This window comes from Pempheris klunzingeri, chromosome 17 (genome assembly GCF_042242105.1).
Source record: "Pempheris klunzingeri isolate RE-2024b chromosome 17, fPemKlu1.hap1, whole genome shotgun sequence".
Classification (NCBI taxonomy): domain Eukaryota; kingdom Metazoa; phylum Chordata; class Actinopteri; order Acropomatiformes; family Pempheridae; genus Pempheris; species Pempheris klunzingeri.
In genome coordinates, this window is record NC_092028.1 from 17559654 (window position 1) to 17631742 (window position 72089).

Below are 72089 nucleotides of genomic sequence, written 5' to 3' on the forward strand. Positions count from 1 at the left end.
ATAGATTTGAATTTACTAAGATATAATATCACTGCTTAAACTGCCATATTAGTCAGTTTAACGACAGTCAGTGCACATTGGTGATAATTAGCCACAAATTAAGATAAGATAAGATCAACTTTATTGATTACAGTACAAAGTTGACACAACAATACAAAATACAAAGTACAAAGTGTAAAAATGGAAAGTGTCTCTAAGTGTGTAAAGGAACATTCACTCCAAGTGTTTCCTTCCACTGACCACAGCTGTCAGAGGATTCGCACCAGCATCCCACATTCTACTACAGCTGGTTTGACACACTAGTTTCACACACACTGTCTGTCAGATGTGCTGATAGCTGTACGAACAGCTCCCCACCTCTTGTCTCCTGCATGTACAGACAAACTGGCCACAGTCAGAGAAACGTGTCATTTGTTCTGAGCCTTTCTGAATTTTCTGTGACTGTACTGGAAAAATTGCACGACATGTTTCACACTCTTTACAGCAAAGCATATAAAGTCCGTACAATGTAAACCTGGATTCGAACCTGGGACCTTCTTGCTGTGAGGCAACACAGCAAGAAACTGCCCCAGTTTAGATCTGTGTTATGTACATTTATGTTCCAGAGAAGAGAAGAACTGTTCTGTTCGGGTACAGCATTTGTTGTTGAGACTCTATATTTCACTCTCGTCTTCATTTCATTTCCTTTTTTAGAAGATACAAGGACTTCTTCCACTGCCTGATGATGAGGGAACAAAAACAAGGAACGTGGGGTTATAATCCCATTTAACGGAACCAACAAGAACCTGTAATTGTTATCACTAAGAGAAAATGAAGTGAATGATACCTGCCTGTCGGAGGATTAGACAATGGCCATTAAATATAATGAATAAGCATGAAAATTAAGAAAAATGGTCTATACAATGAATGAAGCCCGGCCGTGATAGGAAATATGTCTGTATTTTCAGAAATGAGCTGTTTTTCTATTCCACGCCACCCACCACCAACTCATCTACACTTCAACGGGATTAGCTAATATGTTCGACGCTGAAGCAGAGGAATAGGATGTTCTCATACGTAGACATAAGGTTTTATCATCGTCCGAAACAGCACTGTTCACCTGTCCTTGCATATTACTGACGGGGCTTAAAGGAGATCTGACGGTGATGTCTGGGGAGGTGGATGTCCTAAGTGGCGAGTGGGAGAAAGATCACAGTTTTCCTTTTTTTCTAAATAATGGAAAAAGCGATTTTGCCTGTGCTAAATGCAAACAGGACCAGTATGTGTGTGTTTTGTGTGTGTGTGTGTGTGTGTGTGTGTGCGTACTTGAGTGTGCAGCTCAGTTGTTCTGATAGAGACACAAGAGAAAGGAAGGAAAAAAAACTCAACAGGAATCAGCAAGGTGTAAAGATGTGCACAACGAGAGTGCGTGCACACACACACACACACACACACACACACACACACACACACATATGTCTGTGCTTGGTCTGCTGAGTGAGAGAGAACAGCCTGTCCACTGTGTGTGTGTGTGTGTGTGTGTGTGTGTCTTCGCGAGCCAGATCTAGGCGTCCTCTCCTCTTAACCTTTTCCACTACAGGTTCTACTTTCGGCCCAGGCTGTGCTAAGCACCTGGGATAATGTTCTGCTCTTTTAATTGTGCTTTTACTGTGATGGCCTTAGCGTGAAGGTCTTGTGTTGCTACCACCGAGTTCATGAAAGTCAGCACTTTTCTCATTTGTTTGTCTCTGTCTATGCTTTGTTCCACATCCCCTTGAAAGGACAGAATTTTATGGTCAAGGCAACTATAAAATTGCATTTTTTCTCTATTGTACCTGCTATGAAGAGATCCACTGCTCACTGCTTCAAACTATTTTATTCATTATACAGCAAATAACCTGCTAATTAATGAGGCAAAGAGTGAGAGTGAGCTCATAATGCCATGTTTCATCCTGTTACACACTGGTTTGAGTTTATTCCATTGATTTTCTGTGTTTGTCAGCTCACTGTTTTACCATGGCTACAATGATAAACGTTTAACGTGTAAATAATACAGCCGGTCATGCATAAAGGGAGTTAAAGTTTTTCTCTTTTCTTCTGACAGACACACAGACACATCGACAGAAATAGAGTCCACTAATAGCACATTTCTACGTCTGTTCTCTTCTTCTTGGAATAGAGGATTCATGTTAAATGTTGTGAGAAAATCCAGAGGGAGCTGAGGGAAGGATTCTTTCAGCACTTATCAAGCTTTTGTACTAGGGAGGTGAAGCACGGTGAACGTGATCATTTGTAGCTTGAATCAAGGATATGCATATAATTACTACTAATCCTCTTAGACTTAAGTGAACTTTTCTATATGCAGTTGTTATGGGTCATTGGATCCAACAATAACAAATGCACCAGTGGACGTCTATATGAGGGCAGGTGTGTCCTTGTCTCTAGCTGTTCTGGGGTAGTACAGTCTTGGGTAACGGCCCTCCCTCCCAGCTGCTCCTGCCGTTGTGGCTGAAACTCCTTGTTCAGGGCTACTCACTTCCTGCGTATGTTCCAGCCACTGCATGTTCCTACTTAGTCCTTGTTAATGTTAATAGCAACACCAAAATGTTGTGTACTTGCTCGCAGGAATAGCTTGGACAGCGAGCATTGTTTCACATGTAAACGGGACAAAATGTGAACCTTAAAACAGAAGTAAATACAACAAAAAAAACATAGATGCAGGTACTGATTTTGGCCTGTGCATTAAGGGAAAAAAGGGTTTAGACTCTTTCCATATTTCAAATCCATATTTTGTTTCTCACAATATTGACTTTATCTCAGAATACACACTTTTTTTTCTTTTATTCTGACATTTGTTTTGTTTCTTACAATGCCTTAGTAAACAAATATTACAATTTTTTTCTATTTTTTCAAACAGTCCAGAAAGAATACCTCATGTTCAAATTGTAATACAATTATGAAAGGTTGATTTAAATCCTCACATGATCTGCAGATGTGCTTAAAACACAGGTTGTGACTGTGGAGTGAATATGCATGTCATTATGATGATTAAAACAAGGTCTCATTGCACATATAGTGAATAATTACGGCTCATTATAAACCCAGGCTGCTAATTATTATGGTACATCCTGTGCGTACAAACACATTTTAACTTTGTTGCTTACATTCAATACGGGCAGTGGGTATATGGATGACTGTTATATGTGAGTCTGTGTTATAAGTGTTTGTGTAGATATTCATTCTGCTTTGTACATGTGTACCATAATAACAATGACAATAACAAAGAGACAATGAAAATAAATTAATGTGAGTGGATGTGCAGTATGTGTATCCATGTGTATGTGTACATCCAAACAAAATTCAGATGGAAATAAACAAAAAAAAAAAAGACGTAGATGTACTTAGATATAGAGTAATAAAATCATTAACCTAATCAGATTTTCTGCAAATTAATGAGAACAATATTTTATATCTACCCAGCCACATTTTATTTGTCCAAAGGAGAAAAAATGGAGTGGCCAGAAGAAAAGAAACAATAAAGATGAAGTGTCAGTATTAGTGCTGAATACTTGAAGTAGACTCTTAGGTCTGATTCACATATTGTGTGTTGGACATGACTGAAAAAGCTTGATCATATGGCCGGTCCCTCTGAACATCATACACAGAGAAACGGAAAGCAATGCTGTCACAACAGGCAAATGAAAAACACAGGGAAATACGCTGTAGTTTCAGCACATGCCCCAAAATGACAACGTTTGTGTTGGGAAGGATTTTGGTGTGTAACAAAACAACAGGAGACTGCTGTTCTTTCCCTATTTCCTACCAGTTGACCATAACCAGATGGTTACAGCTGTAACCACGACAAGCACTCACCTTAATGAGGGCGTAATTTGAACTCAAATGAAACCTAACCAAACAACACTCACGGGGTTGACCTGTCAGTCGCTCAGGTTGTCTTAGAAGCAGTAAATAAGAAGTTTATGGGCACAGTAGTGGGCTTTTCTTTCTTTGAATGCATATTACATATTTAGTTTGTCAACATCTATAGCTTCTCATTGCCTGCAGGTGGCAAAGGTGTTCCAGCAGCTATTACTTTCTTTCCCCATAGGCGCCAACAACAATATACATCTGCAGGTCTAAACTGCATCCATTGATTTCCTTTCTAAAAGGCTGCTCTTGTTGTCATTCGTCAAACTGTCCTGACAATAACGAGTTCCTCCTCGTGGTGAATCTGCGGCTTGATAAGAATGACTGAGTGGCAGTGAGTGAGTTTAAAGAGAGTTTAAAGTTCCAGACTCAGTGTGTCCCTGCTTAGCTGCGTACACACAGTCCCTGGAGATATTTCCACTCAGGGTCAGAGCAACAAACTGTAACCGTGAGAGCTAAGCTGTCAGGGACACATACAGTGCAGTGTGTTGATACATTGTGCCTGCAAGGATGTGAATGTATGGGTATTGGCTTGTGCAGCCAACACATAAAATAAAAGTTTTTTTAAACATGCACACTGTGAGTGTTATTTAATTTTGATGGACAATAGAGCAGTAGGGGGGTTTCTTCCATTGGGTAGTTACATAAGCTTCTTTTCACTGTGTTACTAATAAACAAACAAACTGTGAGTTGATCTTCAGAGGCGGGCCATGAAAAATGAACATGTGGGGGGGCGTGAAGACAGCTAGTTTGGATTAACACACACATAGGATAGCCACGCTAATCACATTTAATGGTAACATCTTCTCAGCATCCAGCATCCCTTCATCTAATCCTCCAATATGCATTTAGACATGCATTTATTTCCTGGGGTTACTAAGCAACACAAATCAACTGTTGCCACTGTAACACAAAAATGCTGAATGTAGCGCCTGCAGCCTCTTCTCCAGTTTGATTACACAACATTTATCATTATACCATTAAGTTAGTGAGCAGGGTGCCGAATGACTGTGAGGACAATATGCCATATACATTTAGGCTCCTGTCCATTACAAGCTCAATGCTCTTGACCATAAAAGCAACTATATGACCATGCATACATGGAAACGTGTCAACAAGGTGGCCACGCTCTACGTGGTTGGAACACGCACATTCCAAATTCACCATTTCACAGAACATATGGTGGGAAAAGGTTTTTCTTGACCGATGTAACTGTTATTTACACATGGAAAGAACTTTTTCGCTCCAATATCAAATTAAACAAGTAAGTCTTGTTCAGGAGGAGGATCTTAACTCGATTAGTAACATTCGCTAAATGTTATCGACCTGTAGGTCATGTAACGTCTATTTCAGAACAGACATGAGTTGTGAAGGCAGCAAGAACACCTGAGAGAAGCACAGGTCTACTCTAAGATGCACATTCTGCTGTGTAGTTCTTTATAGTGCTACTGAGAACACTGGTGAAAACTTCTCTTTGTATTTAAGCATTCAGGACGCTGTGATCGTGGACCTGGGTCCCCAGAGAGATATTTACTTTACAAAAATGTAAAGTTATTGAATACATCATACATTTGTAAATGGAAAGATAACACCCTACATTTTTTTTACTTCAGAGTTGAAAATGTGGCACATGCTGCACTTCATGTGTTTGTCCTTGTCTGTTTCCTCTTAAGACGGTGAATAAAAAGATGTACTAATAAAACAAAAATGAGATATTCTCATTTTCAGCCAAGCACGTAGTTTGCATTCTGCTTTGCTACATTTTCAAAGTGTTGTTATATTCCTACCCTCTTAATGTTTCCAATTTGGAAACTAAGATGGTTTAGAGTCGCTGGTTAAATCCCTGCAACTCTTCACAGCCACAAACTTCCTTTTTTATTTTCCTAAGTAATTAAACAGTGTTGTCAGATACACATCAGTACACTTTGCACTCAGCGAGGCTTAAACAGCGAGGTTCCCCCAGGTCAGAGAAACACTGGGTGCACAGCGTTGCTCATTGGGGATGTTGATCACTATCATGCTCCATAAACATGGTTGGTCAAATTAAGATATGAAGGATTCTCCGAACACAAAAGCTGCCATGACGCAGAGCGAACTGAGATGACTTGTGGGCTAAGGTGAGAGCTCAGGTAAGAGAGTGCACGGAAGTTCAGTATCTGCATGTGTGTATGGAGTTCATACAGGTCCATATGGGCGTGAGTACGTATGTTATGTACAGCGGCTGTTTGCACCTGTTCACCTGTCCACTGTCACATTACCGAACATTGCTTCCTCCATACTGAGGTCGTGGCTATCTCAGAGTCACTAATGCACACAGAACAGCACGGAACAATTATACATAATTAGCTTGGTCCAGTGGCTAGGCTAACAGGCAGAGGGTATTGACCCAGCCTGTCATTTAGTCAGTGCACTGTGTGGTCCCGCTGCTGGTAATGGCTGTTGAGAGCCCAAGCGTTCCAGTTAGCCAACATCACACAGATTGCAGGACATGGCCTTGTGTTCCCTTATCCTTTCACATGGTCCAAGAATGTACAGACTTGCCAAATTTAGCAGGAACATGAGAGCAAATCTATCTATTCTGGTCATTTCCTCATGGAACGTTGGATAATTTTGACTGCTCACACCTCCTTACCTATCCAAACAATCATACTGTCACTGCAATCCCTCCCTCTTCCGACCAAAATGTGGCTTAATGTGTGTATTTGTGCTCTCGCTGATGTTTATATTGAGTTGTCCTCGCATTTATCAGCACTCTGAGTGAAGAAGGTGCCAGTAGAAGGGCAAAGAGTCAGACAGTCAGGCAGGCAGAGATGACCTTGTCTATTTGCTCAGTGCCACTCACTTTCATCATGCTGCTCACACTGTTAGTCTGATCTTTTTAACATAAAGCAACATATCACTTCAGTAATCTGCAAAAATAGTTAATGGTGGACCTGTGTTTGGAGGAGAAATTCTCATTTATGATTGCTGTGTATTCATGTGCAAGCATTAAGATTAAATTCACTGTGACAGACTCTTCAATGGAAACAGAAGCCTATGTAGTTGTTACGCTCTGTGAACTGTTTCTGAAAATGTCCTCAGTGCTCATAAAGCCTGGCCTGTATGCCCCAAATAAGAGCACTCCAATCAGTGCTATCAGTGATTGATTCTTCACTTCTTTGCACACAAGCTTCAGTCCAATCACTACACATTTTTGGTGTCAGGGATGCAAGTCCAAGTCTCCACCATTGTCTGCTGCCATAGGCTATAGCATAGGCCTTTCTCCCAGAACGAGTGAGAAAACCACAGATGTAAATAAAATGAATGACGGCTGAATTCCTTTTAGCTTCTTCTGTAATAGCTGATTGGCACACAGGGGAAACAGAAACACAGAGGAAGGACCAACATGCAGACAGCAAGGCACAGCTTATGTGCTTCAGTGGTTTGATAATAAAGTAATATAATAAGAGGGTGCAAGGCTTACAGCAGTGTTTCCCAGTCCTGGTCCTGGGGGCCCACTGTCCTGCACGTTCACCTGATGTTCATTAGATTAGTTTATGGCACATTCCAAAATTAATATAATCTCAGTCAAATTAAGGTTTGTGCTTTCAGAACACCTGTACTGTCTCCGCCTGCCTCAAGTATTGGCCACTGCTCAAATGATCATTAGACATCTTTCTGCACGGCTGTTCTTAGTTCAGTCATTAGCTACTTACTATAAATAGAAGACACACTCCTTGTTCTCTAGATTGTTAATGCTGCTGGAGCAGGCGTGCCCAGTTTGTCACCTCACTGTCTCTTGTCAGTGGGATCAAAAACTTTCTTGTCCCCATGTAAATGGTAAATGGTCATTTCGACCACTCAAAGTGCTTTTACACTACATCCTCATTCACCCATTCACACATCGTTGGTACAGGAGGAATCTAAGTATGTGTCTGCACGTGGGCCTTAACATTTCTCAGCAGTGACACCACCACAAATTAATTGGCACAGTAAAATTCAGACCGAATTGTAATCAAGAACAGAAGTAGAGGTTGGCGCAGAGTGCTTTGGGCAAAAAATAATTAAGTCTTCTGCTGCGTGGTCCGGTGGTAAGGTACAATTTTTTTGGATTTTTTTACCTGCCGTCAGCACTGTCTGAGTCAGATGAGCTCGCATGTGCACCTGCATTTACATATGATGTTATTCAACATGACATCATGATTGGCTGTACAAGGGGAAAGTACTGTTTGCACCACAGACTACAATTTAAATCAGTAAAGCTTAGTGGGGCAAAATCTAATGATATCAAACTAATACACTTTACAGCACTTAAAATACATCCAAATAAAAAAAATTACATTAAATGATAAGTTTTGTGCTGTGAGACTTTTTTTTAAGTTAGTGTCTTGCTATGGGAAATGTATCTTACTTATCTGATCTTGTATCATCATTTATCAGATTTTAGGATTTTCTACATTTAGTTTAACCAAGAAAATGATAGGGAATGTCTACAGCGAAGCATTGATATTTGTTTTAATTAACTATTACTCCCAGACTGCAGCAGGACAGTTATGCACTGAATTAGATATGAGAGCGTGCTGCGTCTGTGCTCCGCTCCGGGGCCCACTGGCCAATCACAACCAGGTTAGTTACACTTGTGCTTACGTCGTAGGCTCCACCTTTGAGAGTCATAACCCCTGTGGAATAACTTCTTTCACCTTTAGAATTTCAGGAATTCCATCCTATAATATTTGCAAAGTCTAGAGGAGTCATATATATATATTGTAGATCAATCTTGCATATTTTATTTATCATTTGTGATTTGATGATCTGATGGTTTAAACACCAGAATACAGAGGGAGTCCAAAAGTTGCTCCAACTGAAGGAATATTTTAAGACTTGTTTCATGAGGATCTGCAGACAGATTAATGCAGCAGCTGCACTCACACAAGGGAATAGGTGGATGAGCTGATTTCTCTGCATGCAGCTGGTAAAGTTCAACCCCTGCCATTTTTTTCTAATATATTTCTTACTCTGGGACATAATAAAAAGATTTGGAACAACAACAAAATAGGAATTATGTGATTTGGTTTGATGAAGTTTACGTGGAGCACTGCAACCAGGGAGACAAAAGAATGAATGAAAATTACATTATTTATTGAATGACATTTGGCAGGAACCATGTGGCTGGATGAGGAAATGGCTGAATTGGATAAGGAAGCAGTGCTGCCTCACCGGAGGCCTTCCACTGCTGGTGGTACAAAGGGAGGTACAAAGATGAAGAGTCTGGCTGTGAACAGCAGGAGCTTTTCTCACTGTGGGCTAATTAGCTGGTGAGCGACAGAGAGCTGCGGGTCTTGCAGTTTCTGCAGGTCTTTTCACAGCAGCCACGGCTTTAACAGTAAACATTAAATAATCTGCTGAATGATGATAACTTGTAAAAAAAAAAGACATATCTCACATTAAATGAAATCAGTGGGATTGTTAGGAGGTGATATACCACATGGTTTACTTTTAATGAGCATCATATTTGACTCACACACACACAGACACACACACACACACACACACACACACTCTAAGGTGCTGCTTTCGCAATACATAAAATATGAAAGGTCATATGTTACATGGTTTTGTTGCTTGAATGGATAAAAGATCTTATTGGGATGTGCACTTGCATGCTGAATCAAACGGTTAAAAATGTTGTTTGATTCTTTGTGTGGTCTCTAGTGGCCTTGACCCTGTCTTCCATGGCTCCTATTAGCCACAGCATGGCTGAATAATTTGCTGTTTACTAGTTTAGTTTGCAGGATACAAATCATACAAACATTGGGGCAAGCAGTCCTTGAATGTAAAATTAACCTGAGACTTGGTACGTGACCTTGTCAGCCATAAGCCGGCCCACTCAGGTCAAGGCTTAAGAAATCAAACTAATACACAATAGCTTTCACAGTCCAGGATACAGTTATTTATAGTTCAGGAGCAGCAGTTTCCATGATGCAACACTTTTACAGAATGGTCATTTGACCAGTATTTATTTATTTTGCTAATATTTGGTGAAGGTCAGGAGATTTTAGTTGTAACTCTAACTGGCTTGAGGATTCAATCAATCATTGAGTGCATGCTGTTTCTGCCTCTTATCTTTTAATTTCTTAATTAAATATTGAAGTGTCTGTCTACTGTCATCTTTTTACTGTTGTAACATCTTCTTCAGGTATAATTCTTTTCTATTGAGAAAATAAATTGTAAGCTTCTGAAGGTGTCAATCAGTATTTCCTAAATTAGTGGGTGTGTGTGTTTATGTGTAAGTGTGTGTGTGTGTGTGTGTGTGTGTGTGTGCGTGTGTGTGCGTGTCTAATTGTATTTATGTGTGGTTTGTGGCTATCATGTGAGAGCTTCCTGTTTACATATCTGATCAAACAAAAAAGAAAAAAATGTGTTTAAGCAAATCAGCCCAAAGACACACACAGATGCGCGCACACACACACACAGTTCAGAGTTTATTATGAAGGCTATCATGAGTCCAACTTGAAGCCCACTGTACAGGCGCAGTAAGCATGCCTGTGCATGCTGCCAAAGTAATTATTTGAAAAGAACGTGCATATACGGCTTATTAGTCGAACAGTAGGAATTTCTGCACTGACCACTGAGCGCTAACCCTCCCAGCGGTTGGCGGAATTGGCATCATGCTGAGTCAGAACAGGCACTGGTCACACAACGTAGATGTAAACAAAAACAGAGGCAGTGCAGGCCATGTGTCTGCTGTGGGTGTGTTATGAAACCCTGCGCTGCTGATTCGAGCTGCAACACCTGGAGAGATCTGCTCTCATGCAAGGACTGAATGTGAAAATGATAAAGTTTTAAAATGATAATGTATAGCAATAAGTCAAAACTTGTGCAGCGGTGAATGTAAATGTCACTTAAACTATCACTCCTGTCACTCCTCGTCATATAATGCCTGTTGGGTTCAGTGAGTGATGGGTAGGCTTTTAGCAGGATTAATCAGAACAGATTGAGAACTAAACTGTGATGATCTGTGTGACGCACAACCTTTGGAGACCTGCTATCAGCTGCTATCAGCTGCTATCAGCGACAGAGGGGGAGCATTTTGGGTGTCAGTTGGGTGTCATTGCACCCAACACTTGGGAATGATGCTTAGACTCTGCTGAAATTTAGATTTCTACAAAGATTTCTTTAAACAAACTGCATGGCCCCTATGTTTTACAGAGAATATTAGAGCCTTGACTCATGGTTTGGGCATCTTGAATGTGTCATTCAGCAGCTCAGGCACCTGAGCCGGCTCAGGTGGGAAGTTTATGTAATATTTGTAGGGGGGTGGTGAAGGGGGATGTTAAATGTTGACATAACTGGCCGGAGGGAGGTTCAAATGATGCTATTAATATTTGGTATTAAAGGTGTGTTTACATGTGTGTGTGAGGTGAAATCAAATATATCCATCTTTCCCAAAGACTTGCTACCTTTCCTTCCTGCCTTTCTTCATCCCCCCCGTCTCATTTTTGTCTCTGCATGAAGCTATTAGGGTTGCGTAAACAGTGCTGCAAAGGGCAGCAGCTCACTGACGTTGAAGGTTAAGCATTTATAAGATCACTCAGTGGTAGTCACATTTACCAACTACGCTGCTCTGTGAAGTAACACAGCTTTGGAATAGACCATTACCTTTGATACAAGTCTGCAGAATGCCTCATGGAAACAGTAAAGCACCTACGGCCAATTTTCCAAAAGTGCCTTTGACTGAGGTCCTTTGTCTGCAGACTCACAAGGAAACATTCATCTTACATTACTATAACATACACCTCTGAATAAGAAGTTATCCACATTAAAACAATATTTACTGCGTGTTATGTAGGGGTCACCTCTATCGATATAGGAAGGGAGAAAGCAAGGCTTAATTTGGGGGACCTGTTAACAAAATTATATCTATATATATATATATATATATATATACACACATATGCACACACAGCTGATATGGTGAAAGTGTTGGCAAACTGCTGCTTGTAGACAAATCCTGCAGAAACGAAGCCACGTTATGATTCATTTAGTCGTGTTTTTATGTCCATGTCTTTAGCTACTAAATGTTGCACTCTGCTAATTTTCTCTGCTGTTTGGTGCTAAGAGGTGCAGCTTTGCTACAGCTGGCTGGATGAGAGCTGTGAGAGTGTACCAAATCAGTAAAGTTGCAAACCTACAAGTTGACACATGGTGAGCAGCCCTGTAGGACTGAGGGGAGGCTTAAATGCTGGTTGGCGGCGTTGGGGATTAGCCTGTTCTGTGGGTTGTTTCAAGAAGCTATAATGCATATTGATCTGCCTGACATCCCTCTGTAAGGTGAGTTCAGGTCTCCATGTCCACATAATCAGATGAGTTTGTCTGTTTGTTCGCTGCTCTTCAGTGCATTAGGAAAATAACCACCTGTTCAGAAGAAATCAAGTTCAGAGAGGTCAGACGAGGAGAACCCTCTGAACCGCCGTCTGTTCGGTGTATGTGAGGTTATCGACCAATGCTGGATCATTTCTGATGGAAATCTGAAAATACACTGCTGATAGTTTTAAACTATTCTGTCTTCATAAGAGTTCCTCTGCCATCATTTCTCAAAAGGCTAAAATTACACTTGCAGATCAATCGTGATAATTTCATGGCTCTGTTTCCCTCAGTGCGAGAAATGAAACTGGCGCCTAACGCAGGTCACAACACTAACAACACAGGTGTTGCCCTACTTATCATATCATCAAAAAGAGAGATGTTTTGCATCACATATTTACAACCTCGCGTTGTACGTCATGCAGGGCAGAGGCAGACTTCAGTCTGCATGCTACAGATGATAAGACAGTTGACAGATTGCTGGTTTATCAAAACATACAGGTGGTCTGCAAGCTGAACCCAGACTGAGGCCAGACTCTGATTGGCTCTGAAACCTGATGCCTTTGTATTGGAAACTGCAGGCTCTTTTGTTTCATTCAACGGTTTCTCTGCAAGATGGCCCGGCCTGACACGCAACAGCCCCAAGTCTCACGCCATGTTAACGCAGAATGAACCCGCCTCCCCTCAGCATACAAGGTCATGTGGTCTCGCCTGCACCAGTTTTATCTCTCCGTAGTGGCAGATTTTATGTCTCTGAATTAAACAATAGTGATTTGGCAGAGAGAATATTGATAGTTTAAACAAATTATTCATCTGTGGAGCATAAAAAGATCAACGATTTTCCTTTCTTGCTTGTTCCAGTAAGGACAGCCGAATAGACTTGCAGGCTCAAGTCACTATTATACATGTAATATTCTGTCCTTAGTATGAAAAATAAATGACTGTCTTTCTATCTTTGTATTTTAGTATGCAAAGTGGGGCATTTTAATGAATTACATGGACCCAAAAAACAGCTCATTTATTGGAGGAAGGAAACAAAATAACTCCACATGATGGAGTATTCTTTGCTACAGTTTATCTTGTCAAATCTGCATAGCAAGGAATAATACATATTGCACATTGTACGTAACTCAGTCGTCAGGGAGCACAAACCTCCCTCAAAGCTGCACAAAACCAAGAGCAAAGCAACTTGCAGTTACGTAAGCATGTATGCGTCCGACGTAATTCTGGGCTCTTTCTAGGACCCACACCTGTGCTGAATCAGGTGAAGTCTATGTTTGGTTTTTGCCGACGCACCTGATGGAATATTAGGATGTGCATCAACTACTTTGTGGCTATACACCAGTAAAAATAGACATTTTAATCTGTGTTGTAAATAATTCAAAAATCCTTTCTAGGAATTGCTTGGCTCTGTAAAAAACTGAGTTGTGTCCATCATCATGCCACATTTTGCAGGACCCCTGGAAGTGACTTGTGCATATGTGATCAAATCACCAAATCTGGTTTCAGTTGCACAAATGGGTTCAAGAGTTATGGCGGTTTTTGCCAAAAATGCTTGGAGAAGTTGTGGAACCAACAGAAATCACAGTGGAATATCATTAAAAAATAATATTGCACTTTTTCAAGCCTTTTTTTCAATCTTGTGTGTGTGAATCACTGAAAATAGCAACAAATTGGCTGTAATATCTGGGAGAATTGTTGGGAACAGCTAAAGTAAAGAAAACAAGGAAATCCAGCAGGCTTTTCTTGACCTTGCTCTGAGGGCAATTTACTGCAGATATACCGACCTTTTTTTCCAATATCCCCTTTGTGACAGTGGATGCAAAAAGAATCCAAGTCAAAAAGAATGTTGCTGTTCTGTCTGCTGTCAGATTACTAGCGTATGTGCTTTAGTAACAAATACATCACTGCCGTCAGTCAGCGTGTGTCTTCTCTTGTTTTTGTGTACTTCGGCCATTTGATTTAAATTGCAAATGCACCACAAAACATTAGAAAAAAAAATCTCTGTAGCTGCTCTCAGCAGAAAGACTCAGCGTCCTCAGCGTTTATGGTATTTTCACCAATAAAAATAAGGAGACAATCCATGGTCCTAGTTCATCTGTGTCAATTAGCGCCTTAACGATAAAACATGGCTTTGGTGTGCTTATACCAAAAACTGAAACAACATTTAAGATGTAGATTTACTGCTACTCGTACATTCAGTTAGAATATCACAGTTTTGTATTAACATCAGCCGTGAAGCACCGTGTCCTCACAGAGGGCTGCTGCATCTTTTTTGTCCCAGTCTTTTCTGTCCTCTTTACTAATTGATGAAGGCAAACATAGCTGAGAAGGAAATTAATCTAATGGGCGTGATTGGCCAAGGCCTAAGTGGGCTGCAGCTGCTGTGTTTACTCTGCTTGAGGGCCATGTTGCCAGGACAGTGCATGTGCTGAGGTCCAGCAACAGAACAGGCTGCAAACAGGCCAGGACACAAACACGGTTCAAGACCGAAGAGAGCGACAAAAGATATCGCACCTAAAAGACACATCATACTGTATGCACTGCATGCTTGTGTTTTCTCAGGCTGACCCTGAACTGGTTCTCAGCTGAGCGGCCAGGCTCTGCGTATTTGCCATCGAGGTTTGAAAGATTTCACAGCAAAAAAATGTTTCTCTTTCTCTGACCAAACAAATATAGAAACTCTGCCTGATAAGCTTCTGCCATGACCTGCTGCATGTCAGCTTTTACCAAGAAATGCAATAATTTCATCAATATCAAACTCTCTACACAACTATATAAAATACAAAGAGATGAGCAAGGATGCATTGCCCTATAGGCAAGCGTATACCTGATATTCCCTGCCTCATGTTTCTGTGCAGGCAGTGTTATGGGAGTAACTAGCCGAACAAGCCATTCTGCACGTGTCCTGTTATACGTATAGCTGGGAACACACTGGCTTAATTACTGACCAATAGTCAAGGATGTAGCACAGGTCCACTCCACCCAGGTTACACAAACCCATCGCTCAAGCCTTGAACAACCAGGCTTAAGTACACCTATCTGATTTCATCCCCAGTGCCCCACAGAGGGCTAAAAGGTCATCGACCAGGGGTTCCCATGAAATCAAGGTAAATACCAAGACTTATGAAGTTTTTGTCAGACCTTTTGTGGATATCATGTACAGTCTGATTTTTAAATTTTTTTATTTCAAGCATACTTAGAGGAGAGGAGATGAGTACAGACTGAGGGAGCAGTGAATAATTTAAATGTCACCCCTCTGAACCCAGCCGACAGCTGTCTTATGTCAACTTAATCCGGTAATGATGCAGGTTTGTAAACTCACAAGATCCTGGCACACTGATGGCAATCAAATACCGACTGCTGTCAAAAAGGCCGTTTAATAGCACCACACATCTTGAATTAAATGATAAACAAATCCTGAGAATTATCCCAGAACTCTTAAAAAAGGATGTACAGTTTTATGGTCATAATAGCCTTTCCAAAATTGATTTGAAAATAACAGAGGGCAATACAGAAATAATAACTGAAAGAGACAATAAATATTATAGTTGATGCCGACACAGACACTGGGCAGCACCAGTAATACATGAATCAAATACAAGCCTTTCTCTTTTAGGAGTCAGTGTCTCTCCCTACGCTGATTCACAGGTGAGAAGTGAAAGGTTATAAGTGGCTGCAGCAGAGTTTGAGTCACAACCAGTCGACTCTATCTTTAGACTTCAATTAACACATATGAGAAAGTCAATACAAACTGGATTGGGTGGCTTCCAGGCCCCATGCTACACCCAGCTGTTCTTCAGCTATCATTTCCTTTTTTTCCCACTCTGACGTTCGCTCACTGTTACTTGCATTCGACATTTCTTTTCCAACCAAGCAAAAATAACAAGCTTTTATTTTTAGAATGTGGATAAATCTTTTGAATATCCTTGTGGACCTAGGAAACCTGGAAAATAACACTGGCTCTAAATGTATTGCTTTCATCTTTGTTTGCTTGTTGTTTTAGATTTGGTGACTCATGCCTGTTTATTCATCTTAAATGGATATTGTTTTCATTCTTACAGCAGGTGAGAGTTGGCACAGCCTGTCTGTGTTGTTTGAACTGTACTTATTGTTCTAATAATGCTTTTATGCTGCCCCTTCAGACATCACTCTTGCAAAATGGATTTAAATCCAATAATGACACTTTTCTTTTGACCCTAAATAAAGGAAAATATAATTTACTCTCCTCTTCCAATCAGTGAGACTTTCAGCAGTCCTCCTGATGGGGACTGAGAAATAGAGTGCAATGATAAGAGTAACAGAATAACCTTATTTAACATCAAATCAAATCAGGTCAACTTGCGCTTTACAGATGACTGGCAGGCTGATAAAAAGATAAATGTTAACGGCAAAGACAATTAAGACTAATGAGAAATAGAAATGAGAAAAATTAAATAATAAAACTAATCAAATGACAACAACAAATAGAAGTAAAAAAAAACTGTTTAAAAACAAATTGGCACACAGTGAATGTGAATGAAACACCATGGTAAATGCACATATAAGAGTATCACCCCTCAGATAATGTTATACAGCGTCTTAACACCCTGACAGCTTAAGTCACACATGTGGAATAACACACTGTCAGTATGAGGTGTTGTGTGTGTGCCAGTGCGCCCCCTCCTAGCCTCACATATTCCAGCTGCTTTCTCCTGCCTGAAAGTCTGTTAACTGGTTGCTGATAATTAATGAAGTACGAAGGTTTGACTGCTGCCGAAGGTGCCAAAAACTCATAGAAAATGTTTAGGTGCATGAACATAAGATGTAAAATTGCGTGTGTCTAATGCATTAAAACTCTCACGGTGCCCGTGTTTTTTAGACTTCCAAATAACATCTTCGCCATTTCAGTGACAATCGATTTGCGCCATTTACGCGTGAGATTGTGCCGAAACGTTTGAAGATTAAAGCATTTTATTTGAAAACAAGCCCACAGCTTTCCCTGTTTCTGCTGAAATGATGAAGGGAGGACAGGGCTGACGCACACAAACAACCATAGTAACGTTATAATTTCGGGTCTTGCTCCAGCTCGCCAAAGCTGGAGCGTGACGCATGACGCGCTCGGAGAGGCGCGGCAAACTTCCCCCATAAATCCGCAGCCTGCTCTCCTCTGGCTTCAGAGACACAGCGAGGTTAGAGCCCTCACGTCGCTGACAGGATTTAAACCCACCTCTTGCTCACAGCACCGACGACCTCCCGGTGCAACTGCAGCAAGTATGATCAAGAAAATGTCCCCATCCGAGAACGAGTTCAACATACCGGCCAAGAACTGCCACAGGATGGTGATCCTGGGCTCCACTAAAGTTGGGAAGACAGCCATCGTCTCTCGGTTTCTGAACGAGAGGTTTGATGATCAGTACACGCCAACTATTGAGGACTTTCATAGGAAATTGTACAGCATCAGGGGAGACGTTTACCAGCTGGACATTTTGGACACATCTGGAAATCACCCCTTCCCTGCGATGAGGAGGCTTTCAATTCTTACCGGTGAGTTGAGCTTTAAAACCACTTCGATCTCACTGCATGCTGATGATGTCTGCAGACTTCATCGACTACCACTGAAATCTTAGTATCACGTGGCATTAAACAGGTCTTCTCTTGTGTTTTCCAGGCGATGTGTTCATCTTGGTTTTTAGCCTGGATAACAGAGACTCCTTCCAGGAGGTGCAGCGCCTGAAGCGCCAGATTTACGAGACCAAGTCGTGCCTGCGAAACAAAACCAAGGAGAACGTGGACGTCCCGCTGGTCATCTGCGGCAACAAGTGCGACAGGGACTTTTACCGCGAGGTGCAGGAGGACGAGATCGAGCACCTGGTTGGTGGAGACGAGCACTGCGCTTACTTTGAAATCTCCGCAAAGAAGAACACAAACGTAGACCAGATGTTTCAGACTCTCTTTACTTTGGCCAAGCTGCCCAACGAAATGAGCCCCGATCGGCACTGCAAACTCTCCCTGCAGTACTGCGAGGTTCTGCACAGAAAGTCCTTCAGGAGCAAGAAGTGCAAGGATGGGAACGCCTATGGGATTGTGGCGCCGTTTGCGCGGAAGCCCAGCGTGCACAGTGACTTGATGTACATAAAGGAGAAAGCGGTGGGGGGCAGCCAGACCAAAGAGAAAGGCTGCATCATATGCTGACACTTTCTTTGCACGAGTGCGAGAGACTTTCTGTGAGACTTTCCAGAGCTGAAGCGCACAGATGTGTGATCCAAACTGGGGCAAGTGGCTCCAGCTCCCTGGATGAAAATGCTGTAAAATCAGACTTCTACATTAACTGGCACCTGAGAGAAAAAAAAAAATGTTTACATTTAGTTATTTTTCAGACTTGGTGGAACTTGAATGTTTGTTGCGTTATGAACAAATTTGACTCTAAATGTGTATTTATTATGTCTGCGTCGACTTTTGCATACAAGAGAAAATAAAACCACTTGTTACTTTCATAATCTGCCTCCCTCTTCTCTCTCTCTCCTTTCAAGCAACCACAATAAACTGGACAGCAGCGTCCTGCTTTAGTTAAAATATGTGATGTGTTGCCTGATTGCTCATCCTGTCACCTCACACACAGACCTAAAGATGTTTAAACTCCCCAGTAACAAGCACTTTCAGTCACATCACCACTTAACAATGTCAGTTCTGTCTCCTATAACATTTCTGTACATATATCCCACTATTGATTTATTGAATTCTAAATATCCCTAAATCACTTCTTTAAGTCTAAGCAAACAAATGATGAGGATCACTTTGCACACTGATGGCTTAACTGTGTCAAAGATGCTTAACTCACTCTGAAGGCTTAAGTCAGTGTACTGACTTAATAAAAGCTTCAAGGCAATCACTGCTTCATTTCTTTTATTACAAAATAGGACTATAACAAACATAATAACCTGAAAAACTACATTTGATGCAAATACTGCTTGACCAAGTTTGCATTCTCTCAACGCATAAAATAAAACGAGGACACCGCCTCACGTACATTTTTGCAATGTGATGCAACAGAGGAAAAATAAGTCCTTGTTCATTTGAACGTCCATTCCGTGCTCTGTGATCCCACATCCACCTGCTCCGTGAATGCAAACAAAAAGTCCTTCCTCGCACCTCCTCCAGCCTCCAGCCTCAGGATGCCTTTGGCACGTCAAACATGCACAGGCTCTTGTATTTCTGCAGCAGCTGGTTCTTGGTGCGGACCTGCTCCCGCAGCGTGGCCAGCTGCTGCTGCTGCTCCGGAGGGCTGCTGTCTACACCGGGCATGTTAGAGATCTGCTCCCGAGCCTCCTGGATCTTCGCCTTCAGCTTGGCCAGCTCCTGGTGGACGTCTTGGCTGTCCTTGTCCATGCTGTAAGAGAGGAACGTGTTATTTCCATCTTGTTCTGTGACTTTAGACATTTACCTTAACCTTAGCTGGCGTTAGCTTTAGCTCACAACAAGCTTAGCAACTCCATTAAAAAACGACTGTTTAAGACAAGTTAGGAGGTTTCCACGGAGCGGCGAATAATCATGTAACACACATTGACCTGCTGCTATTCTCACCATTTGATAATATCGTGAACTAAAGGCAACAAAGAGCAATCGTCGCCCTCTTTCTCCTGCTTGGGTTGAGACGCCGCCATCACGCTTCCTGCTTCACGGCGCACACCGTTTACGTCACGCGATGGCGTCACTGAGGGCAAACTTTAGAAACAGCGCTTATGGCACAACTATTGTTTTTATATTTAATTTAATTTACGTTCTAGTTATGTGATTTGTGTATTGTATTTCAATTGATTGAAGTTTTAATTACACATTTGGAACTGTGAACTGTACAGGACCTCCAGCTGTTTATTATTTATAACTAACTAACTAAATAACTAAATAAATAAATAAATACATAAGGTTTATCCCACACCTCCAGATTACCAAAGTGGAATTACGTTTAATTTTGCATGAATATTTATAAGTGCTGCTTCAAATAGGCTCAGATAGACACGCATAACAAACAAAATGTTTTGAAACACTAAAAGTTCCTAAGACCTTATATGTGTACAATGACTATTTCAACAAATAAAGCAGATTAATTTTTTTTTTTTAAAAGCCTGAATTATGACACAACATTTTCTTTCTTTTTTTTTGATATGGGTGCTGGTTCATCAAAAATCTTGAGGAAACCAAAGTGCTGAACTATCTTATTGGAAAGCTGTACCCACATGTGATGACCCCAGTAGTTTTCACGCAGGTTAAACTGAGAGGATTCCACTCTTGTTTTCCGCTGGTCCACTGCATCATAAAATATTTTTGGAGAGGCCTATATAGGAGTTTTATTTTCAGGGAACCCCAGTTTAGTGATTTTTGTGACACTGTTCCCCAAATGAATTCTCTTTTTAGTGATAGCCTAAATTTCCCCTGAAATGGGCCACAGACAATCTATTAATACACAGAACAAACAAACCTAATCTGCGATGGCCGGGAATAAATGCTTCATATGCCACTACCTAGCAACCAGAGGCACCTATACCTCAATTCAACCTCCTATGTCTACAAGCGTGACACGCGACGTGGGGTTAATGTAGAGTAAAACATGCCAAACGGTGTGTATGACACATAAAAATGTGGTATAAGGGGCTGCCATGAGTTAGAATAAATGTCTATAGTACAGATCAGTGAAGAGCTGTATTCAGGTCACGCATTTCTATCAGGGTATCCCTCTCTGCTTTTCTGCACACACGGTTACTTTGTGTTAAAATGAGATTAATGGTATCAACATTATACAAATAGGCATGAGGTACTCTACTCACAGCAACACTGTGGCTCTGCAAATAAAAACCTGCCCTGATCCCCCCCCACACACCCCCCCCTGCCTTCAGTGACCCATATTCCTACAATAACAGGCCTCAGTCACTCACAGGTCTCCATTCACTCAGTGCCAGTTAGCCTGGCAACTTATATAATTTCACAACAGGCTAATTTAGTGTTTGACTAAACACTTTGATAATTCAGAGTGAGTCAATATTGGTAATGGCCATGTAGTGTTTATTGAGTTACTTAACTTCTGATTGCAAATGGTGGAAATGCGTAGATGCTAATGATTAACGGCATCACATGTTATTGTGTTAATGATGAAGTAAATCAATCTGTTAGGTAGTTGGGGTATTGTCTGTAGAAAAAAGCACAATGCTGCACACAGTATCAGGAGTGCTGGTCTCTGCTATAGTTTTGGAAATTTTATAGTATTTTCTTTGATTTTCCTTCTTGATCTCCTTAATCTGGCTGACCTATATATTTTGCTGCTATATGTAGTCATCAAAGGTTTGGCAGCTAATCCCCTCTGCTCGCCCCCCCCCCCTCCACATACACACACACACACACACACACACACACACACACACACACACACACACACATTTAACCCACACCTGGTAAACACTGCAGGAACAAATTCTCATTAGCCACCACAGTGGAGAGACGACTGCCGAGACACAGCCAGCGAAGACCTAATTAAAAGTAGCTTTAGTGTGACCCAAGCTCACATTTAGTTGTGAGGCTTATTGAACATTTTCTTTGGTTCCACCTCCAACTGTGTGGTGGTGCTGATGATCTTACCAGACGCTAATTCCCAGTATGACTTTTAACATTATACTGCTGTTATTGCATATACCCCAGTTTTGAGTTTGTAGGGCATTATGCAGCTGCAGAGCTTTACCATTTGGGTCACGGGGAAAGCTCTGACACCTCACATTTATGAGTTATGAAAAGTGGGCCATATCATGACCCAACAATGTCATCTCACACAAACAGTTTTACATATCAGGCCAGAATAGCATGCACATTGTAATTGGAATGATATTAGAACTGCGTCATAGAGTAAAAGGACGTGTGTGACAATAATAAAGGAAGTAAAAATTTCCTGTCCAGGTTAAATAAGTGTCACATCAGTATGCGCGTATCAGACTTTGTCTCATTAAACATTTTTCATGGTGACTTTTGTTTCATCCTGATACATTTTGAGTGACTTTGACCCATTTACAGCTGGGGAATTGGCCACAAGACAGGAAGAAGCTTGTTAACTCACAGTCACCTTGGTCAGAATCTCTAATAGCTCTTTGACTGATTCACTGTGTGTTCTCTTTCTGCTCATTTTAATGGAAAGTTAATCAGCAAACTATTCACAAATAAAGAAACGGAAAAAAAAGAAACAACCTAATCAAATTATTGCTTGACAGTAAATGTGATATTTTTAATCTTGTGACATTTATTTGCATTTGCATCTTCTATCAGGATTACAAGCAATGAGAGCGAGCCATGTGGTTCCTTTAATGATATATCTGCTTTTATACATGAATGCATATTTAACTGAACATTTTGTTGAATGTCTACTTTTCACCAACATAGAAAAGTGGTTGGCTCTCCTGCAGTCCTCACACCCATCCCTCATCTCAGCTACAATAGGTAGAAGAAGGCAGACATTTTTTCCATGCATAAGTTGTGACTGAAGTACCGTTATGTTTCTATTATATTTCTATTTCTATTGAGGTACCATCTTATTGATTCTAAATCAGAATCAGAATTACTTTAATAATCCCCAGGGGAAAATTGCTTTTGTTACACACAGCTCCAAAAAGAATAAGAAAAAACTTCAAAGACAAAAGTAAAAATATAAATATATAAAAGTATGTTTTAAAAATTATGTATTAAAAATCAAAATTACATTAGTATTTATTTCCTCTACATTGCATGACAGTAAGCACTTCACTAAAATGTGCAATGTAGACTTTTATCCTAGTGTCTGAAATGGCCCTTCAGTTTTTAAGAAATCAGAGATTTAGACAAAAAGTCTAATCCTGATCCTTCTATGCCTCCGAAGGTCTGAATGTGAAGGTCGCTTAACATGAAGATTATGTCAAACAGGGATAAAATCCATGAGAACGGCCAAATGGTTTTTGAATCCTGGCAAAAATTCCCATGTATGGAGAAGCTCTCATGCACATCTTGAAGTAAACAAGTACTTTATGACTAACAAGGGATTTTGGGGTGATTTTGTGAGACCACTTCAGTTGAACTCCTGCATAGCACCTCCCAAGTGGCTTGCCTTGCCCCACCCGACATCTGTGATGACGTGAAACGATGTGTCACCCTTCAGCATCTCCGACAGAGAGCTGTGGGGATGCAGTTGTCCCGTCTGCTGATCTGTGCTCTAATCTAAGCACGCTTCTCCATAAAGATAGTCAAACACAGTCAGTCACAGACGCTGCACGTCATTAAAAGCTGATATTTTTTCCAACAAGACTATCCTTTTTTCATAACACTGTGTGTTTATTGATTTTCATTTTCTGACAGATACTCAGCGTGATGCTCCTTTAGTTGTACTACTAATTACATCACAGCCAATATCTCTCAGTTAGAGTTAATAGACAGTTTTTTGACCAAGTGCCAAGTTGAGCACAGACTGAATCTTTTAATTTTGCTTTGTTCTAGCTTCTGACTAAACCTTTTGGATGGAGTAACTGCCTCTGAAGATTTATTTCATGTCAGGTGTGTTGCCAGCACACAGACTGTTAACAGTATTGTTGATGTTAATTACAGGACAAAGAGAAGATTGTAGCTACAAAGCACTTCACAGGAAATGTTTTCACATCATGTGTGTCCCCAGTTCTTCTTGTAAAGAAACTTTCACGAATACCAGTGACAAAGCAGCCAATGGTGCTGCTGATTATCATTCTCTCCAAAGTCACATTTAATCTAATAAATAATGCGTCCTATGTGGGGTCGCTCGGCCATGAAATCGAATGTGTGAAAAATGTCACAACAGGGTCCACTGTCCTGGACGGTCACCCTCTGTGTGCAGTGTGCCTCTATGATGTGCATTTTGCAGACTCAGTGACTGATATCCTTCTCTTACCACCTACCTTTTTCCATCTATTTGGTCATTTGACACTTCAGTGCAGCAACTAAGTCACTGTCTGTTTTATCATCTTTCTATTCAAAAGCTGAAGATCTTGTATTGTATCGAAAACCCAATTAAAAGATTCAATTGAATTAGTCTTCTGGATCAATACTATACGACTATAGCTTATACCCACAGTGTCTGTTAGGGCACTCAGATTTCCTCTCACCAGGTCTTTGGTGCCATAACAGCAGAGTCTACTCTCCATCACAACGTAAAAATCTAGAAATGATGTTCTGTGAGTGATAAGCTGGAGTGTGAGTGGTTATTTACCAATTAGACTGCTTTTCTTTTTACATGGTAAAACAAGTGTTACAAACATTTTAACATCTGTAACTGTAGCTGCTGTTTCTACTCAGGCTGGATTTTCAAAACATGAAATATGATCTCGTGGCAAGCTTCGTGAGCAAATAAGACTTTCAAAATAAAAACCTCAAAGACTTTTTGCCTTTACACACACAGAAATCCGTTCCTCCAAGTACACGACAGTGCTCACAGGGCTCAAACCTCAGCTCACCTTTTACCCTCATTTCAACTAAGACACTGAATGACAACTGAACTCCTGCATACTCTAATATACACCTGGAGTTCTTGGATAAGTCACTACATGAACATATCTGTTCTCGCTTGTAATGATTCCCACTGGTCACAATTGTCTTGCTGTCTGGCTCCATCCACAACCATCACCAACTTTGGCTGACAGCGCCAGCATTGATGATATAACATGAAGAGGTGCCACTTGTTGCCATGCAACCAGTAGCTTTTTTCAAGTTGGCATTCCTAACCTGATGGATGCTTGTTAGGGGATACTATCTGATGCGCTAAACAGGTAGCGTGTTAGAATGCAGGCTGCTGAGAGTGAAAGTATAGTGATTTCAAGATGGCGCCGTGAGAGTGGCAGCCAGTTACAGCAGCTCTTCCAACTTTTTTTGTGAATTTCCCCCTATAGGGGATCAATAAAGTTAAGTCTATTGAAACGAGCCGTGCTGTTCAGTGTCCAGGTGCAGATGAAGCAAGGCAGTCTTCCAGCTTTTAAAATGATGCAATGTACTGTAATTCCCGGCGTGTATGGCTATCCATCTAGCAATGCAGCTCAGTGTTAGCTTTTATAATAGATGTACATGCTCTAGGCAACTGTAAAATAAGTTATGAGTCATTTTGAAAAGATTTTTAACACCATAATGTTGATTAATACCCAACTGTGAACTCCATGGAAAGAGACAATGAAATGTGAACATGCTGTTCATTTACTTGGAGGATGTTGTTTGTGAGAAATCCACCAATATGCTGAGGGCCTTAAAACTTCTCCAACTGTCCACAATAAGGACATGTGTGTGTGTTTTTTTAAAAATTCAGTCCATGTTTAACGGAGTCATCAGAGACACATTCATTCCTCTGTTAAGACAGCAGCCAAGTGAAGTGAAACCTGTTTAGCCAGCCTGTCTCTGTAATAATGGTCTGTTGGCTTTAGTGGTCTCATACACTATAACATATATTCACTGTGCTTCCCTATACTCCCAGTCTGAATCATGATCTTATTTTGCTTTCCTGTTGATAGCAGTCACCCCACGTCAATGCGAACACTTAAACACTCAGTCTGACTACTTTTCTAGAGTAAACAGAAAAAATATAAGAAATTAAAATGACAACAGAAAAAACAGTCTGTGAATGAGAAGTGAGAAATTACATTCAAATTATAAATCTATATATACCCTATAATATAAAGGGAAGGAGAAACCAGGCAGAAAAATATTATTATCATATATTAGAATATCACACAGTGCTATGGATAACAGCAGAAATTCCTCCTGAGAGGTAAAAAAAAAATAACCATGAAGAAATGTAGACCTGCACTGCCCTCAAGTGAGCAGTGGAGGAAAGTAACAGTCTTTCACAATTTCACAAACAAGACCTAATAGCCATTTTTTTAAATCTTGAAAAAAACATTAGCCCCATCTTTATCAGCTTCAATATGAACATTGATGTATCAGTAATTATAATTCACTGAAAGAGCATCATTCTGAAATGGGTCATTCTGAGTAGTGGGTACTTTTACTTTCAGAACTTCAAATATATTTTAATGCTAATACTTTTGTACTGAAGTTTACTAAAGTAACAGATGGCTTATAATAGAGGAGTTCTCACTGTGGAATTGCCAATTTTACTTACATTACAGGTGTTAAGTACTTCTCCCGTGGGTATGAGGAAACCCTGGGGGACAGTGCAACATGTCTTATACTGTTTTGGCCTGTTACAACCAATTCAAATCCAACAGAAGTCAAATCTGACTTGTCTGAAACATTTAACATTCACACTCAAATACATAGTTCATTGACACTAATACAAACTAGACAAAAGTGAGTAATTGTGCGCATTTGTGCATCTTTATTGGAAAAAGACTTTAGATTTTTAGATTAGTGTTACTATCCAACACAACATATATTTGGGTTAAAGGCCATACATCACCCCTGTATGCCCCACTATGGTTGTGTTCATAAGGTTCACACTCCATGCTGACCCTTGTAGTAAAGTGTAGACTCTCTATATTCAGTAAGAATGCAAATTCTCTGAGAAATATAGTGTATAATAGTAGAACTGTTCATGTTACTAGTTTTTATTTTCTTTTGAGAAAAATGCAAGTTACAGAAGTCATTAGATGGGAAAAGTTCTTGCTAAATTCTTTAATTCATTCTTATTCAACCCCTATATTTAATCACACAGATTTAGATATGTGATATTCAGCTCTTTGGCAGGGAGATCTTAACGTCAAAGATCACGTCAACCTTTATGTCAATCAAAGCTGAGGTTCCAACAGAGGCCCCTGTGGTCAGAGAAGTCTGCACATGCACTGGTCCCACTGGATGCTTCGTATCTGTGCATGCTGTTACAGAATATTTATGGACCAAGTTCACTTTTGTGGGTTGGGTCATGTAGGTTATGCTTTTTTATCACTGACTACATACATACATACGCCACGTAACCACTAGGTGGTAGGCTTTAATTGATCATACTAAAAGAGTTGAACTTCCACAAAGTACAGTATACCTTCAAAATGTGCTGTTTAGTTTGTATTCCTAAGATGCCACATTTTCAATTAAGCTGCAATCATGTGCTGACAATTTTTCATATTGAATAATTCCATCTACAAGACAGAGGAAGCATCTGTCATAAACAGCACCCAACAATGACTGACACCAAGAAAAAGCAATAACAAATGGGCCTTGTCAACAAAGGCGGCTACTTAAGAATGAAGCACAACTTTGCGCCATTCAGAATAACATTTATGTACTTTTTTTTAATTTGGCCATCATTTCCAGACAGCCCTGAATGGGAGGTGTCACTATCAAAACAACGTCATCGATCCATCCCGTGGTTAAAATCTAAAACTCACCCCTGCGGGACGCGCCGGGCTCCAAACCAGGCGCCCCCAACGTGCTCTGAAACTAGCGTAATGACGTAACGTCTTTGTGTTGGCAAATCACGGAGCACGCTGGGCGGGCATTGTGAAGCTGTAGTTGAGTGTTAGCAGGCTAACTAGAGAAAGAAAGCTAACTAATCGTGAGAGTGGAAGTGGAGCTAACGCTAAAGGAAAAGGCAACTGTCAAAGCAGCAAGGGGAGCAGAAATTTTAGGGAAGTGATTATTTAGCTAGATGACTACAATGACAGATTTGTAGCTAGCTGATCAAAGACCGTGTTTGTCAGATGCCCGAGGAGCATTTTGGATACTACATCGATTGTCCCATTTCCAAACGGAAACCATTTCTGGACAGACAGTTCGTGCTAGCTAGCTAGCTAAGTGAATCATCCAGGAGACTTTTCATTGTCACGTATAACGTTAAACCCAAACTGAATGTTTTGTCTGTCATGAGTCCGGCCGGGTGCTCCCATGTGAACGGTTATAAGGTGGATAATTGGAAACAAAATCTTCGAGTCATATACCAATGCTTTGTTTGGAGTGGTACTGCTGAGACGAGGAGACGCAAGGTAAAAACACAGGAACTGCAACGTTAGCTTCAGAAACAAAAGTGAAATAATGTTAATGTGGCACGGGCAGACACAGGAGTGGAGTGGAAATGATGTCCCACATGAAGCACAATCATTGAACGGGTTGAACAAAACGAGGGTCTCAGTGAAACTGTACTCTTGCAGCAGTAAGGTTGCTAGTAGGAGTTAGCCAGCTAGGTTACCACCGGTGAGTTAGCTAGCAAGGCTGCTTGAACTGCAGAGACTGGCTGCTGCTGCTGCTGCTGCTGCTGCTTTGAAACCTTAACTGCAACATTTAATTCATCTTAATTAGCCGAAGCAGTGTTTGTTCAACCTTTTTTTTTTTTTTTTGTCGTGAGTGAGTGGGTGAGGTTAGCTGAGCTGTTCTGTTGGGAGGATGCCGAGCAGTTAGCTAGATGGCTAAACTTGGGTTTATGGGGAGTTGTGGCCATGAGCTACCATTAACGTTGCCACACCAAATGGACCTATTGTGTCTCCCCACACGCACACACCGGGTCCACAGATTAGCGGTCCTCTCGTGGGCATCCCAGGTCAATGTGGTGTGTTTTTTCTTCTTCTGCACTCGTCAATACCTCACGAGTTTGGATGCTGGGACGTCAGCTGATTACTTTATTGCCAATTTCTTTTTGGGCTCATCCCACACCTGCTCGGCCTGCACAGCTCCGAATAGCTCTCTATAATGTGATGTCATCACTGGACTGTGTTGCAGTGTTTTCACCCTTTCTGCCTTTTTTGTCAGCATAAACATCTTTTCATATTTGTTTTTGTGCCATGATGTTAATTATGAAAAACCTAACCTTAATTTTTAAAAATTTTTTTTTTTACTGTGGATTAGCAACAATTTGTAGGTTGCCTGACTTCTTACCAGAAATCCATGCCTCTCTTATATATGTCATACATTTTTATGTCGTTGTGATAAAATAGGTGCTTCAGAGTGATGCAGGATGGACAGAGCTGGTGAGTTGATGCTTATCCCCTCCTCATCTTCCCTGACACACTGTAGGTAGTTCAGATGGATTAAAGCTGGCTTGCTTTCTCTCCTCTTGCTCACCCACCTGTGTGCCTCAGCGCCTTCTCATTTAATGAACTGAATATTAGATGTAAACTTATGTAGTGGAAGAATTCAGCCCCATCCTTGTTCCTGTTGTGATAATTCATGCCTTTTACACCCTGAAGCAGGCTTACAGGAGAATTTAAAAGTGTAAGAGTGTAAAGAAAAACGTATGGGACAGTCTTAAAAGGTTATCAGACAGTGTAGAGGGTGGCAAAAAATTGACCTGCATTTTATGAATGTTAATTTTGCACGTCCAGATTCTTTCTCACACTCTTTCTGACAGGAATGCAATCAGCAGGATCTAAGTCAGTCCGTCACGGAGAGTAGACTAGTCAGAGGTGCTTTGTATTACTCACTTCTAAGCATCTCACGATGTTCTGCTCACCATCCCTGCCAACCTCACACCAAGATGATGTCCTCTACAAACCGTGCATCAGCAGCAACAACCACTTTTCACCTAAGATTTTTCATATTGAGAGAAACACCGTGACAATATATGAGGCGTAGGGTGAAATTTCTCCTTCCTGTTTTTCTACCATGCCATGTACCTGGTGGCATGCTGCTTGAATAATTGTCCTTCCGATTTATAGTCCGCTGCTGTCATAGCTGCCAAGGTGAGGTGGCATTCAAAGTAGGAAGTGCATCTAACGATTATTTTTGTGACGCATTAAACTGGCACTTATTTTCTCAATTAATCGTTCGTTGCATGAAAGATTAGAAAACAATGAAAAATGATTATCGTAGAGCCGAAGCTGACCTCATCAGATCTCTTGGTTTGTCTGACTTATTCTCCAAACCCAAAAATATTCAATTTATTATGATCTAAAAACAAGAAAATCCACAAATGTTCCCATCCAAGAACCTGGAACAGTCGACTTTCCCTTTGTCAGACTAGTTTCTGCCGGCTAATCATTGCAGCCAATTAATCGACTAATCGTTGCAGCTCTAATTCAAAGACAATCTTGCATTGAAACCATTTAGATTGTGCTGTTCATCATCTATCAGTTCACTTTTTGGTCATACAAATGAGCACCACCTAGTCTCTCTCACATGCCACTGCATCACAATACACCTGTGGCCTTGGGAATCTTGAAGTAATATTACATAACTGACAAAGGGCCTTGCTCTGTCTCTGTCGTTGAAAAAAGTGCTGTGTAATACTGGTACTGCATCCTAATAGTGAAGTCTTAGATCCGTTCTTACTTTTGCAGGTATATTTTTGGCTGTAATGCAAGTCAAAAGAGATGGACAAGCCTGTTTTTATTCATTTATATCAGAAATGCAGCTGTGTGTATTTTTTTCTTTTTTCTGTGCAAAGCAAATTTAATCGACAAATAGCATTTAAGATACGTTTTTCTTACGAGAGCCGTCCTTGTAGCTTTGCTTATGATTATGTTGTTCAACAGCTGTCTAACATCTGTTACGGTGTGTACCTTGTGGTTCTGCTCTGCCCATCTGGACCCGAACACTGATGGTACAGGTGACTAATACGGGGAGAGAGGAGACAACATTGGCAACTGAATTAAGTGTTCTCTCTATTGCCTAATTGCAATCCAAGACAGCTATATGGGCGTATGAGTCTTGTGTCTCACACCCCCGTTTCTGAGGATCTTCAGCGCCTAACTAATCTGACATGCAGAGCAGGTGTAGTGCTGCTCCAGTGGTACACAGGCACCGCGCTCTCCTGGGGTTAGGCAGTCTTGGTTTTTGTTCGGCGCTGAATTATGAGCTAGAAGACGAGGTGCCTTTTAACATCACACGCTGGTATCTTAACATTGTGGGATAAAAAGGCATCCGCAAACCCCACGTCTGTCCTTGCAATGTCAAAATCGTTCTTTGAATAGATGATTGTGGCATCTGAACATTAGCATGGTTGATAAAACAAAAGCTTGTCACTGCACTGCGTACCAGTTATGTGTCTTACAGTAGTACTACAGTGGCAAATACGAGGCAAGCTCTATAGTGAAAGATGCACCGTCTGCATAGAGGGAAGTTGAAAGACATTCCCATTCAGAGTCTGAGGGATAAAAAAAGATTCGTTTTGACGTTTTATTCAAACTTGGTTTCATTAGCCAGTGCCTTTTATTCTGACGTGCTGTTTTTCACTTCTTTTTTTTTTTTTTTTTCCTCATTTCATTTTCCCTTTTCTGTAGTCTGTCCTCAGCAGCCTCACTGCAAGCTGTCATCCTCTCCACCTCAGGCTAAAATCAATTCCCTGGCAATGTGCAGGAACAGTGGTGGAGAATGTGTCACCTGCTCTGCATGCACAATCTAAACCCCACATGGGTAACAAATGGCAGATTGAATGGCAGAGATGGGGAGTTTACAGAGATGACATCATGCTCTATTGTGGGTTGGGATCTGCTATCATGTATTAGGAAACATTAGGACGATAATTCTTTTGGCATGTTGGTCCTAGATGAATGCTCCATTAGCTGTGGATGAGCATGTAGATTACTACTAACGCAGTATGTGTGACTGTGCAAACTGGAAATGGCACACAGTTAGCTACAATGAATTATGGATTGAATTTGATGGCAAATTTGATATTGTTGTGGACTCCTTTAGGTCTCGAGCTTGATGTCCTTTTGCGTAAATAGGTCTCAATTGCCTGTGTGCGCAAACACAAGCCATACCCAGATAATTTCATAATTGCGTATGACAGAAGTGCTCCATTGGAAAAAACAATCAAATGCAAAATGAGCAGTATATTAAAGATGTCGCACTACGGTAGATGTCAAGCATGCAATAGTTTTTTTTTCCTCTTTGATGCTAATGGACATTAAATCCAGACTTCTAGCCCTTACGTGGTTTTTCTTTTGTTCATCTGTGCTTCATTACATTCTGGTCTCATCGAGGTGTGCTACATGTCAAGGGCTGTCAGTTAGAAAAAGGGTTTTGATTGGCCATGCTATGTAGCCAGAGGGGCTGCACCCACTGTCAGTTTGAGTCATGTAACAAAAATCGGCTGCATTTCATTTTGCAGTGGAGGAACTACTTTTCCGATGCACTTCCCCCTTCCATCTTCCTGGGTCTTTACTTCGACCCCCGACTCTTAATCTATTATTACCGTGTATGTTTAGTGTCCAGTTGCTTGAGTACAGTACGTGAGCCTTACTGCGCCTTTGTTTGAACAGATTTCTCATGTTTTCCCTCTTAATTGAGATTCGCTTACCATTTAAACAGACCTGCACGGAGGGACGTCAGCAGAGTTGGTAGACAGAAACCTGCCCTTGCTTTGAACAGATGAATTCCTCTTTGCGCCCCAACTCCAGTCATATTTATAATTTATAGTTTGTGAATGGCTATGGCGGTGGATGGGCAGTATGAATATTCATGAAGGGCATGGTTATTTATTTTTGGTCGCTGCTCCATCCAGCCAGATTTACTATCTGAGGTTCTGTGTCTACTAAAACACTGCAACCATGAAGGAATCTGCTATGCAATTAAATCAGAGCCATTATCTTAGGTTGACTGGAAATTGGAGGAGATGAAAGTACAGTGGGTGGGGTTGGCAGAATTTAACAGCCATAACTGCTTTGAAGAATTTGCTGTCACTTTGATTAAAGGGGTAAGGGTCATGATTAGAGAGCTGACTGAACTCAACTTTTTTTTATCTTCTAGTTTTGATAAATCATATATGATCAGAGGAACCCTAACCCCCCCCACCCCCACCCCCCCATACACTTTCCCACGAGTGCAAAGTCCCTTTCTGCTTGTGATGAGGGAAGATGAGAGAGAGAAATGGTTTGCTAGACACTACTGTGTATTTTCAGAGGTAGGAAAATGCATCTTTTTTTCAAGGATGACACATTTATTTCCTTCTGTCACTCTTTTCTCCCTCTTGTTCTTTCACTGCACACACACACACACACACACACACAAAACGCAGTGAGGCTCGGCCAATCCGAGAGCGCGGCTGATTCCTGTGCTGTGAGCAGATCTCTTTGTCAGATCAGTCTCCCATCACATCACAGGCCTGCTCCCTGACTCATCAGCATACGTTCGTAGCATCAGGATCTATTCCTTCAGCCTCTTCATAGCTCTTGCTTGTTCCTCTTGTGTGCTCACTCCCACGCTTTTTTCCTCCTCCTTTTTCTTGCTTTCACTTTTTTTTCTATTTGCAAACCTGTATCAGCCCGCAGTTCTCGTTGCCTTTTGAATTTCCTCTTGAGTTTGTGCGAATAAATGCGTGTATTTACCTTTTGATAAATGATACTGTAGTTGTTAAAAGTGTAATTGCACAAAATTCGTTGTATTGTTAAACTGCCCTGCTAGAATATCATTTTCTGTTCAGAGGTTTTCACCTGAATTTTTTTTTGATCCTGTGAAATTCATGGCCAAGCCTGTAATCCTCTCATTTCCCCCTCTTCCCATCATCCCTCTGCCTCGTAGACAACACTCACTGGGTTTGGTGATGTCAGATGTTGGTTTCTGGCTCTCATCCAGCCCTATTTCTTCCACGTCTGAGCGCTCTTTGTCACTCCCAGATCTTGTCTAATGTGGCTTTCGGTCTGTCAGTCACTCTGGCTGTGGCTCAGTGACTCAGACTAAACAAATGGCACAAGGTCTGTAACCTCCCAGAGTAATCGCTTTCCTGGTGTGTCACCTTGTGGTGTCCCTTCCGCGTGCTATTACCTCCCAGTTTTTCAGCCACAGAGAAACTAGCTGCCCATTGACCGTCAGCATGACGGTATGAAGGCGCTGTAATGTACCTGAGATCTTCATCATTAGTTGGTTTCTGACTGTGCTGGGTGTGCGCTGCCCTGGTGCTTTTATCCTCGCTGTTTATTTCAGATCAGAGATGCTAAGGAAGAGAAAATGCTTTGGTGGCTGTCAGTGAGAGCTTGATCTCTTTGTATGCTTTAGAAATCTTCCACTAGAGAGCAATCCTGGTCAAGAAGAGAGGTGACATAGGCACATAAATGAGATAGGTTGTAAATGAGGTGGGTGGGATGCTGCATTAGGCTGGTAAATGATAGTGTTAAACATTGCCTTCGAGAAGACTCGTGCATTTGTTCTATTTTTGGGCGGTTTGTTTATGTTTATGTATTATGTGCGATCACAGTGTGAGCTCTATAAGGCTTGGTAAACATCTTAAATTTGAAAATGCATGTGACTGAGGACGAGCATGACTTTACATTTTGATTAAGCTCATCTCTGTGTAAACCGTGTCAAGCTCTCCTCTCATTTGACTGTCCAACAGGCTCTGGAAAGACGTTTCTGCTACAAAGCATGCTGGTCATGGCCTGAGCCAGCCAATGAGGCTGCTGTCCAGCCCTCCCTTAGTACCACCATCTGGCTAATGGGCTGTCAATCACTCTCCAGGGGCCGGCCAAGCCCAAAACCAAGAGGCAATCAATCTCTTCCAGTGTGGACACTCAATTATTCCCCATTGTTAAAACCTAGGACCCAAGTGACAGCTTTTCTCGGGACAGGGCATTTTGTCTGGAAATGGTTCGCTGTCCATGGGAAGAAAGGAAAAGAATGTGGCATTAGACCTTGGAAAGATCATTTATTACTTAGGTTTACTCCATACTCAATTTTAAAGACTCTGTAGTGCACTAATAGCCCCACTGCGGCTCTGTTCTGTAGGTAGTGCTCACAGACTTGCCTCGAGGCATTAAAGGCTCTGTGGGTCCTGATTGGTGCTATGGGGATAAAGAGAAGACAAAGGATAAGAAATCAACTTGCGATCTGATGAGATCTCAGTCCAAGGGGACCACTGAGAAGCTTTGTGTGATGGGTGACAGTCATGTGCGCGTGTGTGTTTGTGTTTCAGTGCAGCAGGGTGGTTGTGGGCATCTGGTAGCTGTAAGGTCTGACAAATGATCAGGCAGCCTTTTGTTAAGCTGGAGCTAGATTGTCAACCATCTGTGCAGACAAACACAAACACACAGCCATCTGCAAGATCTTCCCTTTTGCCATACATGGTAGTCAGTGTTTTTATTTGCAGCATTGGTCAGTCTACACACTGGTGAGTTGGATGATTGTTGTGTGACTCATGACTCCTTTATGAGGCCGTATGGCTCTTTTCTAAGCATGTGTGCTCTGAACACGGACAAATTGTAGCATAAGCCATGATTTTTCATTGTATGTTTGTGGGTGGAAACCCTTCTGCTCCCTTTTCTTTTTGCTCCTACACCTCCTGTTCTCTGGAAATCAAGAAAACACATTTTTCATTATGGCATTAAAGCTTCTTTGCAGTGAGGATCTCAGTTTAGTTCCACTCCTTCCACATTTTATTCAGTTTTATTTCTTTTTCTGGAGATGGCAAAAAGCTAGACTCCATAGGCCGGGGCTCAGGGTTTAGCTATGATGTCCTTATAGCAGTGTGTGACAGTATGAGGCCAAACTACACACTCCAGCAATCCCTCATCTCTTCTACAACTCGGATTCATTTGGATGTAGTGGGAATACATCCTCACACAAAGACCACATAGCATGTCATTGTCAGCAGAGGTTACAATGAGCTGATGGAGGACGGAAGTGACAAGAGAATAGAGTAAGTTTCACATTGTGTGTGTCTCTTGGGCATCTTACTGAGCCTGCGATTTGCGGGCAATGCATTGTCACGTGCAGATAGAGGGGCATGAAGGAAGGGGGCTGAGGAGCGGGGGTAACAACCCGCCAAGGCACTGACAGGCAGCGCTGCAGCCCCACGGGGTCACTCGGCAGCACGGTTCTGGAGCATCACCATCAGTCTACGTCCCCAGCCTCCCTCAGCTTGTTCATATTAGATATAGAATCAGAAAGGATGTGTGTGTGTCTGAGTACTCATAGTAAATGCCTAACTATGTCTGTGTGTATATGCTTTTGGAGAGATTATGTGCGTCTTTTTATGCATATTTATAGAATGCACAATGCATGTCGGCCATTGTCAATTTTGTCGGTGTGTGTGTGTGTGGGGGGAGAGGCATGAACGAGCTTATGAGTGTGAGGCAGCATGGTGAGTCACTGCTCTCATATAGCTTTGCTCTCTACTCTGTATTGACTCCCTCTCCCCTCCCCTTCCCTCCCTGGTCCGGTCTTTGCAGCAGCAGGAGCGTGCTCAGTAGAGCCAGACCTTTGTCCACATCATAATCGTCGGCGGCGTCATTCTCTCTCCTCCTTAGTTACAGCTCATCATATTACGGGCTCTGTTTGCATTATTCCCCCCCTCAGCATTTATGTTAATGCATTTATATATTCAGTTAGACTGAAAGAATGCAGTAGGAGATGGAGAAGCTGAATATGAGGCATGGCAGTTGCTTAACTTAGATTTATATGCATGCAGCGAGAACACTAGAGGATTCATACTGCAGTTGTTGGACCCAGGTCGCTCTTAGCTGACAGCCACTCACCGACACAGTGGGCCCACCAAACATGTAATGCTGTCTTATCTTCACATTAAGGACGTATTGGAGATCTTTTCATCCTGCTAATACCTTTCTGCATCTGCTCTTCCATCATTCAACAGCTTTGTACATTAGTGGGTCACTCCCCTGGACACAGAGCCTCAAAGAGCACATCCCAGATGGGAGGCGCAGCACGAATGTGAGCTTGCTACCTGTCCGACACTTGTTCCAGTCATCTGAGCCAGCGGCTGATCAATAGCTGACCTAATAGAACATTAAAAGCCCGGGGCACAGAGAGATACAGGACTGCTGACACTGAGGAATAGACAGGCGGAGAGCACAGGGAAGCCGAGGAAGGGCTTGAGTACAGATAGATTTTCTGCCCGCTAAAGGGGTTTTGCGGCATGCGAGGGTGAGGAGGAGGCCAAGGCTCGGCATTGGCTGTGCGTCTTCTTTTGGATTTGGAGTTCTGGTGCAGTATAGGATGAGTTGGGACTTAACACATCACTGCTTAGGAAGGATAGGCTTAAAGAAGAAGCTACAACATATCTAGGAATTCAGCTGAAATCAGCCAGTCTTTTTCCCTTTTGCTAATGCATGTAGGATTTCATGTAGACTCCATCCCTTTTTATCCCTTCTTTTCTCCTGGCATGTCAGTGACGCAAGCGCTACCTTAAAAGTTCTAAGAGTTTGCTGTAGATGTCTGTTTTGATCCTGGTTTTTGTGTCAACAATTTGTTTCTTCCCATTGCTCTCCGTATGTGCCTCTTGGAAAAGCACGCCTTGCTGATTTGGTGCTGCCCCTTCTCGCACACACACATTCAGAGCTGGTTGGCTAACGGACCAATATGAATACAAACAGAGCTTAGGGTCTGCGACCCTGAATATCCCCTCTACTGCAATGTCATCACAATCAAGCACACGCCGACTAATGCTCAGCCAAAACACAGACCTGACTCCGAGTTTTGCGGCCTGTCAGTGGCAGCACATATGTCTGCTGCTTCATATGACACCCATATCCCTAGTATACCACGAGCAAATGGATATTGAATTACTTGTGTAGCTGCTGTTACATCGTCCATACAAATAGAGGTCCACATGGGACTGTTATTTCAATCTTGCACCCGCCTGCTTGTGCAGAATTTCCAACCATTTCCGCCCACTTCCACAGATGATCCCAGTCACAGACATGCAGATTTTCACCATCGTAGCATTTGTCTGTCTTCTCCCACAGAGAAAATAACAAACATATGTATTTAATCTAAAGAATTGCGCATGGAGTTACTCAACATCTTATTTGGCTATTTTTAGAAGACATGTGCTTAGCTCAGGCAGGGGAAACCAATAGTGGATAAAAACATGATGACTGGTATCTGTATTTTTGTTTCCTAGAGTAAGCTGTTGTAGCAACATGAATAAGACCAGCAGTATTAGTGTTATTGTTGATATATTAATAATAATAAAATGCTGATCAGGGATAGAAAGTTAATTTAATGTTTTTTTTCCAACTGTAGAAGAAGGAAAAACAAAATCTTTACAGGTGTCTTCAGCAGCAGTATATTTGGATTGTGCAGTTCACGTTCAGAACCAGATCCTAATTTTTTCCTCTTTTAACACTGCCAACCTTTTGTCAACATTTGTGTTGGTTGTTGTGGTTACCACGAACTCCCAAACAAATCCTCCCAAAACCCCAAGATGTTGTGGCCTTGGATGATGAGGTTTTGTCATACTGTGTGAGTTATTTAGTGCGTTAGTCATTGCTTTATTGCCACCTAAGTGGTATTAGTTTTAGCGATGTAGTCACCCTGTGGCACAGGCTGTTCTGTGCTATGTGTCATACAGAGACAAGGAAGTGAAACTGACTGGCACAATCTATTTTATCTTTCAGCAACAATACGCTTCAATGCTGTTCAGGTGGTGTCAGGTTATATTATTGTACCTGTAGTCCAAAAATGACAATAGGCAGGCAGTACAGTACAGGGACGCTGAGTTCATGTCCAATAGCTTAAGCTAGGTGTGTGGGAGTGTGCGAGTCAGTCTCATGAGCTGGTTTCACACAGTGTACCCAAAACTGAAATCTAGTAAAACCTCTCCAGCCAATAACTTCTTTCTCGTTTTGTTTCTCCTCACCTTTGCTTTACACCTCCTTTCCGTCTGTCTACTCTCTGTGAGTGGGCGAGTCATTGCAGCAGGTCTGTGCCCTGAAAGGCTTTGATTAGATCGCTCTGTCTTTCCTCTTCATTTAATTTCTCCGTCTCACGGCGGCCCAGCTGACTACTTTCTGCTGTACTTTCACTCACATTACCAACAGAACTGTTCGGTGAAAGCAACTTAGTCATCGCTAAAAGCGTTTGTATTTGCCGATGTACTAATTGTCTTTAAAATGACCTATTCCTTATGTATTTTTAGTAAACAGTCAGCATGCTGTACATTTTATTAAAGGGTCAAAAGTGAAATGGATTTTGGAGCTTTCCTAATACTTCCTTATCATATCTTCCAATGCTCGTTCCAGGTGACAAGTTCACATCTTCAGACTCAGACTTGTGTTCACCATGTCCACACTTGTCTGCCACTCTACCACTCCCATTTCCGTACAGTTGTTTATGGGCTCTCAGACTACAATAACAACCCTTCTCTGTGCTCCCCTTTCTCACAGTTCTTGCTAAATCTTTTTATATAGGCACTGTAACCACCAAATACGACCTGAACTGTGCATAAGGTGGGGGCCCTGTGCTCCTGTGTAGCCCCCGTAGGGCTCGTTTTTGCGGGTTTGCCAAAGATTTCAGCCATTCAAATGTTCAATTTCAGCAATTACAACTCCAGCTGCTGTTGGTGTGTGCTTCAGACCGTTTCTGCTTGCCTTCTCGAGTGTGCCTTGCCAAGCATTAAATCCCATCATGCCCTGCATGTGTTATAGGGCGAAAGATTCGGTGTGAAAATATGTTGTTATTTAACTGCATTGGATTTGTCAGCAGTCCCAGCAATCTTAAGTCTGTCTTCATATCAGGTCTATTCAAGCACCGTGTCCTCCGAAGTGTTTGTGTGACTGACTGGAAGATAGAAATCTAATTCAACTGGCAGGGAGTTCCACTCCGACTGCCTGTGCCTGTCTACATTATAGTAAAAGGCTCTAACCTGCTGCAGAGAATTTTTCTCACCGCACTGACTGTCCTCTCCTCATTCTCATTTCCATTCCCCTTTGTCCTCCCCCAACCACCCCCCCCCCCCCTCTCCCTTTTGGACCGTCTCTCCAGGCCAAGTCGTGTATCTGTCACATGTGTGGCGCCCACCTGAACCGACTCCACTCTTGTCTCTACTGCGTCTTTTTTGGCTGTTTTACGAAGAAACACATCCACGAGCACGCCAAAAACAAGAGGCATAATCTAGGTAAGCCGCACACTCGCTCACAACTGTCAGAGAAATCATTCTGCAACCAATCTGAATTGGTTGCAGTATTGATAAAAACAGGAAATGGGTGTCTCTATATTTAGAAAAGTCTCACAACAGACATAAAACGATAGTTGATTAATGGCCATGTCAATATTTTGGCCCTCCCCACGTCCAAGGCTGTGTCCCATTACATCAGCCCTCACATTCACATGCACCCTTGTGGCCCACTGCAGCATCAGCTATTATCAGTGAAGGATTACAGCATTACTTTGGACAACTTCCTCCTCCGAGCAGACAGGGAGCTGAACCCCTCTCTAACCGCAGCACATTACCATTCTGGTGGGAGCGCCTTATCCAGTCAAATATCACGGGTTTAAGTTGGTGCACTCGCCTTCATACAGCAGCAGGGGAGGGGTAGACATTGCTAATCCACAGCTACCAGAAAGCCTAGCCTCAACCTTACATGCTAATTATGATAAATAAGACGGTGACACTAATGAGCAGGATTTTGATACTACCTTGACGAGGGCAACTAAATATGGAAACGGGAGATAGTAGGGTGGCGTGGTAGTTGTCTGAATGGCTTTAATTGATTTAATGCATTTCAACAGTTTGGTTACACACACGCATACCCCAAGTGCACGACTACAGCGTTAATTAGCTTTGAGCTTTACACAGGAGCCTCTCTGACACCGGCACTCTGTTCTTCTCCACCTCTAATCAAATTAATCCAAACTCCCTTGTCTGCTCGACTGCTAGATAGCAAGCTCCCTTTTCAGGACTCCTTTTACATCTTCATCGCTTTTTCCTAACAACCTCGCGGCTCAAGGCGTCTTTCACATCTCCTTCTTCCGCTTTTGTTTTCTAGCAACCTCACTCTCCAGACACTTCTCACATCTCCTCCTCATTTTCTTCTACCTCCCTGTCCTCACATTCTTTGTTCTTGTCCTTCATTCAAGTGAGCAAAATGCATGAATCCCTGCCTGTGCCTTGTGCAGCACTCATAGTCAACATCTTCTTCCTCTCGCTGCCTCTCGTGTTCCTCTGGTTTTTCTCTCTTAACCAGGTTGCTGCTGCCCAGACAGGAGCATCATATTCACTGCACAGCTGTCAGATTTGTCCATGGTTTAGCAGAGAAGAGAACGATTATCATGCTTTTCAATCTGTTATTGTTTTCCTGCATTATTTTTATTTATTTATTTTTTCCCATGCATTCTTATCTCACACATGCATGTAAGACACACACACACACACACACACACACAATAAAAGAAAAAGAAAACATGATACTGTGACGACAACATAACATACACCAGTCAGGCTTTCTGCATGATGTGTTAGCTCACTTTCTCAAGTGTGGGTTGCACCAAGAACAGAAAAATGTCCGTTTAAGCTAAAAATAGGTTGTCACGGCAACAGAGCTGAGGTATTGTTGCCGTGGAGTTTCAGAATGGAAGAGGATGGTGTATTAGTTGAAAGCCCAGGTGGGGGTGGGAAACAAATGCACCTACTCCATCAATGCTCCCCTCACATTTCTTTTAATTGTTCAGTGCAGGCAATGGAAGCATAATGTGGTGAGTGGAAAAAATACATGGCAGAGAAAGCACTTGTCTTGAGGCTGGCTGTGCCAGAGAGGTTGGACAGTGAAATAAAACCCAATGTGTGTTACTGTGGTGGAAAAATCTATTTGTAATTATGGTTCCATCTCTCTTGCTTCCCTCTCTTTCCCTCCTTCCTGCTTCCAGCGATAGACTTATTATACGGCGGAATATATTGTTTTGTGTGTCAAGACTACATATACGACAAAGACATGGAGCAGATTGCCAAAGAGGAACAGAGAAAAGCCTGGAAATTGCAAGGTACAGCATTTGTTTTTTGTTTTTTTGTCAGAGGACTTGATGCAGCTTTTGAAACGAGGCCACCTGATAAGTCAGTGCAGTCACTTTTGTGTTTCTTTGTATCCACAGGCATAGGGGAGAAATACACAACATGGGAGCCGACGAAGAGGGAGCTAGAATTATTACGACACAATCCAAAGCGGAGGAAAATCACTACGAACTGTACCATAGGTGGGCAATAGACTGCACTGTTCGATATGCACAGGTCTTCTTCCCCCTTGACAGTGCGAGTGTGCTGTGGGGATTCTTTCGAGCTCTGTGTGTGTCTCTACATGTGCCTATGCCGTAAGTGTACTTGGGATCACGCTTGCATTTAAGTGTGATAACTAAGGTCAGCAGGACCGGGCAGCCCCACAGGCAGTGCACCGCAAGAGGCAGAACACAGCGTTCTGTCTCTGATAGATGCACTCCACAGTGGGCCTGAATTTGTCTCTGTGTCTCCCCAGATCTTGTTTTCTCTCTGTACTATTTTCTCAGTGATCTGTTGCTTTGGTTTCTTCCTGCTATCTCAATTGTGTCCCTGATTTTCTACATGTACTTTTTCCGATTGTATCTCTCCCTTTTCCCGCTGTCTCCTGCCATCCCTCACCCCTTTGTGTCTTTTAAAGAGCTTGGTTGGTAGCCCTGATTGGGCAGTGGACTCTGTGTGTGTGCACACACCAGGACCAGTCTGAAGAGTTAGAGCTCTCGCTGAGCGCTCTCTTCCAGAACCAAACCTCGCTCAATTGGATTAGACCCAAGGGCCTCGCTGTGTCTCACCTGTTCTACTGGCCATCATTGGAGGGCTTTACTTTCTCACACTAAATGACTCCATTCACAGCTTTGGGGTCCGCTCCAGGATACACGCGGTTTCGCTGGCAGACCTGATCCAACACCATATTGTTAATTTTCCAGCCACACACAAAAAAAACTGAATATCAAAGTGGCGGTGGCTTCTGTGTTCACAAAGTATACAGCCATATCGAGATGTGTGTATTACAGGGTATATGTGTGGTTTCATATAGGCCTGCAACTACTAAATATTGATGTACTAGATATTGATACTGTGATATTGATTAAGCCTGCAATTATTTAACAGATTAAATGATTAATAGTTTGGCTTAAAAAATATGTCAAATAGTTCAAATGCACATTTCGATATCTTTAAAGGTGACTTTGGATTATTTTATTTGACTGACCAATAACCCGAAACCAAAATGTTCAGTCTACTATCACATAAGACAAAGAAAAGTGTCAAATCCACACATTTTAGAATATGTAACTAGGTTATTTTTGGTATTTTTGCTCAATGAATGACTTGAAAAATTAATTATCTATGAAAATTTCATCACTGTGTGTGATTCTTTTGGCTACCAATGTATTATTTAGTTATGCTCTCAAATTTTGTTGGTGTCTAATGGGTTTTTAGAGGTGAATTTAATCGCCTCCATTACCAGCAGTGTGAATCGTGTCATGTTTAATCTAGATTTCAAAGTCGTTCTCACTGTTCTTTGTCTCCTCTTGTCCTGCAGGTTTACGCGGGTTAATAAACCTGGGCAACACATGTTTCATGAACTGTATAGTTCAGGCCCTAACACACACACCACTGCTGCGAGACTTCTTTCTTTCCGACAGACACAAGTGCGAGATGCAATCAAACTCCTGTCTGGTGTGTGAGATGTCGCAGCTCTTTCAGGAGGTATGATGCACAGTCTACATGTGTGAACTCATTACATAGGTTTGTTTTAATCCACCAAAGAAGAGAAAAAGTTGTATTATTTAAAAATATATATATATATTTTTTTTTGCAATCAATACAAAATGAATGTTCTCTCACAGCATTAACCCGCTATTGTTTAGTCAAAAGAGGGAGGAGAGAAAAATCCTGTTTGAAAGGAATGAATGCAGTAATTATACCTTTTATTGAACCCGATCAGTCAGCGCACATACAGTATGTTGCACAGCCATGTGTAGCCTTTTAATACCAGCTCTTTGATACAAAAGTTTCTCTTTTTACATCTAACAAACTCATTGGCCTTGAATGTTACGTAATTTCTGCCTGGTATGCTCCCACACTGCCTCGCTTTTTTCTTACACCCTCTCACTTCCTAGTATATATGGGCCCACAGATGGCAAGTGGTGCTATAATGAGTTGAGTCATCTGCCCCCACCCCCTCCACACCACAACACACACACACACACACACACACACAGAGCCCTGCCCTGTCTCAGTTGGCTGAACCGTTCGGCTACATAACACATAAAGGAGGTAATGGCTCACCTCTATCACCAGGGAGGCCGACATTGATTGAGTATTCAGCTGTGTGAGACAGAGAATTCAGGGTCACTCATACAAGAAAAAATAATTTAATTATTCCCTAACACACAGAATCATGCCCAAGTCTTTTCTACCCCACACCTTGTCCCCAGCTCTCTAATTTCGTTACTTACTTCCACTCCCTTTCCCCGTGTGTGTGTGTTTTTTTTTTTTTTTTTAAACCCACTTCTATTTTGTCATCAAAAGCTGTCTTCTGACTTGGCGAGCGCACACACACACGCAGAGCTTTTTAGATGTCAAGGTGAGAGGCAGAGCCCGCTTTGATCAGCAGCTCGCTCTCCTCTCTCTATCCCCCGTTTCCTCCTCCTCTTGTAGGATCTTTCGTTTGTCAACCACCTTCAAACTGCCGGGAAGGAGCCGAGTTTGTAAGATTCGAGAGGCGCCTGCATGGCGTGTTTTTCCCTCTCAAAGCTCAATCAGAATTCAGAGAGAACTGTGGAGAATAAGGCGAGGTGTGTGCGACATCTACGTGTTGAGAGATGAGAGCCCTCTCTGGCATTAATGAGCTCTGGTTGGAACTTCATTGTAGCGTTCGCACCCTGCCACCTCTTTTGCTCCGCTCAGCTCTGATACTTTCCCATCCACATCTCATGACCCTGACCTGGATTGTCACTCAGTTGAAATCCCACGGTAACCCGAAGACTCTGCAACTCTTCACAGATGGATGTTTTTGCTCCAAATGCTCCCATTTTCCAGCCACTTTGTCCTCTCTGTCTTGCACCTCGCACTCCTCTCCACGGATGCGCTGTCATTAGAACTGGGGCTGTTAGGCGACATGAGGTGGAATTCATTCATATCTGTCTAAGCCTGTAGAAAGTAACAGCCAAGAGTCACAAAATCACCTCGACTGACAGTACATTTGTGTTCTGGTTCAGCAATAAGTTCTAGATGACAGTGAGCAATGTAGCTGTGAGATTGACAAAGGTGATGAAATATAATACACCCTGTAACACCTGGAAAAATAGGCTAACTGCCCTCTCATCCTCACCCCTACCCACCTCTTCCATCTTTCTTTTCTCGCTCTCAGTTCTACTCGGGCCACCGTTCGCCCCACATTCCCTTCCGGCTGCTGCACCTGGTATGGACTCACGCACGTCACCTCGCAGGCTACGAGCAGCAAGACGCCCACGAGTTCCTCATCGCAGCGTTGGATGTACTACACAGGCACTGCAAAGGGGACACCATCAGTAAGCTATATTACCAATCAAATTTCATCCCCAGTGTGCATACCACTACGTAATATTGCGATCAGTATGCAGTATATTTTTTGTTTTAAAGTTTCTTATATGTTATTCACTAAACACCAACAATGAATCGGTCCATAGTCTGAGCAGCACAACTTATAAACTGCTCTTTAATGAAGGCCAGACCTTCACTTGTAGGATCTCGTCTTTGTTGTTCTTGAATGCAATTAGTTCGAAGGGTTTACCTGTAAAACGCAGCAGCGTAGTGTCAGTTCAGACCGAGGAGTGTGGGACTGTGCCACCTGCTGCCTCTGAGCTCCAGCATATGGAGTTAAACCTTCGATCTACCCGCAGAGCAGTGCTTTACTTCACTGGAAACATACTGAAGGAGACTGACAATGCCGTGTGCCAAGGGGACAGCAAGCAAGCAAGCAGTGTGAGGAATGTCAATAGGCCCTGCTGCAGTGCAATGACAAGCTGACTCACCCACAGACCCTGCAGTGAGGCTTGCTTTGATAAGCTACAGAGAATCCAGATAGTTGTGAAGTGTCAGGGAGGCTCCGCTGCAGGGGAATGGTAAAGTGAGAAAGAGGGCCAGACTGAGTCCTTCAGAGGTGCTAAAGAGGTTGTTTGTGTCCTCTGTGTGTGTATTTATACTTTCTGCTCTTTGTGGTCCACAGGAGATGACAATGGAAAGAAGGCCAACAATCCAAACCACTGTAACTGCATCATTGACCAAATCTTCACCGGGGGCCTGCAATCAGATGTTACCTGTCAAGTTTGCCAGTACGTTTGTGTATCTAGTTTGTTTGTGCATAAAGAAGCTTAGGAAATTTGGAAAAGCGCAAAGTCCAACCTGAGAAGTCCATTCATCTTGATGGAGCATCACATCACCACCCATACCTCCTTTTCCTACATTTACTCATTCATCCATCATACATGCATCCTTGTTGTCCTCTGATGCCGTAGTCTCCCCTCACCGCCGGGCTGATCGATGTGGACACCACCTGTCCTCCCAGAGTGGGTGAACCACTGGTTGTGTCCTCTCCACTGCTCTTATTTAAAGGCCCGGCCCCTGCAGAGCTGCTGTAAGGGGGGTTGTCTAGACAGCAGCACAACCCAAGCGTTGCCTGCCTGCCCCCTAGAGCTGTCCTGTCACATTAACACTAGCACGCTGCACTGAACTGCAAAGCACCTCGCCCAGACTAGCAGGCAAGCCGAGTCCGGCTCAGTGCGATGTTACCTGCTCCCACCGTGAAAAGAGAGACTGCTGATGTAGAGCTAATGCTGCTGTCTTGTCTATGATTGTCTGTGAAAATTTAACCCCTTCATAATTATTAAGCAACTTTCCTGTTGACCACAGGTTACTGTGTAAGGCCTTGAGCAACAGAAAATGCATCCTTCAAAGGCTTCTTTGGGCAAAAATGGAGCAAAATTGGCGCCATATTACTGCCGAGTTACTCTCACCACCATAAATGTGTCTCCACTCCTTAATAGCCTCCTGCTGATACCGTTGGGTATTGCAGCAGCACAACTCATCTAATCAACAGTGATAATGTGCAGCAGCCCATCCCCTGTGCCCATATATTTTTGTGTACTGCATTCATTCTGCATTTGGAAGCCTCCATTTTTCTCAGGCCGCAGTCCATCTCAGTCATCGGGCCATAATAATACAAATTCCTTATGTGAAGCCAATTTTCTCTGATGTAACACTTCATTGAATTGCAAATGGACCTGGAAGAACAGTGTGGTTATTATGCACATGCACACACGCAATCTTCCAGCAGGCTTGAACAAAAACATGATCAGAATATACAGAGGCTGTTCTAATTCAAGCTTATGTATTGCCATCCATGTCATCATCCTTTCATCACCACCTGTAACAAGTGACACATAAACCTGCACACAACCACGCACTATTAATTAACCGTTGTAATTGGACTCCCTCTCCCCCCCCTTTTCCCCCCCCCTCTCCAGTGGGGTCTCCACGACGATAGATCCATTTTGGGACATAAGTCTGGACCTCCCTGGCTCATCCACGCCTTTCTGGCCCCTCAGCCCTGGAGGGGACGGCAGCACAGTCAACGGAGAGAGTCACCTGTCAGGGTCCACCACGCTCACAGACTGCCTACGCAGGTATATCCTCAGTCTCAGCTGACACCAGTCGGTCAGGTTGTCTTTAATTTTTTCCAACTATCCGATTTAAATTCATCTAAGTCGTCCAGTCATCTAAGCTGTAAAAGATTTAATGATGCTAAATCGCAGGTGCTTCTTGAAAAAACCCCAGAGGTCAGACGCCTTTGATGCACAGCTACTACTACTGATGTACAGTCACACTGATGGTGTTAAAATTAAAAACTAATCATGTTCATAACATTTGGAAAGGAGCTAGTGCCGCTTTCTCTATTATTTTTTTTTTTTTATTCGGCTTACTTTCCTGCATCCCTTACTCCACCTCTCCAAATTCATGGATATCAATTTCATTCATCCCTCCACTTGTACGAGGGATCTCATGTGGTGTCCGCTCAGGCACAACAACCCTGTTATCCCTCGATCTCATCTTCTCATCATCACCAGGTTGGCAGAGCAGGTGTGACCTCTCAAATCCCCTCTACTGCCTCTTCATTCTTGCAATTTCTTTTCCTCCTCTCCTTACTTTATTGCATTCCCTCCCCTCTCCACCTAATTCCTTTTCCCCCATGCCCTCACTCTCTACCACTCGCACTCCTCCCCCTCTATTTCTCTCGCCTCCTTCCCTCCTGACTTTTTTTTTTTTTGTACTGCAGCTCCTCACACACCCCTAGTTGCTGCAGCAAGTCTCTTAAAGGTACAGAACTGGTTGGTGCTGTTGCCGTGGTGATAGAGGCGTTGGCAATACCAGCAGGGCTCTGCGTTGGGCTTGCTGACACACACACACACACACACACACAGTGGTTGCACCAAAACTCTGCAGGCAGATTTGATGCACAAGCTCTCATACACCTACAGAAACTTCTTGCTGGAGCTGTAGGACTGAAAGTAGGTCAGGGTTAGGGTGCAGTGTGCAAAAGGCGAGATCAAAGGGCGGATGCAACATAACTAAAGAAAATAGAACCATGGAAATTTTCTTCCTCTTTACCCCAGGTTTTACTTCCTGTCTATGTTCGCCCACCTTCTCTGCTCTCACACACCCTCTCTTCTTCTCTTTTATTCCATCCCTCTCTCTGCAGGTTCACGCGCCCCGAGCATCTAGGAAGCAGTGCCAAAATCAAGTGTGGCGGTTGCCATAGTTACCAAGAGTCCACCAAACAGCTGACAATGAAGAAGCTCCCCATCGTAGCATGTTTCCATCTCAAAGTGAGTCAGCCGGCGACACCGTGCTGCCAATTATCACTTGTTACATCATTTGTCACTGTCTGACAATCTGATTATTTAAGGGCACATGGAGCTTTTACCATTCACACATCTAATTTTGTCAGTTGTAACTACAAAACTGCAGATACAGCAGTGTCTTGTAAACAGGACCATATGATTTGGCTTAAAGATCAGCAAATGTGGATGTTTTTTTTTTTTTAATCCTCTCTAATTTTTATGTTTCTTTAAAAACTGCATTCTTCCTTATTGCAATAGTATATGATTGTTTCTCTAAGCGTGTATGCAGCCTCACATCTGATGGAGGCCAAGTTCAGATTTTTGCAGTGACTTAACTATCTGGTACATTGCTTGTGCGTAGGTGCGTTCATAATTTGATTCGGTTGTTGGTGCATTACCTCCTACTGTGCAGCCCTTTCACACAGCTTCCCAGGACACCTGTGATTTTAATGACTCGTACCATCCTCGACTGTCCATGTTTTATTTATCTTAACAGTATCTGAGGCCCATAACGTATTTATGATATTCATGGGAACAGGCTGCAAGAAGAGTGTCTTAGATCAATCCAAGCCTGTTATTATCTTGTTATGAATGTGTAAATGTGTGACAGCCAGGGTGGAAAACATGCATTTTCGCCTTTCACTCGCTGTGTTTTTATTTTGGACGTTGTAACAATGACACCTTTTATTTCTAAATATGTGTCCTCTCCCCTTCCCCCACTCTCCCTCTCTTGCCATGTCTCTGCCCCTTCCCCCCTCACTCCTCTCTCATCCTCCCTCTCTGGCCGTCCCCAGCGGTTTGAGCACTCTGCTAAACTGCGGAGGAAGATCACTACATATGTTTCCTTCCCTCTAGAGTTGGACATGACGCCATTCATGGCATCCAGGTAAGCGTCCACCTACCAGCCCCTTAGCCTCTCTACCCATATAGTGAGTCTCATCCCGCTGGTATTCACATCCACATAGAAATAAGCACTGTTTATTCTAAACCCAGCAGAAGCCTATTAAACTAGTATGTAACCTGTTTATGTTTGCACGTGTACATACTGTATGATAACGCATAAGCACTGTGCACTCACAGCGATTGCACACATCTGCATCTGTGCCAAAACAGCTTTATAAAATGCTCCCTATAAATATATACTAGTGTCAGTAGAGCATGCAGCAGCAGTCTTGCCCCACCCCTGGCTGTAGCATCCATTCAGCTCTGTTCAGAGACAGAAAGATCATTAGAGGTGCAGGCAGGGAAGATATCAGCTTTCATAGGCTGGATCATTCTGCCACCTAGCGGATTTATGTGGCAGTGTAGCATGTTTACACATGCATGCATGCAGCATCATGAGTGCTAACATCTCGGTGTTATTTATCCTCCTCCCGCAGTAAAGAGAGCAGAATGAACGGGCAGTATCAACAGACGGTCGATGTATTAAACAACGACAATAAGTGAGTACCTTGGAAAACATGTCTCCTTTATTAACACTGCTGCTTCACACACCATATTAGAAACTCTGTCTAGCACAGCAGCACATGCTAATGACGTGGAGCATCCGTCTGTGACTTCCCCAAATGAAATCAATTTGAAGCCTATTAAAAGCTGCTTAGTTTTCTTCATCCTTGGCTGTTAACAATAACTTTAATTTTCCACGACATTTATGGGGAATTTACTGTCTCAATACAGCCGACCAGTTTCTTGTAGTAGAGTAGTATGCGTGGTGCGCCTGAATGAGGCCTCCAATCCAAAAAGAAGACCTGAAAGAGCAGCAGCACAAGGTTTAAGACCAATGAAGGCACCCATGTATGAGGAGGATGATTGGGGTTTATGAGGAAGCAAAGTCACGTCTCTTTGCCTTTTTATTCCAAGGTATTCCTTGTTTGCGGTGGTCAACCACCAAGGCACATTAGAGAGTGGCCACTACACCAGCTTCATCCGCCAGCACAAAGACCAGTGGTTCAAATGTGATGACGCCATAATCACCAAGGCCAGCATTAAGGATGTACTCGACAGTGAAGGGTAAGGATGGGAACAAGGCAGTGGCATTTCTAATTAATGTTTCACAGTATGAAATCTGAATCCAGTGTTTCTTTTTCCCTCAGGTATCTCTTATTCTACCATAAACAGTTCCTCGAGTATGAGTAGTCTTTGAGAGCACTGACCGTGAAGAACCACTGCTTCTGTTGAGAGAATCAAGGGACTGGGGACAGGATGAAACACAAACACACAAACCTACCTGAAACTCTTTGACTACCAGTCTGCTCCTCCAGCTCGGGAGGACGAAATAAATAGAAAAAAAAAAAGACGTGTGAAATCATGCAACCTTTCAAAAGAAAAGAAAAAAAAAAAAAAAACAAGCACTGAGCTACTTCTTGGCATCTACTTGACAAAACTGAATGAAGAGGAGAGGAGGAGGAGGATGAGGAAGAGTCGGGCGTGGTCAGTTCCAGGCTTGGGCAGAGGGAAGAGGCCCCACACCCCTCACTCTCTCTCCCTTCCCCCTTCCTGCTGCAGGGGCAGAGTGCGAGCGCGGCTGCCTGCCATGATGTTTGGGCACATCTGGATTTTTTTCTTACAGTATTCTGACCCCCCTCCACGCCCCTCCGCCCCCCACACACACCCCCTCCATTTCTCTCCCATGGTGCTCTCGTTTCAACTGACCAAGCATTTAACTTAGTCATGACGGAAGACAGTTCGTTGTCATATGCATATGGGACTGACCGCAAAAAAAAAAGAAAAAAAGAATAGAATCAACGTATTATGAACTTTGCAAGAACATTTTTAAAGGTATGGTTATGATTCTTATCATTTGTGACTTTAGTTATGAAATACTGTATGACTCTAGTATACATCTATTTTTTAAGAGCAAAGAAAACATGGGAGAGCTTAGAGACGCTGCCTTTGCCAGTTGCTGGGGAAGTGCTGCCATGGAAACTAAGCAGATTTGGACCTGAGTGTGCTCATGTTCCATTATTTACTGTGTTGATTGTTTTATTTTTAAGTCTGGTTGAGGGCAGGGAATATGTATTTTTTTAGCAACTCATTGAATTCTGAGTTTTTGTTTACTGTTCTTTTCAGTGTCTTTTTTTTTAAAGTTTTCAGTACAGTCATATGTCCCTCGCTGTCCTGGTACTGGAAATGTTTTTGGACGTATTATACTTTCATTCTTGTGGAATTGTTGGTATAATGATGGTGATGATTAAATTGGCTCACCTTTACTGTTTATGAATTGTATGTTGAATGTGAGCTTTGGGTTTCGTATGGCATTCTGAAGAGAAGACTCAATAACATGAGCTCCAGATGAGGTCCGATAATACACGAGAATGCCGTGGTCTCTCCTCGTTGAACAGCTTGAATGCTCTGTGCAAAAAAAAAAAAAAAAAAAGAAACAAAAAAAGAAAAAAAAGCCCACCTAACAACACTGCATGCGACTGGGCTCTCATGATCTTATAATCTGCCCTCAGTTATGCCTCAAGGCCTGCTGCCCATCACGACTTATGTTCTGCAGTTTGGGGATGGGAAGACGATCATGTGAGATGTATCCAGGGTAAAACACATCGCACGTGTATGGGCGCTGCGCGACCACAGCCTGGCTCTGAATCCATCAGTGTTAATCTTCTCCATGGCAACTGTGTGGCTGGTGTAGACCGGTGTGGTTCGTGGTGTGTCTTGCCTCTGCAGTGCAGTAAACCCAGTGCTCTATTCAATCAGTATGCTGTCAAGTCAGACTTTAGATAATGCACATACACATCAGGGTGTTGTGGTCTGTTTTGTTTGAATATCACTGATTGTGTATGTATAAAAAAATACAGAATAAAAAATACTCACTCATGTATAAGATGAGGGCTCTAACTTATCACAAAGTAATGCCACATAAAAACCACAACCCCTGGTTGTTTAGCTGCTCTGTGACTGAAAACAAACATGCATATCCTTCGGTCTGCTGCAGAACCTCAGCTAGAGGGCATTGGTGGCTTTCTGAACAGTAAAATCAAAGACTTGTGAAATGGTCGCACTATGGTTTTGATGTATCATGGAGCAGTTAAGACCACCCAAGGACATTCAGGGACGCAGCTGAAACGAAAAGGAAGAGGAGAGCTTCATTATCCGTTTCAGTGATTAAACTCAGAACAAAACTGGAATGAGTATGTGCTGTCTTTTGTCTCATCCTTCCATTCCCACTTTCCGGCACGAGGACAATTAATTTCCCAGAATTGGGAAGTGCTGTATTATCTGCCCCATACTAACCCAAATGAGTGGTGTCAGTGTGCTTCAAGGAGCATGTGTCGCTGCCAGTGTGTTCTTATGGTAGAACAAGAAGGCACTGAAAAGAAAACGGGACCTTTTTATGGCCAAAAGTTGATGTATTGAATACAGTGAGCTTGTCTAGGCTTTACACTGCTCTATTTCTGGCCTCGGATCAGTTCTAGTTATGTGTTTGGGTATGGCGCCACTTTGTGGTCACACCAAGAAGCTCAGATGAGTTCTGGGAAAAAAAAAAGAAAACCTACATTTAGGAGTGTTTGCAATGCAGGTATGTAAACACATTCCAGCTGAAACAGACAAAGAAAAGCACTTTATACACCTTTAATGAGAGAACCTCACTTTAAATACTGTTTTCATACTTTTGTTATAACATGCTGCACAGTTTCACAGTAATTAGCAGCAGACACTAATATTAACTAAAATATTACATGTGACAAGCTTAAATTTACACAGGATGTGTGATTTGTTGTGACTGTTGTGGAAACCTTTCATGAATTGTCACCATAAATTAATTTGGCTTTTTATTTCACACTTTTTGAGGCTTTACTGTTCGGATAGAGGAGCATTCCATAATGTTGCACTTATTATTTAGTTTCGGCACAACCGCACACAATCTTTGTTTGCTCCATCAAACTCGGTGTCTCAGTGTGATCGAACGCGAAGGAAACCGGGCGAGCATACATAATGCAAACTCTATAGAAACAGCAAAACCTTTTAACAACTGTGGTGAAGCCTCTCAAAGCTCATGAGACGTAACATTTCATCATGAAAACCATGCAGAGCTAAAAAAAAAAACACATGGGACAAAAAACAAATAGAAAAGCTGCAACATGATCTGAAGAAATGCAGGTCATTTATAAAGCAGACAAATTAGCTATGAGCATTGCTGTGGGAAAATTAAGAATCATCGTTACTACAGCGACTCTACAACAGGTGAATGATATTCTACAATGTATGGATGCCAAGTCTGCATCAACTAGCAGGAAACAATGACAATTAGTGTGTTCTTCAATATCTGCTGTTACACAAAGCAAAGTGTTTGGTTTGTTTTTACATTTTGTACGGCACACTAATACAAACTTTACATTTTTATCATGTTTAATGTAGCTGAGGTGAGTTTTTTTTTTTTTTTTTTAAACTTAAGTCATTTCAGCAATGTCTACATTCATAATTCATGCCCACAGTCATCTTTCTATTATTATTATGCTAATTAATGTAACCATGGGACCAACACTCTTGGTCACGGTTGCTATGGAAATATAGGACACTAGAGGTGTGTAATGTCTTTCAGTGGTAATAAGATGTTACAATAAAGGTAACTATTTCTGCAGCCCTGCAGAGAAAGAGATTGGCTGAAGGTTCACAATGTATGTGTGTATGCATTTTTGTGCATCATGTAATTCTGGCACATGAAGAAGTTATATGTAGATATTCAAAACAACATGCTTCAAATGGTTTCTATGTGTTGAATATATATATATATATAGTAACACATATTTTATATTTTATCTCACATTTTTTCTACACACTGAGACCAGATCAATGCAACAGACTCTTGATGTGTCCCTAGCTTTGGTGTATATGAGGGGTAAAGGTTTAATAATTCATGTAGAATGTAATCTGACTACAGCAACAGACAAGGAGTCACAGGGTGGCACGATGAACTGTGGACTCCTGGAGCAGCACAGTCATGATGATAAAGGAACACCAGAGCCTCTTGAGGATACGTGTTCTAGCCCTTCACAAATTCACATCTCTCAGACAACGGGAGACAGAGACCACACTTGAAACATGGCCTCCTAAATGCCACAGATTTTAAGAGAGGGATCGGTCAGCATCAGCATATTCGCAAAGTTAAAGTGACACAGAGGAGCAACCACAAAGGGAGTTGTTTTCTGCAATACAACACAGTGAAATAACAATAAACTGAGATGGAATATGTTTAAATCCATCTAAAATCCCAGCGCACTACTTCCAGGATAGTAAAACATCTGCTTCTTAGAACTCTGCCCAGTTACAGGGAAACAATGATCACAAACTTTGACCTCTGACACACGCTACAGCCCGAGGGAGATTGGTGCACAGGAAATTACAATTTGTGTAATATTATGTGAGCAGGCTTTTTGCTCCGAGATGACATTAAAAACATGAAGCTGAGCCGTTACTCAGCATTCATACTGAATAATTTAGAATCATGCAGTCTGATATTTTAACGCCATTGTAACAACGAAAGCAACATTATTACATGATATACAGTATTTGTATAATTCTAAATAGGCTATGAAAAATAACAGTTCCCAATAGCAATTTAGTTAAATAGAAACAAGCATATAGTGACATTACTTTGAGTAAAACTATACAGCATTGAATTTCTATACATCTTAGCAGCACTTTGGTTAGAGGCTGACTTGGCATATGGACCTGCCCATCAATGTAATATAAATTATGCATGTTGCTACTGTATAATGAAGCAGCTTGTGACTCGGGAGTAAATATTTGTCCACTGACTGAACACTGTTATTCACATTTACATTTGATACATTTCTATCACAAGGAAATTGGCCACACATATTAAATCAGACTGTTCTAGTACAAAACACGAGAGTCAATGGCACTGACATTCATTACTCATTGCGTCTTATTCACATGTCTGAGTTTCCAAACTGACTGACAGTATAGGATCACGTGGGAGAATAAAATCCTCTGACTTTGTTTACAGTCTCTGTGCCCATTTTCTGTGCAGTTATTTACAGTCAAACCACCCACCAGAGAGAAAAACCTGCAGACGAGACCGAAACAAAAATAGAGGAGTGATAAGGCTGCCAGTTTTAACAACAGTATGTTGTCGTACAGCATACGAGCGTGCTCTTATGTTGTTATTTTCACACAAAACAGGATTGTGGAAACTTGGCACAGGCCCTCTGCTGTAAACTATGTATATAATCCTGCGTCTCCAGGGAAAATTCACGTCACCCAGGGGGCCATTTGCAAGTGGGCGTTAGTGTGTGTTCCACCTGACCTCAGAGTCAATACGCTGAGCACAAACAGGCAAACAGGTTGCATTTTCATTTACAGCACGGAGCAAACATTTGTATGAACTTCTGGTTATGTTTTAATGGATTTGTTTACAGCCAGAGAACCCCAACAGAGTGTCAAAGACAGATAAAGGAACAGTCCACCTTGCTTTGTCATCTTTAACAAGGGACATGTTCCACTGTGAACTCCTTGTTTACCATTTAATCATGTCCCTTGCTGATGTGACCTTACAAATGTTGGACGGAGTGGACTGTTATTAGCATTAAAGAGATGGTTGTCTGTATGAGTGTGTGTGAGCCCTATCACCGTCCTCTCAGATGCTGGTCTGCAGGTCGCCGTTCAGCAGAGTACTTTGGGTATCCGTGGGGTCATTCATCATGCGAGACTTATCCTGCCTGCTGTCGCTGCGCTCAACCTCATCCAGCCCACCCACCTTCTTCAGACACAGAACATTCTGGAAACTCTTCTTGAAGTTCTCCGACAGGAAAGCGTAGAGGATAGGGTTGGCGCAGCTGTTGGCGTATCCTAGGACCACCACAAAGGCGAAGGTGCTCCTCAGGATGGGAGTGGTGCTGATGGTTCCCGTCACCGAGGTGACGTTGAAGACGTAGAAAGGCAGCCAGCAGAAGACAAACACCGCCACCACGATGGACACCATCCGAGTCACCTTCCTCTCTGAGCGCTTCCTCTTGGAGGAGCCCACGCGGATGCCTGAGGACTTCACCTTGATGATGATGAACAAGTAGCAAAGGCAGATGACCATGAGGGGCAGGAAGAAGCCCAGGATGAAGGTGTAGAACATGAACGCTGTGTAGTAGGCTTCTTGGGGTTCAGGCCACACAATGGTGCAGAAGCAGCCGTCGTGCTTCGTGATGATGCCGCTGTAGATAACGATGGGCAGGTTAACCATCAGTGACACCCCCCACACTGTTAAGTTAATAGTCTTGGCCATGCGAGGTTTGCGCCACTTTGTGGATTTAATGGGATGCACCACAGCCAGGTAGCGGTCGATGCTCATGACCATCAGGCAGAAGATGGATGTGAACTGATTCAGGGAGTCAAGGGTCATCACCACCCTGCAGAGCACAGGACCGAACGGCCAATGGACCAGCGCCAACTGGATGGCGATGAACGGCAGGCCCAGCATGAAGAGCACGTCAGCCACCGCCAGGTTGAGGATGTAGATGTTGGTGACCGTCTTCATCTTGGCGTAGCGCAGGATGACGTAGATGACGAGGGCGTTTCCACAAAGCCCCACGGTGCAAACCAGGAAGTACATGCAGGTGATGACCACCGTGCTGGTTCTGTTGAAGCTGTGGTCGGTGTAGTTCCCGTGGGAGTCGGACTCGTTGGCCTGCATGAAGCTGTCGTACATGAGGTGCTCCGACAAGTTCGGAGGGGACGATGGGAAGATCCAGGAGTCCATGATACCTCGCTGTCTCTCGCTGTCTCTCACGTGGATTATGGCATCTCACCTGCACACACAAAGACTCCAGTCAGTCACTGTGTAAAATAACTTTGAATTCATCATTGTAAGTGATTTTTACAACCCTGACAGTTATTGTCTGGTTGACAGAGCATAAAATAACCATTCCACTTGCTATGGACTTTGAGATTGATTTTCTATTTTCCAGAGGAAGAAAAAGGAGATCCATAGTCATCATCTTCATCAGATATTGAATGCGATCTTTCTTCCCTCTTCTATTCAGACCACTTGCTGATAGATGTTTGTCTGTTGAACCAACTGATCTGAATGTAACAAGTAGTTATCATTATTCCTTTTGCAAGCACGGTGTGCATGAATGACACCACACTATACAACATAAAATCATGTTTGGTGTTACAATATGTTGACTTGTGTCATTTTGAGAAAGAAAATGTTCTTTTTATAATTGCCCTGAAGTCCAGCGATTTTATAGAGTAGGCATCTGATTCTTCTCTCTTGGAAACAGACCTGACTGATGGCGCGTGTAAAGCAAAGCATCTCAGGATCTCAGTGAGAGCAAACATTCCTTGTGCGTGTTTTTGGTCAGACAGTGCTACCGAGGGAAATCACTCTGCACATCCTACAGCCATAAGCTCTCTCTGGGGAAATGCTTGCCCTTCACATGTTGCTAAATGAGCAGCTAGAACGGGTTACACTGAATTCTCTGCTGACACAATTTTTCAATTTATTAGGGGGTGGGCACGGATGTAAATTAATCCCAGCCTAAGTAATTGAAATGAGTGGAATGACTGTACTGCCAATAGCCTTGCCACAGTCAGATTGAAGTGCTTGTCACTGCCAATGAACGGGAGGCAAACATGATCTGACAACTTAGTTAGGTGCCAATAACATAAGAGCTTTTATTATGCCAGTTTATCATTTTCAGCATGGCAGCGGCATAGGGTGGACACTGCCTGGAGTCTTGTTTTTGGTGAAACGGTGACAAAATGTTAGTAAAGGGGACGTTCGAGCCCAGTGAAAACACAGCCCATTTGTCTATTAATGTGAGTCGTCTGAGTCAGATGGATGGACAGAATATTGTGTAATGTAACAGTTGGAAACCCACTAGGGGAGACATCTTTTGTTTGTGTTGCATAAGATAAACAAGCATATGATAATCAAAGATTCCTACAGAAACAGACCATAATTCCCGCTGGAGAAGTAGATCTGCATCTTAGGTGATCAGTCCATGGAATCTATCACAACCCCTGATCACAGTTGCTATGAGTAATATATTGTCTTTTGTTTTTTTGGTGAACAGTTGAACTGCTGTAACTGAGGCATTGTGCATACTGTGCAACAGGTACTGTGTCTGTAAGAGCCAGCACAGTCAAAAGAAAGTGAAAATGTGCTTTGCCATCAGAACAGCTGGTAACATTTTAATAAAACGTGGGTTTTTTTCTTCTTCTTCACTGCTCAAGGGCATGAACTTTGTTTTGTTAGAGGGTAGGAGGTGGATATTCAGCTAAATAAATTATTACATGCTCGTAGTTAAACATGCAAATCCAGCTTATGGAAACTAATGTGAGAATGAGGGCAAGTCAGGGAATTTCAATTTGCAATGTTGGAAACTCTGCCAGCTGAGGATTTTGTGGTGTGAAATCACATTTTTTTTTTTCCAATACACATGCAAGAACGTCGTCATTTTACCAGTCAACACTACAACTACTGAGAAAGAACGAGACACTGCAGTAAATATGTGAACATGTGTCAGTAAACATGTCGAGCATGTGCACTCTGTTCAACTTAATTTGAATGGAATAATCACACGAAAATAATATTATCATCTTTGTACATCCACTGACATCTGTGACAATCGCTCAACTATAACTCAACAAAAGTGTCGCCTTACCTGCAGCTGGATTTAATCTCATCCTACATAGAATACAGCACTTCAGTGCGGATGAGAGTGTTTTAGTGTTTATGGCAGATTCTCCATCTTAATGTATTCCCCAAGTTTGTCTCACGGGCATCGAAGTGGAAAACCTCTCTGCAACGTGGATTTTCTTTTTAACAATCCCATGACGCAGCCTGCCTCACATGCACGAGGAAAATCACCAAAAAAAGGTAAGTAAAATAAAAAAAAAACGCCGCTTGATTTGCTCTGATCGAAGCTCCGATGCGCTCTCACCGTGCCGCGCGCTGTGACCGTCTCCAGCTGGAGAGCGCGCGTGTGTGTGTGAAAGGACGCACGTTAAACGGCGTCGAGGAGGCGCTGAAGAGACTCACCTCTGCACTGGAGAGGATGTCCCCTGAGACACAGATATCCGGTACTGCGTGCAGATGGAGCTCAGCATTAACAAATCCTACATTTAGTGGCATCTTGAAAGAAGTGTTAGATCTTTAACTTAAGACAAAGTAGTAAAAAAAAAAACACTGTAAAAGTTACAAAGTGCTGCACTGACAAAGGGGCTCATTATGCAGGATGAGCCATTTCAGATTATTGTTCATCGCTTTAATGCAGCAGCTGGTAAATCTGGAGCTAATTGTAATGTATTCAGTTATATTATTTTATATATTACTTTACATACAGCTGGGCAGCATGTAAAGGCCTCCCATGAACCAATAAAGCCTGTCTGATAAAATAACAGAAATCATTTATTGATTATACTTTGTACTGTCAGACACAAGAAGTATTAAACAGCAGAAAATAGAAACACTCCAATAAAGAACAAGTATCTCAAATTTATTCTTAAGTCCAGTGTATAAGTAAATGTACTACTGCATCTTGATGAGAGTAATTGGCGAATGAAATTCAGCACCGGTTGAACATCTTGATAGTAGTGAAAATGAGGTGGATATCAAGACTTTAGAATATGTCATTTTAAACAGTAAATATCATGAAAACAGAGAAGTGGTTCTTGGTTCTCACCAGTTCTCACCAGAGGGTCAGTGGTAATGGCTGAATAAAACTCTCCCTGTGTTGTGAAACCCAGGCGAGGCTCTCAAGAGTTATTTCTGCAGGAGCATGTGGACTTTCAGAACGCATCAACCTTCAAAACAAAGACCAGTTGGTCAAACGCACCAAAGCAAGCGCTGCTTTTACGCACGCCTGAGTCTATTTATTGCGCAATGGACCACGTGTGCCACCAGCGGCGCAGAGACTATATTGCAAACACAGGCCTCAACATCCTCTTCAGTTCAGCTTCCAGCCATCAGAGGCAGCACTGAGCCCAAAGATTCAGTGCAGCGCTGACATTACGCGCCGTGGAAGTCCCACAGACAAGTTTTGTGGTAAGTGATTGTTTCATCAAACATATACAGGTGTGAAATAAGTATCTGTGCAGGGACGCAGGACTCGAGTTGTGATGGTTGCAGTTTGCTCTTCCCACATCATACCTTCTCCTGGTTTTCTCCTAACAGCTGATTATGATGAACCCAAATCCAGTTTCCAAAACTCTGGAGGCCATGTTAATGTTTTTCAAAATCAATCAATCAAAAGTTTCTGGATGTTTGTAGATGTTTGAAGTTTGTAAATGAGTGGCTGGTGACGGCTAAGAGAAAGTTGTGATGCAGATTGTCGTTTCTCTCTCATGCCAAGTTGCACTTACTTTGTGTTTGAGCAGTAGTTGTTCGATAGGAGGTTCTTGTTTGTAGTGATTTCTTTTTTTTTAATGGCACAACAAACTGCTGAGCTTTTTGTGTCTGTCAGTCGCATTCTTAAAACTGTGACAGCATCTTTCAGCTAAGTGCTGCTCTTTTGGGAAAAAGATAAAAACCAAATAGAAGGCTGCCAGCAAGAGACAGACAGGAGAATTAGTTTTTATAAAGACGTTCAATCTTTGACTTGCAGTGTTCTAAGGACTCAACACGACAGGTATCATCCTCTGTAACCTAAAATGGTGGCTTCACCTCCTGGACCACTTGTAGCTTCACATATGTGTTTGGTGTTGGTTTATTTCTTCGGCATTTTCAACCCGTGACCACAGATTTTCCATTTTTCAGTGTGAAGATGACCGCGTGATGTGCCGGCCTGCTTCTCCATGAGCGCTTCTGCTCAGTTTTCTTTGACCCACAACGTCTCAGATCACATCAGCCGCCGTGACTTTTTTTTTTTTTTTTTTTTTATATGTCATCTGATGTCTAAATGTCAGATCGTTCAAGCTGAAAGTCTCATGCAGCTACAAGGAACCTGCTGTTTGGCTGTCACTGCAAACTCAAAAGTCAAAAGATTCTTCACGCAGCTCATCATCTCAGTGGGGGTGCTGATGTCACCAAATTTGGAAGCAAAGTTAGTTTTCAGTGCCTCCAAGAAGCCTCCGTTACCCCGCAGGTGAGGAGCGGGTCACCTAATCTAAATCGGCAGGCGGAGCGGTCAGCTTCTTCTGAGGTGCGTGAAGTCTTTTGACACACAGCGCCTGTTTTATCCCTGACCTGCAGACCCCCGTTAAGTTGATTCAAGTGACTGAATGTGCCGCACAACTTATTTCTCTTACCTGATTAAAAGAGGACGCTGATATTGTACGTATGCATGCTTGTTACTTTGTCTCTGAAACCCACTCGAGCCAACTAAACACTGCGCGGTTCCACATCATGATTCAATGAGAGGAGGAAAATTAGAACGTCTGAACTGTGAAAGGTGGTTTCTCTCACCTTCTGTGTGGATGCTTTGTTTTGACGTGAACCCTGCTTGGTGCAGGCAAAAAGGTTACAGCGGCAATTAAACTTATTAAGAAGGGAAACGACGAGGAGCAATCAATGACCCATTAACTTGATTTTTTTTTTTTTTTTTTTGAATACAAAATAGGTAACCTAAAGCGGTTGACATTTTAACGAGAGATGTGTTTTCATTTACTCCCTTGGGCAGTTGAACATAAAAAAAGGCTTGTTAATAACACAAACCTAAAGGACCCTTAAGGTGCGAACATTGTTAATCAGTATTCGTTCGGAGTGAAACAAGGATGCCAATACATATTGCTATTGAGGGATGTCTGGAGTGAAATCTTGATGGTTCCCTGGGTTGATTAGTTCTTTGTTAACTGATAGTGGTGATATAATGCAGGAGAGAGCTTGAAGCTCAGGTCTTTATTTGCTCTCTAATTACTGAAACATGACCAAGCACCTTCCAGTTTCAGGGCCTGAATTGAAAGCATTGATTATACATCCTGCTCGGGTAAATTGACACACAACAGTTAGCGGCCTGAGGCAGCTGGAAAATACTTGTGAAATACGATTGTATGCTTTTGCCATTTTTTTTTTTTCAACGATTCTACTATGAGATAAACAAATCAGCCAAGTGTTCAGAAAGGTATTGCTGCAATATCTTAGCACGGAATAAATGAATTACTTTCGTCATTGGCTGCAAGCACACTGTCTCATTTTCTGATCTATCAAGAGAGAAGTAAGACTTGTGTGTTGCTGGATTTTGAATTGATGGATCCAAGGCACATATCTGTCTTGGTGTTTTATCAGAGAGGTGCTGCACATTTCATTATGTCTGTTTTCATGCTGCCATTGATGTAGTGGTCGTCCTTCATGTTTTTCTCAAGTGCCTGTTAGTCAGTGCTCCTTCCATCCACTTGATGTGATGTTACTGTGGAGTGAGTCGGTTTATTTTGTCTGTCCAATTTATTGTCGTAACACTCGCCTTTTTTTTTTTTAAAGCCACATGTTCATCAGAATGGCCATTGTCCCATTTCTCCTTTCATCTGTTCTTATCAGGGTGTCGCCTCGCTGAGCTCCTGACGTTGTGACAATTCCCTGTTTGACAACTAAAGGTTGTTATGGATTTAATTCAATTCTCTTTTTCTCATCCATTGTGTTGAGTTATTGTTTATCCTTCTGACAAGTGATCCCTAACAGTTGCGTCAAAATGGAAAATGATTACATGTGTAGCTGCCTAAAAGCAGAAATAGAGCTAATAATAATGTAAATGATTATTATAATGAGGTGTTCTGATGTATGAAGAAAGTGGTGTGGGGCTGTATCTAATGATTATATTCATTCATTGATCTGCTGATTATTCTCTCCATTAATTGGTTCATAAAATGTCAGAAAATAATGAAAGATCTACAATAAATCTTCCATTTATGAAGGTTTTAATGTCCAGTTTTTACTGAAACTGAAGGAAGGATTTATTGTTGTAACAGACTGCATTTGTTTTAGTTCGTTGTACCTAATAAACTGGCAACTAAGTGTACTTTGCACACTGGTGTAGAAAATGATAACTTATCCAAGTTTCTCAAGCACGTCTTATAAGCCAATCAGAAACAAGTTGGCCAAAATAATCAAATTGAGCTACTCTTTCATTGTGACTCAGAAAAAAGAAAAGAAATCAGTGTGCTCCATGTGTACTCTTTACACACAGCTGTTTATTTAGATAAAAGGAGTCTGGCTGCTGCGATAACGCCTGCTGAGGCTAACTCTAGCTCCTAGGAGACACTGTTGTGGTGATTCTGGAAGATGCCGATCGGTCCTCTGTTGATGTTTTTTCAGAGGCTCTGTTCCAAAAGCGAGCGCTGCGAGAGGCAGAAATGTGCCTCATGCTAAATGAATTTGATTTTCATTTCTCTGTTTTTGCAACATGTCCCTGAATCACTCTCCCAGCACACCTCTTTCCTGATGTCACTAAAACAGATTCTTTTTTTTGCCTTCTCAGTCTTGGATTCTGACGTAAACTACTCTGTTTTTTTATATAAATGATCACAAACCTTCCATAAATATCAGTTCCTGGACGCTCATGATGCATTGCAGTATTACACACAGTGTTGTTCTTAATTATCCGGCTAATTTGAGATGCTTCTTGTTGTGTCTGTCATGGTTTAGTGGCTCATAATAGATATTGTGTATCACTAAAGATGTGTATATTGTGAGTTTTTCTATCACCATTCTTGTTTCCATGTGTAACCATTTTGCTGACATGACTCTGAAAATTCATTGTTGACCTTGGAAGTTTGAGAAAAACTGATCTTAAGCTCTTCTTTTCTTTTTCTTCTCTTTTTTTTCCCTCCATGACAACTGAGCAAAGCTCTCTGATGACTGTGTGAGATGCGGGTGAATGCTCTGGAAAAAGCTGGTACGAGGACCTTTGCTGAAAATGTCTTTCTGCTTTGTAGTTTTGATTTTGACTTTGTTTTCAAAGATTCGTGTGGCTGTTATTTTGCCCACCCCTGTAGATGTGATGTTTGGGGTGATTCCTGAAGGAGACGCACTTCAAATTAAAAGGTGCTCATCTGTGAACGTTAGTTCGGGCTCGTCCTTAAGCTCTGCTGAACCACAGGAATGGTGCTGTTCATCTCTTTAGCGGGTAGAGACATAAAACTGCAGTTGATAACCAAACTTAGACCAAAACGGTCTGAGTCTGTGTTCTCAACTGAGCCAAAACATCTGAACGATGATGAGGAATCAGTTCGGAGTCTAAATAGAGAATATAAATACCAACTAATTCCACATTTCCCACAACAGATGTACTAGTGACATTTGGCAAATCCGCATATGAAATCACTCATTTATTTGTATGGCTGTACTGCTTCAACTGAAATTGGATTATGAATGAATTTGTGGGTAAAGTTGAGGACATACTGGAGTCTTGGCACAACTTATGCCTCTGTGCATTCTGTGTTGTCAAAACTGCTAAATGGTTAATTAGCAATATTGACGTTGCCTGTGGTGTTCTGGATGAAATCAAACTCCGACAGGTTTTATGTAATTTTCCAGATATAGCATTCTGTATATGTCTGTGCAGCACATGTAAGGTGCACCGGTGCAGGTTTTAGTCACAGCTGCAGCTCTGATGTAATGAACACGTGCTTTGTGATGGATCATACTCCATGATAACACATTCACCTGACGGGGAAGAGAGTTGAGTTTGCGTGTGATAGCTGACAGCTGGTCAGTTCCTCATGTGGCTGTAACTGTGCTCTCAGAGCCTTAGAGCCTCAGCAACCTGCTCTCTGGTATTCAAAGCGGCTGCTGATCACTTTTTTGTTGTTTACCGTGCAGGGGAGCTAAAAGAACTGTTCCTTTCAAGCCTGTTAAGTGTGATTGATTGTTTGCTAGACAAGACTTGTTAAAGCTCCCCGGCTCAGTCCACAACTCTCTTAAATTCCCTTTTCTTGTAACAAACGCAGGCAGTAAACGTCTTTCATCACATTTGCGATCAGGACATCTAAAGACATGAAATCCATGTTAATTGTGCTGTTTGGTCCGCGCTCTTATGTATTCCTGCAGTGGATGGCACTTTGTGTTTTTCATGTCAGGTTCATGCTGATTTAATTTTCCCTTTGGTTATGCATACTTATGTTTGATTTCCAGTGGAACATACTAATTAAAATGTAAATGAGGCTATTCCATACTCAATACTATTTTCAGACTTCAATATCAATGCTATGTCAGAGCTTGGCAGCCAGAGATGTATGTGGGTTGGCTTTATTGCAGTATGTCTTAGGGGTAGCGACAGTATACAGTGCTGAATGTTAGCCCATTATCAGATTTTCCCTCAAAGAACGCAGAGTCAACCTTTTACTTTCTTCTTGGTATAGATTTAAAGGGCTTTGGAAATGTTTTTAACCACTTTCAATGCCAGGCATTAGACTCACAGCAGCAATATTGTCCAATTCCCATTCCTTTTAAAGGATTACTGGCTGGTTGTAGCCGAGACATTTATATTTCTAATAAACAAAAAAACCCTTGTAGTTGCTGTGAGTAAACGCACCCAAACCAGGGGGAGAATTAGAACCAGCAAAATGAATCTTTGAAAATGACAAGAAATGTGACAGCTTTAGTTACCAGTTACTTATAAAAAACATCCAATATGACGCATGAATAAAATATGAAGTGCTTTTATAGAATAAATTAGATCCAACAGTTTACAAAAAGATTGGCTCCATCTCCACCAACCGAACCAGTAGTAAAATTCAACCTACACTTTAATGTATCAGTAGTAATAGTCCATTCATTTAATATATAAAACACTCACAGGGGCCATTTTGCATTATGAGTACTGTCACTTTTTTGGGATATTTTGAGTACATTTGTTTTATCACACTTATACTTACTTAAGTGACATTTTCAGTGCAAGACTTTGCTCGACTATTTCTTGGCCTGACACAGTAACTACCTGGAGTCTCTGTTGCCTGGCAACTGCTCAGAGCCCAGTTAGCAGTGTGACACACAACCCCTCGTAAAACGGCAAGTTGTCGTTTTCACGCCTCTGTTTTTGTTGGTATTGGAAAAAGCATAGAGAACATCGTGTTGATTAGCGAAGCATCAGAAGTGCTGGTTGGTGGATTTTGTTGTCATTTGACAGAGCCGGTGGAGCCAGTTCCCCTTGTTTTCAGTCTTTGTGCAAAGCTAACTGGCGTTCGCCTGCTGATCCAGAAGTGGTTGATGGTTAAATCCTGTTCTGACAAAGTTTTTGGTAATCCGCTGCTGTTCTCCTGGTTTTATGGCACTCATGTCACATACCACTTTTCACCAGCATTCTTAATCACAAATGCCACTGCTGAGTATGATATGGCGCAGTGTCGGCCATCAAACTGTTTGATCACTGGCATACCAGTCATGTGCTAGTCATGTTTTTGTGCCACATGTCGATCCTTAGTGGTATGCTGCTAAGCACTTTTCAAAATTCAGCTCATATTCGGCAAATGTCGCTGGAAAACGAATGGCGTACCACCCGTCACTTTTCAATCTCGCCATCTCTCCTGGCTGCTGGCTGTAGCTTTGTATTTTACAGACAGATATGAGCTTTGGTATCAGTTGTCACATCTAAAAAAAAAAATCTAAAGAGCATATTTTGCAAATTGTCACACCGCTTGCAACAGCATCTATATCTTCTTTTCTTTCACACGTGACGGGAATGCCTGAAAGTGCACATCCTTGGATCATGTGATATCCAATCAGCAAAGACATGTGACAAGATGTGCTTCAAGCATGTGGACGGTAATCCACAATTAGATGCATCTATTGACAATTATGAGCTCATTTTCATTCCATCGGTGAACCTTTTTATCTGAAAGAGCACTTACAGGCACTGTTGCGCGTGAGAATACAAGCTGAACAGTGGAGCTCCTGGCCACTGTGCGCGGCTTTCTAATCCCATGAAACCAGAATTGGTTTTCACTCTTCTTTTCAGAGCCCATTGATGATAGATAATGTTGCTCATGGAGGAGGGCTGGCGTCAGCTCGGATTTCTCAGGTGGGCTCTGCCTGAATGAGCTGTCAGTGGCACGAACCACCTTGGCTGGCTGTCTGTGACTCACCGTGTACTGTCTGGCAACGTTCCCCCTCAGGAGTTATAATCTCAGAATACTCAACACTCATTGCAGATAAACAAAGCCTCTTCGTTCATACAGAACACTGGTTCTATTTTATTTTATTTTTTTATCTCACTTGTCATTTTTGATCTCCAGCTCAACTGAGTCCAAACATCACATTATGTGGTGTGCAGAGCTTCCTTCAAACTGTGGAAAATTGCTGCTGCACCCTCATTCCTACACATACCACTCGTCCGCATCCAAAATAGACCATTAAATGTGTATTCTTTTGCATCTGTAGGTTGCAGTGAATGTCTGAATGACTGATGCTGCCGACGCATCAGCGGGAACATCTACTCATCACACTGGTGTTTCACAAATGGAAAACACATTCTCCTAATACCTGCTGGGCTCTTCACAAAGTTCAGTGATCTAATGAGTTTGTTTGTACTTTCAAGATTCTGCTCTAATAAATGTTGTGCAGTGTGCCATGTTAAAAAAAAAAAAAAAAAAAAAAAGGCCTGTTGCTGGGCGTAAAATGAAGATGTATGATTGCGAGTAGATTTTAGTCATAAATTGCCTTTGGATTGTAGGAAAATTAATGGGGTGAATAACACAACGTAAACGTTGCAGCTCTGTTCCTGCTTCAGGCATAGATTAAAACTTGACCCATAAGAGCTAAATATTATTAAAGCAACAAATGGAAGATAAAGCACCAGCCTGCTAATGTTGTGCAGCCTGATATTTGACTGCAAACGTACAAAGAAACTTCCAATGATAAAAGTTTAATCTGATGACCACAATGCTTCTGGTCCATTGAAATTAAATAGCAAAATGACAAAAATAATAGAATAATCACTGATTATAATAGTTATTAAAATAGAATCTATAATATAATGGATATATGCATGCCATGTGGAAGTCTACAGGATAATTAACCTAATTGATTCTAATGAATTATAATTAAAAAGATAAAACTGCAAACTCACAACAGGTGTCAGAGAGTTCAGACATTTCTAAAGATATAGGAGCTTTTTTTAGGACTCCACTTCAGAGAGCCATCTGTGTGTGTGTGTGTGACTATGGTACACATGATATATTAGCAGTCAGACTAGGGCTGGGGAGGCAGATCTGGCTGCAGCACCGTTCTCTAGGAGAGGTGTAAACAGAATGCAGAGCCATCTGCATAACACAGACGTCTCGTCCACCAGCCACAAGTGAAACACCTGCCACCAATCAGATCGCTTGTAAAAGTAAATTACAACTTATAATAGCCAGAACTCTAATTCTACAACATGATTCTTGGTAGTTCATCATAATTTACGTAACTTGCTTGACAAATATATGTTTGCATTTAGAACAAGCTATTTGGCAATGGGCTTAAATAAATGAATAATTACAGTCTGCTTGTTTCTATGTTTGTGGACTAAAGCCCTTGTCTGCTTGGCTATTTCCTCTTCACTGACCTTAATTTATAATAAAATTCCTGTCAGTAGATTAAAATTCATTCAAAAGTGTAGTACTGATTGTTATAGGACATCTCAATCAGCTTTGGTTTTCTTAATTGAAATAACATATTCATCCATCCATCCATCCATTTTCAACCGCTGCCGGCAGTAAGTCAGACCATAACATATTATATATATTGATATTGAGTTTAAAGCATCTCCTGGGAACTAATTCATAATTCAGCTTTATCTGCCAATAGCAGTGTGGTGTATTTTTCCATGGCTCAGTCCAGCATGCTGCTAAAACATTCAAAGATTCATATCGTAGCCTCTTTGGACATATTATTATAAAGAAAATAAATGTTTCTAACAACAACCGTGACTAAACAGCAACAAGCTTCATGAAACCTAATCCTTGTGCCCGTAAGAGGCATTAAATGGACTTTATCTTGGCTCTTGATGTGTTCTTCTGAGATCTGGGGACAGTGTTTAGGGGACAGTTCAATTACATGAGCTGTTAAGACATCATGTACAAAGTAGGTCAAGAGTGTCTGAAGCACTTGAGGATCAAATTCAACTTAAATCTCATCTTTCTCCGCTCCCCTCTCCCCTGTTGTCGTCAGTGGAGCCTTTTCCGTTAAATCATAACAACACGGCCACATGATTTTTTAGCAAGCATGACTGGCTTTTAATCTGAGCCAGATGTGAAATCAGAACAACAGAAACGAGCACAAGAGCCAGTCTGTTATCTACATTCATGCAGTTTTGTTCACAGTGGCAGAGAGTGTTTATTTTACTGCTTCATAGGCCAAGGTTCAGAGAAGCCCATGGCCGAGCTTTGAGGAACACAGAATCGAGTTAGAAGACCAGTGATGTCAAAACATTTCATCCATCTTTCATATATTTCGTCTTTATTTACCCAATGAAATTAAACATTCTTAGTTTTCTTATTTCCTCTGTTCAGCAGGCTATTTATGGCAATATACTGCATCTGTAACATCTCACATTACATATGTAAAAGGCCTTTTAACACTACATATTCTTCTATCCTTAGCGCACTGTGCAAAGCCCTAAAGAGACCTCTGTTGCTGCAATGATTCAGTCCATGTCTTGCAAAGCCCTTTATGTGCATTCTGTGTTTGAGCACATCAGGCATTCAGCAGATCATGAAAAAGGACAAATCTCTCTTTAAACCTAATTGGATGTGATCAGAGTGAAATTCTACCTTTGTCAGTGTTTCAAAGCCTTGGCTACATTTGATTATGGCCTGTTAACTGGAAAATGGTGTATTGAACATTTTTTGTTGCCATCTTTGTTGTAGTATAACCCACAGTCTGTCCAGCACAATGCAGACGTTACAGATGCACATAACAACACAATAACAAGGCAGATTGCTTTTCGCACGCAGCGTAGTGGCAGGGTGGAGGAGGAAGAGCTGGTCAGCACAACAAAAGCCTTATTTGAATGTCCAGTTTAATAAGCTAGATGAAAAGACCTGCTGTAAGTGAGGGTCCCTGTCCGTCCACCTGTCTGTGCGTGTCTGCTTGCCTGGGATTAGTTGTTTTCGGCTTTGGCTTGATTCATGCTTACAATGTGCACCCCTGTGGCACTGCGGGGATTATCTCCTGCGCCATGGATGTGCATATTTATCCTGCTCAAATGCCACTGGCCTGAGTCTCTCAAACACACTTACTGATATGCAAACCCCCAGATTATGACATGAATAATGTGTGTTTTTGCCGCCAACACATCAAAACTTGTTCTGTTGTTTGTATTATCTTTTTCTTCTGCTTTTAAGGAAGCCGCCTTTAGGGCTTGTTTGGAGATATGGTTGTTCTGTCACACAGCCGTCATTGCGACTGGCTTTGCTGGAGGCACACAGCTAGTAAATAATGTGTTACTAGAAAACCTACTGGAAGACGCTATATTAATGAATCATGAGGTAATGATTAGTTTACAAATATCTGTCAATCAGAATAATGGCCATTTTCTTCATTAGTAGTTCCTAATTAAATATGAATGACTTATTCTTTACTAATTAATCAATCATTAATCTTTTTTTGTGCACCCTCAAGTGTTCTGTTATACTGAGCATTATTAAGTAGTCCCTTAAGGCAATATAATAACAGTTATGGCAAGTCGTTAATGAGCTTCTTAACAAAGACAGCGGGATTCTCAAATATTGTAGTCATCACACTCCGACTATCTATCTATCTATCTATCTATCTATCTATCTATCTATCTATCTATCTATCTATCTATCTATCTATCTATCTATCTATCTATCTATCTATCTATCTATCTATCTATCTATCTATCTATCTATCTATCTATCTATCTATCTGTCTCAAAGTATAGATAGACAGACACTTAAGCCTTTAGCAAACACATTTGGTCCTTGCTTTGTTCCCTAAATGGTCCAACTTGCAAGAGTCGTTTAGGAAAACCAGGTTGAGCCTCATCATCTTGTACTTTAATGATACGAGTATTCATCAAATGATGACAATTAAGAAAAGTGTACACCGAAGGTAAACAGAAATAAAGTGTCATTCCAGCGCTGCATCGCATCTCTGATCACTGTAGTATCAGGACTGTTTAACAGATTACAGGAGCTGCTAGTTAGTTTTGTATGGCGATGGTTTACTTGTAAAGACACAGAAAGGGTAAGTAACCACAAGTTACATAATCATGATAATCATCAGTTTAGGATTTAGGCTTTAAAAGCTTTGCTGTCTCTTGCAAGGAGATACTGAAACGCAGCAAGTGTCACAATCTGGGAGAGAGAGAGAAAGCGAGATGGTTGTTTTCCTGTAGCAGCAGAGGTGTGTTGTCATACACACAACTGGAGACGGAGATGGAGAGCTCGGCTGCCTCCGGCTGCAGCAGCAGACCTACTTTCAATAAAGCATCACCCGCCTCTTAATGAATTTT

General features: G+C 41.9%; 4 protein-coding genes across 5 annotated transcripts; 2 read left to right on the top strand and 2 right to left on the bottom strand.

Moving 5' to 3' along the window:
* The first annotated feature begins 17502 nt into the window (after positions 1–17502).
* On the top strand, positions 17503–18704 carry LOC139217175 (dexamethasone-induced Ras-related protein 1-like). The gene is made up of 2 exons (XM_070848472.1): positions 17503–17775; positions 17900–18704. The coding sequence occupies exons 1-2, from the start codon at positions 17505–17507 to the stop codon at positions 18421–18423; spliced, it is 795 nt and encodes a 264-aa protein (XP_070704573.1). The 5' UTR covers positions 17503–17504; the 3' UTR covers positions 18424–18704.
* Positions 18705–19153: 449 nt separating this feature from the next.
* med9 (mediator complex subunit 9) lies at positions 19154–19934 on the bottom strand. Its single transcript, XM_070848535.1, has 2 exons — positions 19813–19934; positions 19154–19618 (listed from the first exon to the last, which is right to left on the bottom strand). Exons 1-2 carry the CDS (start codon positions 19890–19892, stop codon positions 19399–19401), a joined length of 300 nt encoding a protein of 99 aa, XP_070704636.1. The 5' UTR covers positions 19893–19934; the 3' UTR covers positions 19154–19398.
* A 7835-nt stretch (positions 19935–27769) lies between these two features.
* Positions 27770–52868, top strand: LOC139217058 (ubiquitin carboxyl-terminal hydrolase 22-like). Of its 2 annotated transcripts, XM_070848331.1 has the most exons (14): positions 27770–28184; positions 29130–29162; positions 39850–39982; positions 41731–41844; positions 41953–42054; positions 43395–43561; positions 45228–45387; positions 46065–46170; positions 47362–47520; positions 48594–48720; positions 49530–49621; positions 50115–50177; positions 50596–50745; positions 50829–52868. In XM_070848331.1, exons 1-14 carry the CDS (start codon positions 28065–28067, stop codon positions 50869–50871), a joined length of 1569 nt encoding a protein of 522 aa, XP_070704432.1. In that variant the 5' UTR covers positions 27770–28064; the 3' UTR covers positions 50872–52868. The 2 variants fall into 2 exon arrangements, with proteins under 2 accessions (XP_070704432.1, XP_070704433.1); XM_070848332.1 differs by lacking the exon at positions 29130–29162.
* A 3473-nt stretch (positions 52869–56341) lies between these two features.
* LOC139216677 (somatostatin receptor type 2-like) lies at positions 56342–57454 on the bottom strand. Its single transcript, XM_070847872.1, has one exon. It carries the CDS (start codon positions 57452–57454, stop codon positions 56342–56344), a length of 1113 nt encoding a protein of 370 aa, XP_070703973.1.
* Between the last annotated feature and the right edge of the window lie 14635 nt (positions 57455–72089).

Bases quoted from the DNA above. Each gene is read 5' to 3' on its own strand.
- LOC139217175 (XM_070848472.1), top strand. From the start codon at position 17,505: ATGATCAAGAAAATGTCCCCATCCGAGAACGAGTTCAACATACCGGCC. The intron at 17,776-17,899 runs GTGAGTTGAGCT...TGTGTTTTCCAG, and splicing joins GAGGCTTTCAATTCTTACCG to GCGATGTGTTCATCTTGGTT.
- med9 (XM_070848535.1), bottom strand. From the start codon at position 19,892: ATGGCGGCGTCTCAACCCAAGCAGGAGAAAGAGGGCGACGATTGCTCT. The intron at 19,619-19,812 runs GTGAGAATAGCA...CCTCTCTTACAG, and splicing joins GTTCACGATATTATCAAATG to CATGGACAAGGACAGCCAAG.
- LOC139217058 (XM_070848331.1), top strand. From the start codon at position 28,065: ATGAGTCCGGCCGGGTGCTCCCATGTGAACGGTTATAAGGTGGATAAT. The intron at 42,055-43,394 runs GTGGGCAATAGA...CTTGTCCTGCAG, and splicing joins CACTACGAACTGTACCATAG to GTTTACGCGGGTTAATAAAC. The intron at 43,562-45,227 runs GTATGATGCACA...TCTCGCTCTCAG, and splicing joins TGTCGCAGCTCTTTCAGGAG to TTCTACTCGGGCCACCGTTC.
- LOC139216677 (XM_070847872.1), bottom strand. From the start codon at position 57,454: ATGGACTCCTGGATCTTCCCATCGTCCCCTCCGAACTTGTCGGAGCAC.